The sequence below is a fragment of the Mastacembelus armatus genome, chromosome 7, assembly GCF_900324485.2.
Source record: "Mastacembelus armatus chromosome 7, fMasArm1.2, whole genome shotgun sequence".
Lineage (NCBI taxonomy): Eukaryota > Metazoa > Chordata > Actinopteri > Synbranchiformes > Mastacembelidae > Mastacembelus > Mastacembelus armatus.
The window spans coordinates 22,338,859-22,410,043 of NC_046639.1; the positions used below are offsets into that span (position 1 = coordinate 22,338,859).

The 71,185-nt window shown below is 39.7% G+C and overlaps 4 protein-coding genes across 9 annotated transcripts; 2 read left to right on the forward strand and 2 right to left on the reverse strand.

Annotated features, from left to right (window-relative positions):
- Positions 1-1,128: 1,128 nt before the first annotated feature.
- On the forward strand, positions 1,129-32,391 carry vstm2la (V-set and transmembrane domain containing 2 like a). The gene is made up of 4 exons (XM_026332705.2): positions 1,129-1,246; positions 26,777-26,946; positions 27,283-27,327; positions 31,896-32,391. The coding sequence occupies exons 1-4, from the start codon at positions 1,129-1,131 to the stop codon at positions 32,358-32,360; spliced, it is 798 nt and encodes a 265-aa protein (XP_026188490.1). The 3' UTR covers positions 32,361-32,391.
- tti1 (TELO2 interacting protein 1) lies at positions 27,727-52,835 on the reverse strand. Of its 5 annotated transcripts, XR_003297262.1 has the most exons (16): positions 52,718-52,835; positions 51,755-52,500; positions 51,020-51,357; positions 50,633-50,921; positions 49,739-49,916; positions 49,236-49,528; positions 48,106-48,522; positions 46,816-46,975; positions 46,141-46,296; positions 45,172-45,323; positions 44,850-44,990; positions 42,469-42,673; positions 36,710-36,797; positions 35,926-36,190; positions 32,574-32,659; positions 27,727-32,036 (listed from the first exon to the last, which is right to left on the reverse strand). XR_003297262.1 is itself a non-coding variant. In XM_026332702.2 (15 exons), the coding sequence occupies exons 2-14, from the start codon at positions 52,484-52,486 to the stop codon at positions 35,968-35,970; spliced, it is 3,372 nt and encodes a 1,123-aa protein (XP_026188487.1). In that variant the 5' UTR covers positions 52,487-52,500; positions 52,718-52,835; the 3' UTR covers positions 27,727-32,659; positions 35,964-35,967. The 5 variants fall into 5 exon arrangements, 4 of the variants coding, with proteins under 4 accessions (XP_026188487.1, XP_026188488.1, XP_026188486.1 ...); XM_026332702.2 differs by having other exon boundaries at positions 27,727-32,659; positions 35,964-36,190; XM_026332703.1 differs by lacking the exon at positions 32,574-32,659.
- A 255-nt stretch (positions 52,836-53,090) lies between these two features.
- On the forward strand, positions 53,091-57,192 carry zgpat (zinc finger, CCCH-type with G patch domain). Of its 2 annotated transcripts, none has more exons than XM_026333746.1 (7): positions 53,091-53,226; positions 53,588-54,251; positions 54,558-54,691; positions 54,896-55,060; positions 55,259-55,381; positions 55,851-56,262; positions 56,685-57,192. In XM_026333746.1, the coding sequence occupies exons 2-7, from the start codon at positions 53,641-53,643 to the stop codon at positions 56,821-56,823; spliced, it is 1,584 nt and encodes a 527-aa protein (XP_026189531.1). In that variant the 5' UTR covers positions 53,091-53,226; positions 53,588-53,640; the 3' UTR covers positions 56,824-57,192. The 2 variants fall into 2 exon arrangements, with proteins under 2 accessions (XP_026189531.1, XP_026189530.1); XM_026333745.1 differs by having other exon boundaries at positions 53,100-53,346.
- Positions 57,193-63,407: 6,215 nt separating this feature from the next.
- On the reverse strand, positions 63,408-70,874 carry LOC113145494 (neuronal acetylcholine receptor subunit alpha-2-like). Its single transcript, XM_026332290.1, has 6 exons — positions 70,619-70,874; positions 67,976-68,127; positions 67,073-67,117; positions 66,878-66,987; positions 64,429-65,866; positions 63,408-63,547 (listed from the first exon to the last, which is right to left on the reverse strand). The coding sequence occupies exons 1-6, from the start codon at positions 70,668-70,670 to the stop codon at positions 63,422-63,424; spliced, it is 1,923 nt and encodes a 640-aa protein (XP_026188075.1). The 5' UTR covers positions 70,671-70,874; the 3' UTR covers positions 63,408-63,421.
- Between the last annotated feature and the right edge of the window lie 311 nt (positions 70,875-71,185).

Consider the following 71,185-nt stretch of genomic DNA (forward strand, 5'->3'; position numbering starts at 1 on the left):
CAGGAAATGTGCCGCATTATACGAAGCCACAGAGTCAGCTGTTACTGAATTCCTAATGGTAAGAGCATGACAACAGGAATGAGCCCAGGGTCGAGTTCAAACCAGTGAGAGCAGCCACAGAATGGAGCACAGAGAAATAAAAGAAAATCACTAATGTGAAAGAACCAAAATGGTTTGTATTTTAGCAGAAGTGTTCATTTACAATCCTCATGTTCTTCTAGAAAAAAACTGGAAAAAAATCATTGAAACATGTTTTCAGGACTTTTGACCAAAACAAAAATAGTAATGAGCTTTGTCCATTTTTAAGCTATTTCCCAAAAAATTTTAATTCTAATGTAGACCGTTTAACACACACCTGGGTCTCATGTAGCCTCCACGGGCTTCTCTAAAAGCTAATTAACCAGTTATGTTTGAAAATCCCAGAGGTTGTCTTAAAATGAGTGTGAAGCTACTGCTGTTGTAGGAATATTTTCAGAATCCTGAGAGACTCTTCAGACCATCTGGACACAAAAATATTCCATCTACTGCACAACATGTTGGAAACAGTAACAACTTGGAAACAAGAAGCATTCATTTGGTTTTCATAAAAGAAATTTCACATTTCAAAATGTCTTAAAACGTAATTCTAAACCAGTACTGTCGTCAAAAGTCGTTTTTATCATTCAACTGAACATTTTAATTCCAAATGACTGGAAGAATCGTTCGTTGATGTGTTGTCATGTTTATTAGTCAGCCCTTAATAAAACCTAAATGAATAAAACGTTAGGGCTTTGAACCTTTTAATGGTCTCCAGCTGTTTCATAAATATTTTTTTAATATCACTCCTCTCATAATTGATATTCCCCACTGCAAGCCGCAGCACTTCTCATCTGGGAGAAGTCTCCCTCCGCCGCATATAGAGCGGAGTGAACGGAAGCAGAGGCTCAGTCAGTCCGTAGGTGTGCCGGCTTAGAGGGAGGCTGTAGGGACTTCCGTGTTTCTTTTGTTTGTCACGTGCGTCTCACTTTGCTAGTGTGCACAAGAAGTCACCTGGACTAAAAAACAAGCAAACACAAACTGTTTCTGACGCGCACTGCACCCGATGTGAAAAAGAAAGAGGGGAAGGAGAGCAGACACAACAGAAGAGACATGGGAGCGTTCAGGGTGCTGCTGGGGAGTTTACACTACATGGGACTCTACATGCAACTTAGTATGTGCACAAGGCAGGCTGGACACGGCGAGCCGCACAACCACATCTCCGGGAACGGTAGGTTCACACTCCACTTCACACTAACCCTTTTTCTTTGCTGAGAGCCACCGGAAGGTGATGCCGTCTGCTCACATGCAGAGGAGCAGTTTAACAAAGAGCTGCACACACACTCATCATACACCAACTTAAGCTCATCTGGGCTTTCTTTGTCCTGTAGTTTTGGCTGTCGCGCATTAAATGAAAAGTAGTTGAATGTGTCGAATGAATCGATCACCTGTGAGTCAGTCAACAAGCTGTGAAGAGTCATGTTTAAATGTATATTATCAGGTAGGTCTGTTGTCTCTGTCTTATTCAGTGAGTGTAAAGATGCTGTTGATGTAACTGCTGGTGAAACAGTCTGTGGTGAAACAGTCTGAACACTGAGCCTGTGCTCAGGACTGAAATGGATTTTGTTTCCTCTGAGAGCTGCAGCTCCTCCAGTGCTCCTCATCCTCCTGGTTAGTTGTGATTCATCCAGCCAGAGTAGAGCTGCTATCACCTGATAGATGGAAGGTAATAGAGAATATTTTTTAATATTTGTGTGACATTTATCCTCAACATAGATCTGCCTCTTTCTCTCTCGTCAGGAGCTTCCCTAAATGGCCTCCAGTGTTTTCACTTGGTTACGTCATGTAGTCTAACACACAGTGTCTCCACTCAGCGGCTTGTCCTGACAACTTTGGCTCATCCTGCAGATCTCCACAGGTGTCACGCTGCCGACTTGGCAGATGTGTCGACAGCACTAAGTTTGTGTGAGTTGAAAAATAAGAGGCGAAGGGAGAGATTGACTGGAAGTGATAGCCAGCAGGTCTGAATGCATCAGTGCCCTTGAAGCAGTGAGTCTTACAGTAGATCTGTTACCAGTTTCTCTGAGAGTAAATGGGCTTCACTGTCAGATGCAGCACAACCTGACTTAACCTGAGCACCAGGCTCCCTCAAACACCAATGACTCAGTCGGCATCCCACACACTAAGCTGCACTACGCAGGATCTGCATCTAAAAATATACCATAATTCTGTTCAATCTCAGAGCAGCGTTATCACAGGCAGCACGCCCCCTCTGACAAACTTGTTTGCACAGATGCAATTATAATGTTACCTACGATCATGTCTGCAGCTGTGCTAAGTGATTTTTCTAAGGACTGAGTCAGTTCATCATCCAAACAAAGCAGAATTCAAAAATGTTATGTTTTTGAAACTTGGCATTGTGGGAGATATGCTTATCCATTTTCTTGCCAAGAAAGTCATATTAAAGAGTAACATGACTGTGGAACTGGGCTAAGGACATGGTTAGTCTGACCTCTAAAGTGCACTAGTTTGCTTAATCAGTGTTTTTTAAATACCTATATTGATGTAGCAAACTAAGCTACATGTGTCCTGACTCTAACTCCATATTTAGCAGACTGACATAAGAAAGGTGTGTTCAGTCTTGGCACATAACCAAACAGATTGCGCTGAGTCCTGGCCATTGACCTTTGACTCTCTCTCCTTCTATGCAGTGATGTGTTTTTGCTCTGGTGTTGAGGCAACTGATGTTGCCTTTTTATGTTTCTTCAGTCTCTTCTCTGGGATTTTTACCTCTTCATGATGTAGTGTCCCTGACAGCTGTCACATGAGATTCCATATAGTACTCCAGTTTTCCTCTCACAGTGTCGTGTCTTTATGTTTGAGCAGCAGAGATCCTAAAAAGTGTTGCATGATTTGTAGCAGACTCTGACTCCTTGTGGCTTGGAAATTCTGGCTAAGTGACAGCCCACCTATGTTAGAGAATCCCACTGGGATGCTCGTGGTGGTCTCTGTTGATTTAGCTGTCTGTACTGATCTAATGTTGGGGCAGGAGTTGCACTATATACACCATCCACTACATCTTTTGTCTCTTCGTACTCTTTTGTCACAGAAAAGGATTTCATAATATTTACGTCGGAAGTATTTATCATTTTTGTTGTCTTATGAAGCATTTGTGGAATATCTTATGGCAGATTGGTGCATCCATAACATAAAGGATCCGAATCTGTTTTCAAACTGAGTAATGTGCTTGTGGGCGAGAGATATCTTAGAACAGTGGGGGTGTGGGATTTTTATGGAAATTAGTGTGTGCAGATACACTTGTTTTTGTTTTGTCCTAAGGGTAGAATGAAAGAAAAGAAGAATGCAAGAAGAGATAAAAAACTTTTGCAGATGTGTGGGCATTACCCGATTCCTGTAGTGTAGTTCCTAATTGAAATTGGCTTAGCACTGTAATAATTATTAAAAGCTGGTGCATAGTCGTTTGGTATAGAGTTGAATGGGGTCGCTGGTGTAATGATTTGCTTGGTAGAAGTAATAGGAATGAAGATGAACCTACCTCGGCTCACTTTTAATACCTTTATATTTACAGAATAAATGTTACCACCTCTTTTGACTGTCCATAGTTATGAGAATCCAGTGAGCCATATCAAATGAATGGCAGGGTTCAACCGAGGAACATCGAGAAGCCTCCTTTTGCTTTTCTAGAAATATATATTAAAGGTTTGGTTTGTATGTGCTGTTTTTAAGACGTCTAGGGCTCATAATTTATCCTCCTTTTCCACCAGTGGTGCTCTGCCAGCTGGAAAACAGAACTGTGAAGGGAAAAGAAAAGGAGGTTGGAGAAATGAGAGGAAAAGGCAGTTTAGAAATATGTGCTTGATTTTCATAATGTTCCAGACTACATCTGCCTAGACATTGTTTTAGTCATTGATAGTTTTCAATTAACTCCTAATTATGCATGGTTTTCCAGCGAGGTGATTATTCCAGCCAATCAATTGCCTTAATTAATCAGAGTAGGGTAAATGAGCCGTTGGTCCTGTACGATGTTAAACTTTCAAAGGAAAGTAGACTGTAATAAGACAACAGGAGCAATGCTAACAGACGTTTACACTTTTTTTGGTAGCAGTTTCATTTTAACAGTACCAGATCTTTCACTTTGAATCTTTTATCAACTTCCATCTGTTTAAATTAAAACATAGCATCCACTTTGTTGAAAAGTGACCAATGTGTTTTTGGCTCCACCGACTTGACCAAAGAAAATATGTCTGACTCCAGTTATTTGATTGGATTTGAATCATTTTGCCACAGTTCAACAAGTGAATTGTACAGACAGTAACAGACAGACGGAGTACTTTATGGCTGCTGCACCACCTGAGCAGGGCAGCTCCTCTACACCATGACAGTATTTGAGGAGAACAGATGTACGAGTACAAACTCATGTGTGGCGCAGATGCAATCACAGCCTGCGATAGAAAAGCCTCCTTTACAACCCGGTCCTTTCCGCCTTAGACGTTCTTCTTGAACGTTGCCTGTGCAATAAATTTAATTTAGGAATAATAGGACTTCCACTCAAAGCAAACCAGAGCACCGAGGCAGTGACATCACCCAAGTGTTAGTCAATTAAAAATTTAACAGTGGCCAATGCAGCAACTCTGGCAAATATTCAGCAGCAGCTTGTGGGGTTTACTTGTGTCTTCTGAAGAATCAGACACCAAATGTTCCCGTCTGCTCCTCGCCTCCCACTAGCTCACAGTTCAGTGCTGATAGATGTGTACTGACATGACCGTGTGATTCTATACATCATCACAGCAGTCAGTGCAAAAGAACAACTGTTGTGAAAAACTCCAGGTGCACCCATTTGCTGTTAGCTGTTACACATATACACTGTTAATTGGACCAACTAATATGGGCACACATCCAAGAGGCACTGAATAAACATTGCATACTTTTGGCTTTTTCTGAAATAATTACATGAGCAGCTGTTCATCACATCAGAGATTTAGCAAAATTATTCAACAAAATTAATTTAGAATAAAACAGAAAATGTGTTTCATTTTGTCATGTATTAGTACAGTCAGAACTGAACCAAACCAAACACTGATATACATTATGACCTTGATCATGTCAGAGATCGACTGCTAGTTAGCATAACAAATAACTTCCATGTCAACTAAATATTTATGAACAAATGAAAAGGAAAGAAAGAATAAAAGGTGGCTCTGTCTGATTAATTGGGATACTGTTAATGCAAAATATTCATATTGAACTGTTAACTAAAACACTTTTGTGTTTCATATTTTTTCCCCCTCCAATGTACAGAGCATGTGCTGTTTTTAAGTTCATGTTAAACGTTCAATATGTAATATTTACAGCAATCGATTAGCAGAAATAGAATATAGTATTCTTAAATGTCTCTTCATTAGTGTGTGATCACCAGATAAAACCAACCATTTCATTTTCTTAATCTTAGAATCAACCTTTTAAGATTTAATACGGAGTAGGCCTCCTTTCTATAGTAGCCCAAAGTGGCCAAACCAAACATTGGCTCTAGACAGGGAATCATTTTTGTTGAAAATGTCACAGCCACTGTACCTTCCCTTGCTCCTGGAAATGGTTGGGTGGGGTGTGAGAGGTGCTTGGAAGGTTGTATTCTGAAATCTCACCACTAGGTGCCGTTGAACCTGTCACATTTTACACATTGCAGGTATAAAAAGCATCAATGATTTAGTGCTGAGACGTTTAGCCAAATCAACATCAAATCTGAGAATTGACCAAATGTTTTTCATTGAGTAAAGTTAGTTTCCTGCATGTGGAACATTAGACAGATTTAAAGGTGTTGCTAGTAATGGGAATTTTCAAACAGCTCTTTTCGATTTAAACTAAAAACCATGAGATTACTTTGTAATGAAACAGGTAATGGCAGTTCACTTAGCCCATATATTAGTTGAACTCTGTGCAAAGTAAACAGACACCCAGTTTGTCTTGATATTATTTCCAGTTTGCTTTCATGCTGTTTAAAAAGTGGTTTTAGATTTCTTCCTGACTTAAAATACTTGGGGCTCTTTGACTCTCTCTGTCTGTCTTGTCTCCTGCTGTCAGTAACAGTGTTGCTCAGAATGAGACATAAAAATGAAGGAAGAAGGAAAGTGTCAGAACAAACAGGAAAGATGAGTGAGGGAGCAGAGGAGAGTGGGACAGGCTGACAGTTTTAAAGCTTGTTGGTGTTCAGCAGTAGGTAGAGCCAATGTATTTGGGTCCTGACCTCAGTATATACTCCTCACTGAGAAGACAAGTGCTACAGGGCAGCCTGGGAAAAACTACAGAGAGGAGAGAAATGATTATTGTAGCTGCACTTCCCCCTACACGGTTTGCCTTGGTTATCTCAGGACTTTCGCCGCATGACTTTGTCTGTTTATCCTCTTGAGAGCAAAGTGTGATCAATGCTATAATGTATTATATTTTCCTGTACTTACTGGCACAATTCAGTAGTGATTCAAATATTTAAAGTAGGAGTTTTGTTTCTTGTTTTTTTTTTTGGCTCCTGAAGAGCAAGAGCAAGTACACTCAACATACTGTAATATGAAAGATGTGATACAGGTGCAGTGAAAAGAGCCATTCTTTCTTTCTTTTTCTGTTTTTAGCAAAATATGTCCACTCCATACTGACTGTATGTGGATGTAGATCATTGGGTTGAATTGAGAAATTCAAAACATTTTGGAATTATTTGCAAAGGTGTTAAAGGTTATTACTGACACTTGGATTTTATCATGCTGATAGACATCATGCTTAGAAAATACATTTTTGGACTGGCTCCTCAGAAGTTGGTTTGTGTACCACTGTAGGCAGGTTTGTAAATGAATAAAAGAACAATATTAAGGATTTATAGACATTGAAGCATTAAAACCTTATCCCAGATGTTACTGACAGTTGTTGTAGCTGTGGTCATGGAGGGATTCATTTGGCTGTATCAATACAACCAGCTGACTTATCACTATAACCTTTTAAAACAAAAAAAAAAAAAAAAACATGGCAGTAGTTCAGGTATTGCACTTATTTATTGACATTGTGGACTCAGACCTTGAGTGTCCTCCCTCATTCTTGCAACCTCTTTTCTTCCCTTGCCCGTCCCTGTGTTGTGTAATAAACCCAGAATCTTCTTCCTTCCTCCCTCAGTCAGAATGCTGGCTTCAGAATTGGTACAAACAAGCTGCAGGGTCAGCTGACAGTCAAGGACTCTTCCTCTGTCTTTCTTTCTAAGTGTTTTCAGCTGTGATTATCCTTCACCCGCTTGTGAAACACTTCACTGGCATGTGCATCTATGTGCGAGGGGACTCTGAAGGAGAAATGATTGTGAGCTGCTTTTAGTGTGGCGATCCAAGGCTACACTTTCTCTGAGGTGTCTCTCTATGTCTGAAACTCATGTCCAGATCTCATCAACCAGTGTGTGTGTGTGTGTGTGTGTGTGTGTGTGTGTGTGTGTGTGTGTGTGTGTGTGTGTGTGTGTGTGTTTGCAGGTGTGTGTGAAGCTCTGCAGACTTTGTGTGGAGATGATAAAGGCAGCTTTGAAAACATGATTCAAACCCTCGCTCTGTGTTCCCTGTATGTGTGTGGCTGTGTTTTTGCATGGGTGTGCACTGTGAATTGTGTGTGTGTGTTTGTAAAGATGGAGGGGGATAAAGTATTCCCTGTGTTGCACTCAGCATGATGATGTTGGGGGAAGTGCCTGGCTGTGAAGACTTGTTTGAGAGAGTGTTGCTTATCTTCCATTAGACACATTACTGCCCACGTTGCCATCAAAATGGAAACACGTAAACACAGCCACACAGAAATGCACACACACACAGGCGCTTAGATTTAGAGAGACACATACTTCTCCTGGGGAGGCACTTGGCAGGAGTCATCTGTTGGCAATCTCACTGAGGGAGGAAAGAAGAGGAGGGAGGGAGGCAAGAGGGGAGCATGATGTATCCATGGTCCAGGATCAGTCATTTGCAGCCTGAAAGAGCTCCTCAGCCTTCAGCTGGCCGCCACATAATTTAGTGAAGTGTCATTGTTTTCTAAAGCGACTGATTTGTGATTTGTGCTGATTTTTTTTTTTTTTTTTTTTCTCCTGCTCACCATGCCATTACAGCTCTGGGGTTATCTACATTTATTTCAGCCATTTTCAGAAAATGGAACTGTTGTTAATCTGATGAAGTATAGGTTCTCGTATGGTATGGCAGTATTACATCACACAAAGCCTCATTCCCCATAGGGAATCTGAGCAATGTAAATGAATCATCAAACAAAAAAAAAATCAAAAGCCAGGATTGCATATTTGTTGAATTGTAAAAGGATCAACTAATTGATTATGTTTGGCCAGGAGACACAAATATGTTAATCATGTTTAATGTATAATATTTAGAACAATCTATTAGCAGAAATGGAATATAACCTTCATAAACATGTTGTCATTAGTGTATAAATACCAACCTTTGCGTTATCACACAGGCAGAATGAATGGATGAAGCAGTATGGGAGAGTCAAACTCACCTGCTGTCTAATGTTTCAGAATAATTTGAACTCGGAGCTTTCACTCACATTTCACTCATGTCTCTTTTGTATATTTAACCTAATTTCATATTACAGGCCCCTTTTTATAGGAATGTTTCTAAAAACTAGTCAGCGGGAAACAAAAATCAGATGTGATTTCAACATTATCGTTTGCTTAACTGCCTGGGTACTGTAGCTACAGCTGATAAAATCTGCCAGCAACATTTGTCATCTCTTCCATTGCTGTTTGCAATTTCCTGTTTCCCATCGCCTTGAAAACTGACTTTGGAAAGCCAGTTTCACTGGTTGCAGCTGCTTCTGTAAATGTGATTCAGTAATCTCTGTTGAAAGTTTTTGGCCATGTACTACTTTTTGTTCACCTGCCGTACCTACCGATTCCTCACCAACTGCCTCTTGTGGGCCTCATGCTCTGAGTACATGCTGTTAATTTATATGCAGTGATATAATGTCCTGTAGCCTCTGATATCAACCCAATCAGCAGGCAGCATCCCTTAACTTCAAGGATATGGGAGAAGCTGACTCTGAAGGTTGCTTTAATGTGTTTGCGTTTTACACAGCCTTTCATGCAGCTGATATGGAAGCTCAGATTTACATTTTGATGATTTTCTGAAGCAGTGTTTCAAGAATAGCATGGTATTGTTACATTATTCATAAAACTCACAGCGTCCTGCCTTCAATATGTAAGCAGCCTTTTTCTTTTCTTTTTTTTTTTTTCTCTGAACATCTTTAACCCTGTCAGACCTGCCAAAGAGCCCAGGCCCCCAGAATTTGATTTTAAATGACAGAATTTAAATAGATACCAGAGATGCCAGGCTAAATTTTGGGACTGTCACTGTCAGTGTGTAAAAATGTTAACACTGAATATTTTTATTTGATTTAATAGTGGAGCCAGAAGAGCAGTGCCTGGTTTAAGTATCCATTCAGTATAATTGTATAGTTTCAATAAAGTGCTGGAGCATACAAACGAAGTAACCCCTAAATATTACTAGGCCTATGTGGTACAGTGTGTAATGTAAAATAATACATTTTTAAGACAAAATATCAACCAAATATTGAGACTGTCTATAATAGTTCACCTCCAAACCTTGAGAAGATTCTCCTCCTATCAGTAAACATGGACTTTAAACCTTGCAAAAGAGGTAAAAAAAAAAAAAAATCCATGCTAACTGCATGGATGAAATTGTGAATAAAGCTTCACATGTAGTCTAATTTACAAGTGAGGGATAAGGTCAAACATCCCAATAAGTTTTTAAATCCATCTGTGATGTGAAAGGACAGAAAACTTTCCTCCCCTTTGATATTAGTTTTAACTAAATGGCTTTAAACACCACATTCATTAGGTGATGCTCCACACGCAATCCAGTGAATGCAAACAGCAAAGCAGTACCATTTGTTTCTGTAGCCCTCCCTAAGTGCACACACATACACATCCACACATAGACACTTCATGCTCAATTACATGTACTGCCCCTGGCCACTTTCAGACAGCGTTATCCATTACAACATCCCTGCAGTGACCAGGCCTAATTATATCACTGTGGATAGTCTCTTCCCTACGGAGTGGGTCTCTATGTATATATAGGTATGGTGTGTGTGTCTGTACGTGTATATATAGGTATGGTGTGTGTGTGTCTGTACGTATATAAAGGTATGGTGTGTGTGTGTCTGTATGTGTATATATAGGTATGGTGTGTGTGTGTGTGTCTGTATGAAGTTGCAGTTTGTGAATGACTCTACATTCACTGGTTGGTTCTGCAGCTCTTAAAAGTCAAGCCAAATTAACTGGCATACATGTGTAGACATTCAAAGTGTTGTCTGGGGTTCTCTCTCGTTCTCTCTCTCGTTCTCTCTCTCTCTCTCTCTCTCTCTCTATGATCAAATCCAGTTGTACTCTTTCGCTCCAAATAAGCTTAGCTTAGAAATATGTTAAAAATTTTCAATACAGGCTTCACAGCAGGACAGTGACAGTTGGCACCTTAATGCTGAAGGGAATCCCAGACGTTTGATATCTGACACATGCTGAGGACATTCTGCCACGATACTGTGGCTGTGGATGAGGTTGCTCAGAGCTGCGCTTAACTGTCCCCTGGGTGGATTTCTGACTGTATCTGGCTCTGCAGTTCAGAGGAACAGCTCGGCCACAGAGGATGCAGCTAAGTATCAGAGCTTACCCAACCCTGCACATCACATTATCAGTGATGAGAGCATGCTGCATAGCCAGCTGAATTGCTACTAGAGGGGTGCTTTAACCATGAAACTCCTCAGTGCTGAGGCTATAACTCCAGACAAGGGATTAGTGATGAGAATGTGTTGCATAGCAAATCACCTTTTGACTGGAGGGATGTTTTACCCAGCTGTATATTTAGACTCATATGCTCCCTCATTTCCTCTCTCAGGATTCTTGGTTTGGCTTTTTTCACTGCACTTCAGCTACAGTGGCCATTTTGCCTTGTTCCCAGTTTTCATTAAATGGATCACATATCAGAATCTTAAAATGGTGTTGATGCAAATCAACAGGCAGGAGAACTGACTTCACAAAAATGGCATCATTTTCCTTAGAGGCCAAAAACATCAAACTTCTATAGTTATTGCATATTCCGAGGCTATGGACAGTACAGTACATTGTGTTGTCATCCTTCATCCCACATTACCATACAACTCTGGTGCCAATTGTAAATCTTTTCTATTTGTCCTAGAATACACACTGTCATGTGCCCACATCTATTGGATCTGCCATGTTTTCAAACATGGCATTGTTTTAATAAACTGACGAAGTGTTTTGAAATAGGCTCTAAAATTACTCCCTCTGTGACCTTCTGTGTCACATGGCTGGGTCGGCTGGGTTGACTCATACACGTGAGTCATGCAGGTGTGCGTACAGTGTTGGGTTTATTTAGAGTCATTGCAGAATCAAAGCCCTGCTTCTGTATGTAGCAGTGAGCAGCAGCATGTTAATCTAGCAGCATTGTCAGTACAGTGTTCTCTCTGTATAAATTATATGTGTGTCTGTATGGACCAGCTCTGATGTGTTGTACTCTGTAAACACAACTTTAAGAAGTATATGATGATGTAGATGTAAATGTGATGTGTAAATATTTTTCCTTCAGATAAAGTGGTTTAGTTGGTTTGGATTTTCAAATCAGTGGACTTGTTGTGGCTTATTGGCTGCTTGTATGTGACAACCTGTAGCACATCTTCCTGTTCTGAGACCCCACGTACTTTTGTTGGCACAACAGACCAACAGGATGAGCAGAACTAAAATTGTCCAAGTTGTAATAAATTGGTATTATTCTTTATATGTTGAAAAGACAGTGGGCAGCACGGTGCCTTGGTGGTTAGCACTGTTGCCTCACAGGAAGACGGTTCCTGGTTTGAAACCCATCAGGGGCCTTTCTGTGTGGAGTCTGCATGTTCTCCCTGTGCTTGTGTGGGTTTTCTCCAGGTACTCTGGTTTCCTCCCACAGTCCAAAAACATGTATGTCAGGTTGATTGGTGACTCTAAATTGCCCATAGGAGTGAGTGTGAGTGTGTGAGGTTGTTTGGTTCAGATTTCAGATTTTGTTCAATATGAAAGGTGTGGTATGATTTTAATTCTGATTCCATGCTTTGGTGTCTTCTCCTTAGGTTCAGATTAGATTTGAAAACGAGGAGATCAAATGTTATTGTGCCTGTAACAGTGAGCTCTGATAAGCTCTTGTGTCTCGCTGTTGTCCTGAGCTGCACGATACGTCAAGCTCATTAGTTAAACTAAATTGCAGTTTCAGAAAGACAAACACAGACATGCTGCAAATGAAATCTCCAAATGAGGCTTAGCGTTGCAGCTGCAAATAGATTACAACTGAGAAGTTGTATTCCCAACGTCGGCTGTGATTAGCAGCGCAAAGAAGCTACTAGTTCTGTTTTTAGAGAGAGTTGTTCCTGTGTGACAGCTCGGCCTTTCAGAGGAGGTTTGATATGTCGTGTCCCTATTAGATGTGACACTTTTCATGCCTGTTATTCTTTTTTAATCTGCCATGTCAAAGTCATGCTCTGCCTTTGTGTTTTGTCATTTCCTCAGTCTTTTTAGGCTGTGGCTCACTCACCCTAATTTCTTTCTAAGTTTCTTTCCTCTCCACAAACGTAATGTGGTGGAGGTGTCACCATGTAGCAGCCACTAAGAAGATGAAAAGATTCAGGGCTGATGATGCAGGCAGGGCAGATACTCTCCTTATCACATGCAAAGAATTTTTTCACCTTTGATTGATCGTATCCTATTCATTTAAATATTCTGAGTAAGTATGCCAGGTGCCTGCTTTTCTCCCTTAGCCCCTTATGTTGCTGTCTGGATGTGATTTTTTTGTTAGATTTTTTTTTTTTTTTTTTTTTTTTTTCTTTCATAATTTAATGAGCTTCGCTGAACTGAGACTGCACAGTTATTTGAAATTGATGGTGCTCTCTTCTCAGTTTGTGCAACTGGTTTATCACAAGCAAAATATATTCTTGGTATTTATATTGAATCAAAATCCTCACAGTTCAGGCAGTGAGTTTGTGTTCAGCTTTACTATCAGGCTGTTGTTGAATAAAGTTTTGCTTTGTGGCTTTTACTAACTGAGCACCAATAAATTACAGCCCTGGCAGACTCCTAACAAGCCCCAGTGTTGCATTCAAAGTCACAGCACACAAAGTCACTGTTGTCACTCAGTTGCTGCTGTATATCACCATGATTTGCATTAGACAACCAAAGACAAAGAGCTACTAGTTTTCTTTCCTCTTTGACTAAAACTCTTTTCAGATGAACAAAAACACCAACAATTCTGGCTCAAGAGATGTGGAAGTGTGAAAGTTATCAGATTGTTACCAGATGTTCAGGTGGATGGAAGGTTGAGGTAAAAGAAAGGAAGCCCGTTTTTCTGGATTGTTTTATTTGTCTAATGAAAAACATGCCTGCTCATATCATTAGCATGTTATTTTGTACAGTAAACAGCATGTTTTTGCTGGTTACCCAGCCTTAAATAATATGTCCAAAATTTGTCCTTTTCATAAGTTTTAAGTGTGTAGACATCTGATAAACCTTTAAACCTTCCTGCTGGAGAGGTGGTGTGGTTGAAAAAGGTTGGTGCTGTTTCAGGTTCTGGTCACTGGTGAGATGATAAAATCCAGGCAGCTCTGAGTGAGATCAATCAGATGTGTTCGCCGAAGGCTTATTGGTTAAGTGTACAAAGAGTGGGGGGGTCTTTACAACTGTAGTGAATAAAAACAGGCTGGGTGGGCTGTTCAGTGTCCCTTCATAAGGACTGAACCTCTTTGCACTGCTGCCATATGAGTAGAGTAGACCTCAAATCCCTTTTGTGCTCTACCTTTAGTTATTTAAAAGTTGAATTTAGCAGAGACCTGCATCTGTGATTTGTCTTACAGAGAACAGCACTTTTATTTGAGATAACATTGGGTTAATTTCTTCACACTGTTTGGTGTTTCAGGCTTTTTTAAAAATTTCTTTTAATATATTTAATATCAATTTAATTTAAAAAATCATGTTAGACTATATACTTACTGTAATGAGTATGGTATAATTCTTGTAGCTTGCATATGTAGTACTCTTTTGGATGATTGTATTGCTGCTTTTTATTTATGTATTTATTTTTTGGCCAGGGGTCCCCATTGTTTTGTGCAATGTTGGTGTCTTTACAGACATGAACATCCTCATCTACTGACAGCTCAACAACCAAAACATTTCAATCATTTATTTGTATGGCTAAATAAATGATACATTTCAGAGAGTCACTGCTTCACTCTAAAATATAGAAGGTATGTCTTGGATGCTATAACCAGGATAGGGGGAGCTTAGCTGGGGACTTTAGCTGATTTGAAGCCAGTGTATGATGATCAAACAGTACAGAACTGTGTGACTCCACATAAGTCTGAATGTCTGATTGGTCAACCGTAGTGAGCTTAAGTTAAAGATCCAATAACTCTTTAAACAGCATCATTATGCTGAATCACTTGCTTCCACTCACTCAAAGCTATAACTAAATATAGTTTAGTGGCTGGACCTATACTGAGGAAAACAATACAGAAATGGAATGAAACAAGCTGTTTCATATGTAAAAATAAATAAATAAATAAAATAACTTCAAATGATTTAAAATACTTGAAATACTACAGCTGCATAACAACTAAATTAATCTGGTTTTTTAGTGAAGCTACAACATAACTGCCATGGGTCTTTTTCCTGTTTTTACTGTTACCTCTCCTGTCTCCATCTTGTAAAGTTCCCTCAGGGCTTTCCGTGACTGTGTGTTTGATTAAATTCATTCTGTGATGTAGCTAAGTGGCAGTCTGTCCTGTAATCTTAGACATTCATCAACGTCAGCCTTAATAAAGGCAGAGAGGAAAAGTAGTGCCGGAGAGAGCTGTTGGTAACCGTCCTGTGACCGCACCTATACAGTGCTTCTGCTGGTGTCTGCATGTGTGCTGTTAGTGTGTCTAACCTCCTCTCACTATATGCTTTCTCTTAGAAAGCCCATTTTGTGTGCACAAATATGTACTTTAATTAAGTGGCTGTTAGAAGGGTAGTGTAAGAGAGTGATCCTCTGTGCAGAAAAGTGTGTGTACGTGCATCCGACAAGCCAGTTCACTCGTTTATCTGCACTGTCAGCTCGCCCCAGGAGAGCCTCGCTCACACAACAGTAACCTGCAGAGAGAGGGAGGGTGAGGAGGAGCGAAGGAAAAGAGGGAAAAGAGAAGGGGGAGGTTGGAAGGATGCATGATTTGGGTGGAAGGGAATTTCACCACTCCCTGCCAGTCAGAAAGGCTCTGTTCCAGTTGTCCTGTCTGTCTCTGCCTCTGGCACTGGACATTCAGGCTTTCTCAGCCTTGGCTTTTAACTGTGAGTATAATGGGAGACTCTTTTTCTTCCCCGCAAACACCTGCACCATGACTGCGCTTTCTATTCAAAGCAAACAGAGCATCAATCATTCGCCTTGTCAGTATTATGTCCAATCCATCACATTCTACATCTATACATGTCTCCTTTGTAACCACTGCTGAATATGGAGATTTAAAGAGAAACTATTTATCAAAAGGTTTTTAGTTGCAGTTCTTCCCAACCTTTTCTTTACCTTTATCAGGATGATCACCTTTTTAGCCACATCTTAACAATCCAGGTCAAAGATTTGGTTAAGTCAGACTACTTTCTCTTTAAATTTGTATGGGTAAAAAAGAAATGAACATAAAATTTGTTATTGTACTTTTCACAATAAGAAATATACAAATAAAAAATGCATTGTCAAGGTGTAGGATATTTTTAATGCACCCTGCTTGATATCATGTTTAGAAGATTTTAGTGCCCTGACTCTGGTTAGGGGCCTTTGTTGCTTGTTCTACCCCATTTCTCTCCATAGCGTATGTAAGTAAAGTAAATGTGTTGGAGCTGCTGTGATCATCTCTGTACACCTGCCTGTCTGTGACGTGTCCTGTTTGGTAGCTGGTCCAAACCAGACTGTGACTGATGTGCAGGGAACAGACTCTAATGATTGCTGTGTAAAACTGGCTGACGGCTCACGTGGCAGCTTCAAATACGTTCTTTATTGGGCCCTTTTTATGATGGAATCTATGGCCCTTCGCAACAGACTCAACTCTACGGCGTGTTCAGTTCTAATTAGCCAACGATAGCCTGCTAAAATAAGATGTTGAACATGCTGAACATACAATTTCTTATTTTTATTTTATTATGATAAAAGGACAGAGTCTGTATGTGTTTATAAATCAATCTCCTATTTTCTCGTACCTTCTCTTTCTAGACTTGCTTGTATTGGGTATTTTATAAAATGCCAGTTATTAGGTAGCAGAGGAAACAGAAGGGGAAATAAAGGCTGACACTACTGTGCACTGTGGCTAGCACTTATATTTTTCAAGGTTACTTAAATTTATTCTCTGGATCTTACCCCTACCCTTTGGTACAAGTGCATGTTATTGTAGGAATCCAGCAGAGATGGTCATAATCATGTTTTGAACAAGTCAAACTAATGTGAATGGGATTTTGCAATGCAAATCTAAACATTTCTTTTGGAATCAAGTAGCATTATCTGTTTACCTGTGGAGGTGCTGTACCTGTTTACCCATTTACACACTCTCCTTTAGAAACAGTCTTTGAAACTACACTGGCGGCAAGTGACCTTGTCTCAGTGTATTTTTGTAATTTTGAAGAAAAAAGAAGAGAAGTAAAGTCTGCATATATTTCTTGTTGAAGTAGAATGTTTTTCTGTGACGTAGATGTGAAAGCTGTTGGTAAATATGCGATTGATATGTTAAAGAGAATAAACAAAACCAGCTGATTCAGCCTTTTTTTAAACCACCCCAAACTGTCTCTCTTTCTACCCAGCAGGGAAAGATTACTGTTAGCTGTAAAGCAAAGGTGCTGGGTTTTAGGCTGTGCAGCTGTCGACTCTCTGTCTACCTGTGTCTGTGCTGGAGTGGATACTCCAAGGTGCATTAGAGAGGGTATGGAGATTAGATACTGACTGCTGATATCTCCTGTCTCTCTCTCTCTCTGGCACCACTGCTTGGCTCTGGAGAATACTCTGGTAGAGGAAGATTTTAAAGAGGCAGAGCAATAAAGATCCTCTTTGTTGTGATTTCTCCAAGCCAATTTCTTACATCCCTCCTCCACTTCCATTTGGCTTCAGTGTCTACACTTCTGCTTTTTTTTCTAGTCCTCACTGCTGCCAAAAATCCTGCAATAATACCAGAAACTAAGAAAAGACAAGGTTGTGCTTTTTACTGTGACTTAAAAGCAAAAGAAAAATAATAATGTTAGAAGCTTGTCTTGGTACTGGGCACTTTGTTGACATGACTTTCTACTGCTATAGATTCACCCTGGAGATGGATTTATTGATCACCTCATCTCTCGGAGTAGTGTAGCAAAATTATGTCAATTTGATCCTTTTCTTACCAAACAATTCCTCTCTGAAAGCTCCGTAAAAGGCATGTAAGTGGTTCACTGAGCTGAGATTAGATAAGTTGCATTCGGTTGTGAATCCAACTACTTATGTTAATTTAAAAACTCAGTATGCAAGTAGTGTACCTTGTACAGCATGAGCATCTTAAACATGGTGGCATTTACACATGGCTGTTTAAACCTTCTTATCATCAATCACTGTGATATGGCTAGTTAGCTCAGCTCCTGCTGTGCTGACCACATCTAGCCTGCAGGGCATTTTCATTGAGGCTTGTAAAAAACCATTACACACCTCACTATGATGTGTCCTTTTCAGTGAAAACTAAAATCTAACGGCTGAAACACTGCTGTCACTTGGTGTGAATACTCATATATTTGAGGATGCATTTTTAGTATTTTTCAGGGTGAAGCATGAAGAGCAAGAGATTTATGATAGCGGATTATATGCAGATCATAAACAATAATTATACATATTATTATAGTTATTCTGTATTTAGATAGAAGGTTCCCTTGATCTTCTCATATTTGTCACTCAAATTGCTCAGATTATCTTCACCACTTTGAAAACCATGTTAAGTTCATGATAAATAGCAGGAGGGGGTAGGATTAACTGTCTTTCCACAAAGCTAGGAAGTTGGCTTCCAATAGAAAACTCTGGCTTTGTTTCAGAAAGGTCCGTTTTTCATAATGTTTTGAAACGGCATCTCTCGCAATTCTCCTACCCCGAAACTATTTTACATTTATTATGCTATGGAAACGCATTATTTCATTTTGTTGTTTGGACTGTTGATGCAAAGTGTGAAGTATTGCAGACTCATGAATAGGCAATAGACACAGCAAATTCCAACTGTGAAGTTCTACAGTGGAATGCATTAGCAAGTCTTCAAAAAACCTCAAACATGTTCCAAGGAGAAAAAACAGTCCCATAGTTTGTGCTTACCCAGGCCTAGTTATCTTTGGGTTTGCTCAGGCCTAAGGCTTCAAGTAGGTTCTTTGTGTAACTGATGGTTGCTGCTTGCCACAGAAATGTGTAGAGGCTCATTATTAGAGTGTGAAGCTTGTTATGAGACCGAGTGAGAGACTCGTTAGTCACTAATTATTTCTGAGGAGCTGCCTGGCAAGTCTGGATAGAAATGAATAGAGAGGGAAAACAGGAGACACATGGAGTACAGCAGGAAGATGTATGTGCTGTTGCAGAGACAGGGGTCAAATGTGTCAGAAACTCTTACTGTCTGTTTCAAGCTGCTGGGAGTTCCATCTTAGTGGAATCTCTTCAGCTCAGTTTATGGCTACTTGGATATTGTGTGATGTGTTTGACAAACTCAAAACTCAAAGTTCAAAAGCAAAATCCATCCCATGTTTGGCCTTTCACCCTAAGGATTTTCAGTTTATATATATTTGATTTTTTGGACTTTTGGTTGGACAACACAAGTGAACACATTAACATTGGCCTCTGAGAAACTGAAGGATGTGTTTCAGTAAATAGATGATCATTTAATTTTAATTTAGCTGCAGCCCTTCCCCAGGGCATTACTTCAACATACTGAAGACATAAAACATAAAGTGATCAGGGACTTACAGTGAATGAAGGCAAAGTCATCTCCTAGTGCTGATTCACATGGGATACACAAATTACAGATGACAGTAAGTGAAAGAAGAAGAACATGAGAAACTGTCAGGACTATGGCTGAGTGGCTAGTTAATCAATGACAGCTTGTTGATTCACTGTAGACGTCGTCTCTCCTGTGAAACTAATTTGTTGTGGAGCACTTAGATGTTAACACAAAGTTGATTTTGTTGTCATTCTTTTTTTTTTTTAAGTAAGTTGAGTCAGCTCCAAGTATTGTATAGTCTATATTTATTTATCCCATAGAACAAATCTACATTATAAAATATATCATTATTATTGTGTGTGTGTGTGTTACTATTGTGGTTATTGATGGTGATGTGGACAGTGGTGCTGATGGTGATGGCAACCACAACAATACCAAGTGAACGGCATTAAACTGTAGTGTTTTGTTCTGTAGAATCCAGATTATCTGTGAAATCTTGCAGCTTATCTTGCAAAGCAAATGAGATGTTTCATTTGCAGAGTCATTCTTGCAGGTTGGTCTGTTGGAGTCAACCCAGTAGATACCAATGATTATTTTTCTTGCAGGAGAGAAAATAGTTTTTATATTTTTTGCAGCTGTAAGATAACCCTGCAGATCTCCAAGAATTTATGTACATCTATTTTGCAGCAAGGCCATACCTATTTTGAAATTCCCAACCACAGTTATTTAACTTTGATGCATTTCCATAAACAATGTAGTAATTATGCTTCAGTAGCACCACACTCTGGGTAAATGGTGTTTTCATACACTCCTACTTAACAAAAAAAAAAAGAGAGAAGCCTAAGAGAGGAGAGTGTTTAGGAAGTGTTTTTAAGTTTCCTTGGCTTATCATAAGAAATAAATTTCCCAATATTTGATCTTCTATTATCATTGGTTTAGTGTCTATTCTGTTTCTGCTGATATTAAGTAAATTCTGAACTGTATATTTCACACAACATAGCTACACACTGCACTGTTAAAGCAGGTAGCTGTGTGTAATTTTCTGACTGTTGATGTTGTAGTGTACTGGCTCATTCTGGCTCAGCTCCTCTACTGCCTCTTTGTCCATCCTCCATGACTATCTTTTCCTCATACTTTTTTATGTTTTTCCTTTCTTAATCTTTTCTCCTATTCAAATACTCTTTTCCTACTTTTGAAGATTAAATTTACAGCTTACATATTTCATCTAGTTCAAGCAGCTTTTCCTGCTGCAGACTGGAAGTATTGTTTTGTCTGCAGTGTATACACTATGTAAACCCATTATCCCCATGCCTGGTATTGCTGGTGTTTTCCAGGAAGGTCAATGATTGTTTGTGGGCAATAGTGAAAGTTTAAGTACATGCTGTGTTTAAAAATAGGCAGTTAAAATTACACAAAATCATGTTAATTAACTGTAGGGATTTGATTTGCTGCAGAAGAAGAAAAGATGCAACAAATATAGAGAACATGTTGTGGGTAGTACACAAAGAGATATATACGCCATCTTTGCTTCCAGTAGGTGGATGTTGAAGTCTGCATTGTGGTGTAAAGCCACTGTAATCAATTGCTTATGGAGATTTTTTTAAAATCCTCTTGTCTCCCAAATTCACTCGGCTCCAAATGTTGATTATATACAACAGCCATGAAGATTTTGTCTGCTTTGATTCTGCTCCCTGTGAAGAAAAAAGATTTCACAGCAAATCACAGGCTGCATGTTTTTGTGCATAGCACAGTGGACAGAAATAGCCACAGCATTAGTGCTGTATTTCTTCAATGTGAGGTCTGAACTGATATAGTTCTACAGAACAAAACAAGGTGCCTGCTGGGTGAGAATCTAGATGTATGTGTCTGTATTATTCCTCATTGCGACAGAGAGAAATACTCGAATTTGACAGCTGATACGTTTTTTTAAAAACGAAAAGTTGGTTCTGTGTCCATCTATGTGGTAAATCTATATGTTCTGCTTAAAAGGATCCAGATTTTACTAAATGATTTCAAGTATCATTAACTGATCCTTCAGTGTTACTAATGATTACACTGGGTTATCCCCTACACTGCAATTTTTGTGAGGAAGTAATTGTTGATCAATGATGTAGACATAATTTCTCCTACAGAAGTGGCACCTTTGTTGTATAGAATAATAGGAAAGAAAAAGACTTGCCCTTGGTGTTCTGGCTGAACCCCATGGCTCAGGAAGTCATGTTCTCCTTTTAACCTTTTTCATTTGATTAAGAGGGAAAACAGTGTTTGACCTGCACTGTAGGGAGGCAGGCCAGCAGCTGGGATCTGGGCCAAAACAGCAGGAAACTGAACTCAAGTAGAGGAGCTGGCAAAGCCAAGAGTGCTTGTCTATAAACACACACATAACCAGCCAAATGTGCATGTAAATATGTCTTTGTCACCACTCAAATAGATGCACAGGCAAACACAAGCAGAAAATTTGACTGTGAACGTGTATGGAAAACATACAATGTTACATGTGACATTGTATGAGACATAGAATATAGAAGCATTATGTTATGGACACAAACAGACCTGGATATACAGGACAAACCAATTCGTTTATGTATGTGTATGTATAACACACATATTCTGCAAGTATGAGATAAAGGGAGAGTGAAAATTGGATTTCCTCTTTGTCAGGTGGCTTAAAACATGACAAATGGATGGTTACATTGTTTTCTGCTTTTTAGCAGCCAATAATAGATTAATGCAGCTTTAAATATTTTCACATGCTACATCGAAAATGGCATGCACACAGACATACACTTGTGACTATAATTTGTTTCTGAGAACAGTGTTCCTATCTGCGAATCTTTGATAAGGATGTGCACATCATCCAATGGGGATACCTGCTTAGTTATTTCAAAGATTTCTGAATATCTAGTTTAAACATGAAGGAATAAATGTCGTTGTGTCAGGCAGCATTTGTGCTCAGAGAAAATATTTTGTATGTGGCTGCAGATTTGGTTGCTGTTCTGGCTGGATCTGACCGCTGACCTCCCTGTGGAGAAGAGAATGAGCAAAGTGAAGTCCCTTATATAATTCGTATATGTTTTTCTTACAGCGTTGATCCCATGTAGGTTATTTCTCCCGCCCTGTGTTTGCTGTATTGAGTTGCACATTTAAATGGCCTCTTGTGCATCACATATATGACATTAATATTCAGAAGCTGGTGCCACAGAGTTTTTTCTTTAACACATTTACCAGACTTACAATAGATGAACACAAAAAACCTTTACCTGAGTGTGCACCAATACAACAGCCTAATTACTATTATAATAACTAGTGAATCGCACAATGCTGTATAAAGCCATTCCCAGAAGTGGAAAAGCTCTTGAGAGTACTGTATGCAGCCTGACGCACCACCAGGCATCTCACACAGTGAACAGCATTGACATTCAGAGGCTGACGCTACTGGCTGCCTGATCATGATGGATTTAAATTGAGAGCAGAAAAGGCACGGAGAGGCTCAGTGTTGCTGGAGACCTTATATATAAAAAAACCTGACTGTAGCACCAGTGTTGTGGCGCTGAGAGGAGAATGTTGAGTGAGTCTGGTTGATATAAGCCTGCAGGCACAAAGCATAGACGCAAAAGCATGATGGGTCCCTCAATACCCTTGTTTAGCAACTGTAAAATAACATGAGCACCGGCAAAGAGTTTTGTCGAGGTATGGAGCAGCAGAAGGGAAAACGTGAGCAGCTAAAATATTTTATGTGCAAGTTTCACGTGTTAGGCCTCAGAGGTCCTGCATCTTTCATCTTCTGAGTGTTGCATCTATGTTGCAACAAATGTACTAAGTAGAGATAAGTTAAAATATGAACTTCTGTTTTTCATTATTGGAGTGAAGCAGCTATGTAGTGGTAGGGGTTTTTTAAGACCCTATCAGAATCACTATGTTAATATCAAGCAGGAACTCACCTACGACCACAGACACTGTGAATTTAGTCATACAACTTTTCATACAGCCAAATATTAAAAATTTACCTCAAAGGGCTTACAATATGAAACTCAGTTAATAACGTTTGCTGTCTTATCAAGTATTTGAAGAATGGTCATATTTGTATTTTCCTCTTTGCAGGAAAAATGCAGGTGTAACTATCAACATTTGTTGTGCCAGTTAGAAATCAATGCAGAAATACTCAGACATCAAAATTGGATTCAAACAATATTAGAGCTGAATTAACTCCAATCAGAAAAGATGCTGGCTGACACGTAGCTCTAACACCTTATTTCTTTTTAAAGTATATATAGATAACTCTTTAACAGACAGCGTCATATTTACACTTCCATTAAACACAGACCAGTGCTACCTCTCATTTAGAGTCCTGTTTCTGACCACTTGTTAAATGTAAGTGCAGTGTTCAGTGTCCTTGCAGCCTCGTTTGGCTCTTTTATAACTGATTATTTTCCGGCTCTTATAAACTGCTGCATGTTAGCTACCAGCCGTGTGTTGTGTTTGAAGCCGGGCAGGTAGTGCAGTAGGTTTATCAGTTTCTTTACTTACTTTACAACTACCTTCTGCTGCTGGAAACAGGCTCACTGAGAGCAGTGAGGCAGAATCATTACACAGAATTATTTCTGTCTTGATAAAGAATATTGATTAGTGGCGCTTTAAGTTTAGATTCAGTGGTTTGACAACGTAAATGATATAGTACATCGATTTGTCTGTCTATTGCTGTTACTCATTCGTTTAGCCTTGAGTGCACTGTGTACGCTTTCTTCAAAAAAACATAAATGTGATTTTCTTTTAAAATTTTGAAATGTTTTCTGAACCTAGCTTCCATTGTTTCTGAAAGGTTGACATTTTGAAGACAAGTGGCATCCAAAGGTAGATGTGTTTTTATACTTTATGTGTAAAGCTATTATGTAGAGTAAGATGGAAGTTTAGGAAAGCTGCAGTAAGACAACGCCACGATGAAACATCTCCTGCTTCCCTTTTATCGCAGCTGTAATTGCCACATTCTATTTTTCAAAGAAAAAAATGATAGCAGGCATTCCTGTGGTTTCTCCACTCTCAGCTATCTGCTACCTCACACACTGTCCTCTGTCTTCCTCCTCTTCTTCTGCCTTCTGTCACATCCACAGGCTCATATTAATTCCTCCCTTTATTCTTGCGATATATTAGTCTCTCACAAAAACACTGAGCCTTGCTCTCGTAAACACAGCCCCACTCATTAATTCCATCTCTGGTGATGATGTATTTCCTCACTCATGGCACAAACACATACAGAGTCTCTTTTTCTCGCTCTCATGAACAGTCTTCCTTTCACATTAATTCCTCTGTCGATCTGCTCCTTCCTCCAATGGTAAATGGGTTGCCACAGAGTCTGACTTGGCTGCTGTTTTGTAGCTTTCAAGCACTGATTTGCAGCAATGGCCCAAGAGCCTTCCACTGTTTATTTTGGAGATAATGATAATGCCTTCAGGGTGATCAGACCCAACTCGTTGCAGCTTTTTATGGCCTCAACAATGACAGTGTGCAGAAGCTAGATGGCTATAGTGAACAGATACAGCATTAGATAGCCACAAGAATCAATGGAGTGGCAGAGTACGAAGTATAATTGAATTTCGGGCAGTAATCTGTATTTTTTTGTAAGATTAAAAGTGATAATCAAAAATAAAATAGGTGTGTACATTTTAAAAGAACAAGGGGATGTTTTACTGAATGAGAGAGACTGATAAGCAGGACTTATATGATCAGGTTAGCATCTGCTGTGTGGATTGTGTAAATCGCCTTGTGAAAATAATCTCCCCCACATTATAATGGACTGTTGATTACTATCGCATTTTCCTGCAGCCTCCAAACGTGTGAAGCATTAGGCCAGAAATGCACATGGATTTTGCGTTGTGGGCTTCAGAGCTAAGTGGGAAAAGACAGATTATCTTTGCTGAGAGTAACTTCAGAGGCTCTATCTCTTACACAGCAATTTTTATGTCCTGGCTTTGAATATTATCTACAAGAGAGAGGCTGTAGGCATTGTTGCTGGCTCCGGCTGTGTAATGTCAAATCAATATCTGGTACGTTTCAGGTTTCACAAATGAAAAATACAAGCAGATTTGATCAATGTACAAGAGGGATGTATGACTTGAGGCTTGTACTGCTCTCCTAATACAAGACAGATCCATAGCACAGCCTCATTGCTTGAACAGTCTAGGTTAATCTATGTACCCAGATGGAAATCGGCACTTAGTTGGCACAGGCTTGATTCATTCTTATTGACTAAATAAGCCTGACAAATCTATGAGTAGGGACATTTAACTAAAGTTAGGACATTTTAAAGTTTGCAGGAAGACTTGTTTGCTTTTAAGTAGCTTGATGATTAAAAACAGAGACAAACCTCTGAATTGTTACTGTTAGGGTCAGGGGAAGCCTCAGACACAGTTACATTAAATACTGGATACTACTTTAAAGGACTAGTTACACAAATGTTGTTGCTTCAGTTGGGAAGAAAACTCATCAGCCATTACGCAGGAAGTCCCAAGGGGAAAATCCCAGCTGATCCAGGCCCTGCTTGCTTGATGAGGAATTCCCATGTGACTAGTGGGAAATACTGCAGGAACTGAAACTATAATTTGTTGCTTTTTATGAGCTATATCACATGATACAATAAAATGCTGTGGAAAGTCACAAGCAATTTAAAAAATATATATATATTTTAGTCATCCACCTCTGATATGAGGATGGATTGGCAATGCTCTGTAAAGCCAGAATGCCATTTCATTTTCCTTCCACATTTAAAAAATAAGTCTTTTCATAAAATGTATTTATTTATTTATTTGTAATACAAAAGTTGTTTCCAGAGTAAAATTAGTCTTTAAAGTTAAATCACATTACCAACCCACTTGTTCAGCTAGTTGCATAGCCTCACTTTAAATGTGCAAAATAAATGATATTCCTAAAAAGTTGTCTTCTAGTATTAAACAGTGATCCTTTACTACTGTTGTTCTGAGCTCCGTTCAAAAGACACTTTATTACCATGCAACTGTGGTTTGATGTAGATGATGAGAATGCTGTGGTTGAAAAGCTGTCTGTTGCATTAAGACATAACAAGGAAAAGGGTATCAAACTTTCGTTAGAGGATTTTCTTCTCCTTCAGGGCTCCACAGTCAGAAAATATCCTAGCTCTAATTTTGGCTGAAAAGTGCATGTCAGCAGTTACACGGTTTCTGTTTGGTTTCCTGTCCAAACCACTACGCAGGTGTTGAGACCTTGTATTCTGTTTTGAACTCTGTGTCTTTTGTGGCCTTTTCTTCTGCCATTTTTAAGCCTGTGTGTTTGTTGTTACACGTGCTGTGTCAAACTTTGCATCTTGTTTGTACGGTGGCCGACAAGGGCAAACGCACCGCAATGGCCGAATACCGAAAATACAGAAACGCCGCAACAGCCAAACGCCGCAAATACCAAAAATACATGCAAGAGAGAAACGCTGCATATTCACGGAACTGGGCCTGGCGCACTCTCATCTCACCCACTGTGCTTGTTGCACCACTTGTTTAAGGGAAATGTCAGTGAATAGTGCAAATTTTACAGTTAAATTGCAGTCAATGGAAACTTGTGATTTCAGATGATATAATCAGCAATAACTTCCATTCATCAGTGAGGAAGTTCATATATTTGTGATTTTTTTTTTTTTTTCATTTCAATAACATTAAATGTAAAATGTTAATTACCCTTTTCTCTCACTCTGTCTGTACAGCTGTGTTCACTGAGGTGCCTCATGATATGACTGCCCAGAGAGGTCAGGATGTGGAGATGGCCTGTTCCTTCAGAGGGGCAGGAACACCCTCGTACTCACTGGAGATCCAGTGGTGGTACATCAGGAACCATCTCGACTGGATGGACAGACAGCCCTGGACAACTAATGAAGTAGGTTCATAACAGAAAGTGTGACTTTTAATAAACGGCACCATTCCTATCTGTACACAAGCACATTGCATAATGCTATGTAACATTATATAGCTATTTGCTATAACAATGTAAAATATATTAAATAATGCTGCTGTAAAATAAAAAATTGTTGTAAATAATACCTGCCTGTAATTATGTGGATAATTTTTATATCTACTGATCAACACAGATACAAACACAGCATGTCCACCATGGTCCAGGTACATACACACTCATGTTTATAACTCCAGGCAAAGTGTAATCTAATCGTATTAAAATGATTAAGATTAAATACTTTCATGTTTTTTTTTCTAGGTGGCCCCTGAGGAGGAGATGCCAAAGGATGCTGCAAAGATAAGTGTGAGTTAATCTGTTTTCATTCTCCCAGAAAAGTCTTATGTTTGCTTTGGCATTATATGATGAAATGAGCCACAAAATCCTTATTACATTTTGAATTCTTGTTCTGAATGATCCACAGATGTTGTACTTATGCTGTATTACACAGAAGGATCTGATTTATAATCAGTGCAGTGACTGCTAAGAAAATGAACACGGTGTGGTCCATTATGTTATGATGGGTATGTAGAATCACAGTTAGCCAAAGAGTGCTGGTGCTTATGTTTGGTGACTGGTCTCTTCAAGAGGGCATGGCCTGCAGTGCATCATCTTCAGATTCTCATAAATGCCCGTGCATCTTTGAGGGTAGCACCCAACCTCAGTAATAAACAGCAGAGGGGACAGAAAACTTAGGCTTTAAAATGTTGAGCAACAAGCTTTATGTCACAGAAATATCACATTTCATATCAGAAATATCACATGTGCAAATACATTTACATAATTTTTTGTGTGTGCAGAAATAAATACAAAACATGAATAGTCTGCTTTCTCCCTGCAGGCTCGCTGCAGATGGTTTACTGTAATAAAAGCACCAGCTGTGGTTTGGGTGACTGTATCTGTGGGTGGAGCCGAACACTGCAGGCTGTACAACTGGAAAATCATAATGAGCTTTCTGTATATAATAATGTTGGCCCACATACACAGTCAAACAAAAATATGGTAGATACTTATACATACAACTGATAAACAGTGTTACAAAACAGCTTTAGGAACTTACATCCATTCTCACACACACATAATGCAGGGACAGTCTCCAGCACACACATACGTGCACAATCCAACATATACCAGCGTCACAGCGAGGATGGTGGATGATAAATGAAGTTATATTTATATCTTTGTGCGTCACATCTCATGTTCGACTCTCGTCATCTCAATGGTGCTGCACTGTACTTGAAATGTTTTTACCTTCTTACTCATATACTGTAATTTCTTCATATTTTCAAGGATACAAATAGAATTTGTTACATGGCAGCTTTGTCTGAGTGTGTGTGAGTGGGAGAGATTAGCTGGCAGGAGGCGCAGCTGTGGATGCTGCAGCTCTCATACTGTAGTCTTTCTCACTTAATGCACACATTCTATCAACATATACACTCAACACTTTTCCCTTATAGACATTCAACCTTTTATAGGTAAACAAGTAAACATTGTAAAATTGTACACATGCAGAGGTGTCTTTTGTTTGACTGCAAGGTATGGAAGTCTTTATTGAACGTGCATTTAATTTTCCATTTCATACTGTCATGTTTTTCTCTCTTCATTCAGGTGTACCAGTGAAACAGCATCCCAAGTCCACTGCATTTACATTAACTTGTCACCATGCTCTTCTGGTGGAGAAAATGCAGCCTGTCTATCCTTCCATCAAGGCAGATCCCCACCTGATTCAGGTATGACCCGCCCTAATTCTGCCTCAGTAGAAATACCAGGTTATTAATGAATTAGCCAACTAACACTAAGTGTCTATCACCATAAACAATACCCACCATAACAGTGACACTTATGCTACTAGTGTTGTGAATGAAGAATAAGCACCTGGTGTCATCACATTTAAACATCCAGTTTCATCAATCCCAAGGTGGCTGCAGTGATTCTTTCCTTTTCACCTTAATTAGGCAATTGGTCGCAGAGACGTAGGTAGGAAACAGCTTGAATCACTCAGCTGTTAGGGCACTCCAGCTTATGCCCTTTGCATTCTTGTAGTAGATACAACAATAGAACAACAACCAAGTTCTTTTAGGGGTAATGAAATTAGTTTTTGCCCCGTAACTCTACCCCTACCTCTTAAATCCTAACCCAGACCATCTAACCCTAACCTAGCACTTAACCTTCACCCCTTAACCCTAATTATAACCAAATTCTTCAGCTTTAATCCCAATTCCAACCCCCACCACAACACTAATCTCAATTTAACCCTACCAAAAAAAATCGCACTCAGACTAGTGAAGGCCACCCTTGCAATCACTTTTTTATTGGGATTATTTTATTGGATTGGCCTCCTTTTTAAAAAAAAAAAAAAAGCTCTTAAATTTATAGTTTAACTAATTTTGTCTAATTTAATCACAGGGGTCACCCTGACAACCAAAATTGATTTCATTACACTTTTATTTTTTATGACTGTTGATATTGTTAAATTACTTTGGTATTTTTTATGTTTTGCATGCCCCTCTTGCACTTACAATTTTAGCACTTAAAGGTTCTCAGGGGGCCCTATATATATATTTTTATATATATAATTAATTTTATGCCCTTGTGCATCTTCCTCTTCCCAGTGATCCCAGTCCCCAGGACATTGCTGGACTTGGGATTTGAACCCAGGTCTCCCAGGTTGCAGTCGGCGCTTCTCCCGCTGCACTATATCACACACACACATTCGGTGCACTGCCACGTACTTAAGGTTAAAACATTCCTCCCAAGGCAAAGCCAAATGATAGTCCCTACTTATGCATCCTCCTCTGCCCAATGATCTCAGGCCAGCAGACCATTGCTGGAGCTGGGATTTGAACCCCGGTCACCCCGGTCGCAGTCAGCTCTCTCTCCCTCTGTTCTATATCACACATGTATGTTTAGTCAACTGCCACATACTTAAGGTTAAAACATCGCCACCAAGCCAAAGTCAAATGACAGCCCCTACTTATGCATCTTTCTCTGCCCAGCGATCTCAGGTCAGCAGACTACTTTTCAACCTGGGATTTGAACCCAGGCCACCCAGGTTGCAGTCATCTCTCTTTCCTCTGTACTATATCACACACATACATTCAGTGAACTGCCACATACTTAAGGTCAAAACATTCATCCCAAGCCAAAACCAAATGACAGTCCCTACTTATGCATCGTCCTCTGCCCAGCGATCTCAGGCTGGCAGACCATTGCTGGAGCTGGGATTTGAACCCCGGCCACCCAGGTCAGAGTCAGCTCTCCTTCCTCTGCACTATATCACACACACACATTCAACCAACTGCCCCATACTTAAGGTCAAAAGATTCATCCCAAGCCAAAGCAAACTGACAGCCCCTACTTTTAGGGCCTTGTGCATTCTCCTTTGCCCAGTGATCCCAGGCCCCAGTGCTGAAGCTGGGGTTTACCACCTTAACCCAACCCTGGATGTTTACATGTGATGACACCCTTTGCAGTAGCATACTGTAGCTGTCACTTTTCACTTATGTTTTGTCTTATTTACAGCAGGGGTCACCAACCCTGGTCCTCAAGGGCTACTGTTCTGCTAATTTTCCAACTATCCCCACCCTTCCAGTTTCTGGCTGAACACAGGTGGTCCAGGTAATCATCAGTGGGTAGGGCAGGGATATCTGGAAAACAAGCAGGACAGTGGCCTTGAAGGACCAGGGTTGGTGATCCCTGATTTAAAGCAATAGACACAGGTACAATTAGTTGGCTGATTCATTTACTTGCTAATGTCTTAATGTTACTAAACTGATATTTCTACTGAAGCAGAGTTAAGGCGGGTAACACCTGGCGCAGGTGGGGATCCGCCTAAACTGACAGACTGCATTTCATTTACAACTTTGACACCAAAAGAACATGTTAAATAATGTTATGTATGTATGTATGTTAGTGTAAACACTATGGTCTAGGGACACGGTTGCACTAATACATTGAAATAAAGAGATGAAAAAAATGGTGAAATGAAATTTGATTTATTTAACTTTTATTTAAATTTTAACGGCCAAAATTTAACCTTTACTGAGGATCAAACCTGCCACTTGGAATATTAAATTTCCAGCTGCAAAATACATTTTCAAGTTGGCAATTGCAAAATTAATTATTTTCAATAAAGCAAACAAAAAACTTTCACAGTCAGCAAAAGGACAAAACAGAACGTGTCTGTAATCAGTACAAGTGGGAATGTTGCAGCTAAGGAGATGCATGAGCGAGCGAATGTATTTTCTGCTCCTACTTATCACTCAGCCAGTTTTATTGCCACACAACTCGATCAGGCATCCATAAGATGGTATCAATAAGCATTTGTGTGTGTTACAGTGTAAAAAGCTGCTCTTTTCTTGTTTGTGCATACTGCAGGTAGTTCATTTTGAGCTCATCTTCAGGTGCATATACAGTAAAGGGCAAAGAATATGAGGGACAGCCTGGTAGATAGATGGCAAGAAACAAAAATATGGGACATAGTGAAGAAAACATAATGGAGAAAGAAAGACAGATGGCAAAGAACAAAGCAAGCCTGAAGATATCATTAATAATGTTCCTTCCAATATACAACATTACAATAGAACATTTAAATGTTAAACTGATTGACTTGACATTTGGGGGTGTGAATTAATGACTTAAATGCTCAACTCAGTGCACTTACAAGCTTTGCCAATAAAGCTTTTTTTTTAGGTGTGTTATGACCACTACCTTATGATGATGCTGTGTAACTGCATCATTTCAGTTAACTGTATAACACTTATGTACATGTGCTACCACATATAATTCTGGCTGCTGTTCACGTAAAGTTACATAGGTTTGTAGTGAGAGTACGATTTCTTTTACAGTCTCACCATGATTTCTTCTCTTGCCAGGTTGTGAAGGTTGTAGGAAGTAACATCTCTCATAAACTCCGCCTCTCCCGAGTCAAGTCATCTGATGAGGGCACCTACGAATGCCGTGTCATCGATTTCAGTGACCACGCAGGTGCCCGCCATCACCGTGTCAGAGCCTACCTACAGGTGGTGCCAGAGAGCAATGTCGTCAACAGTAATCATGACAATTTTGAGGCCCTGGACGATACTAAGAGAGGAGCGGGATTCGTTGATGTGGACATCACAGAGTCTAACGGTGGCACCAAAGAGCACGCGCACAGCCATCACCAGAATCACGGCCATCACCAGGAGCACAGCAAGCAGCCTTCGTTGCCAGCTCACCAGGGCCACAGTCACAGCAGCAACACTCAGCAGCACAATGCAGGCAGAGAGCTGAGGAAGAGGGATGTGGACAGTAACCACAGCCACAATGACTGCACCAATGAACCAAGCTGTGCACTCTAGATGTTGGCTTATTACATGTGAGTGATTACATTAGAATTGCATAACATGATGTGTCACACCATCAAAAGCTACTCCCACCTCACCCCCCACACCCCACACGGTCCAGGCTGTGTACAAATCTAGTATCCCTATGGCTTATTCCAAGTACAGTGATGCAAACTGTGCAGGGGATGTAGCTTTTTCTTGCTGTGCATAGTTCTGAGTTGGACTCACTCTGTAAATCCTAGCTTCACAACATTCAGCAAAGAGGGTGGGGCCTGACATAGATCCAGACAGCTCCACTTTTCCTGGTCTCAGCACTGAGGGAAAAAAAAGAAAAAAAAAAAAGACTCTTACTATTAAAACAACCACGCTCTGTTCCACTCCTCCACTTTAAATACTGTAAATTACACTGTCCTGCTCTCACACTCATAATTCTTCGACTGCCTTACTCTGTCATTTGATAGACCCTCTAAAAATAGCATATTATACCTTTTGTAACTGGGTCTGTTTCCAGTAAACATGGGGAGTATTCAGTGGATACACTGAATAAAACTCAACCATCAGTAATTTTTTCTTCTACTCCGAATTTTAGCTGTTTACCTTAGAGCACTAGCATCATTACATCTTTTTGTGAATTCGTATAATGGACACAAATATAATGGGAAATCTGTAAAGGCATGAAATTCTGCATTATTTTGTGTTCACTTGCAGGAAGAAAGAAACATTCTTTCTTCAACAAACTCATCAAGGTACCAGAGCAGCAGTGCTCAGCCAGGACAAATATGCCTAAATTCATTTGAGTTGCATTAATACAGGAGCAGAGTGAGAAAGAGAGATTTTACATGACCAATTTGTGCACAGCTCAAACAAAACACATCATGTTAGCACCTTCTGCGTGGAATATTCCCCAACAGCAGTTTGGAGTTTATGAATTTACAGTGTAACAGAACAAAAATCATATTTTTGTTCACCTCTTAAGCTGCAGATTCAATCCATCCATGGCTGTTCAGGCTGAGAGAAATCTATCAAATTGTCCCATGTGGACCCCAACTGTTTGAAAAGCCATGAAAAGATTGAATCAGTGCCACCAAATTAAAATCTGATTGCTGTACCCATTGACTATAAATCAACAGAAAAAAAAAAAAAAAAAAAGTGATCTTGGTGCAAGTTGCTTTTTGGGACGAGCAGTGCTATATCCCTATCCCAGCTTAGTTCCCTCATTCCAATGCTCTGGCCCAGTGCTCATCCATCATTTATAAAAAGCCTCAATCCTCTCCACTTCAAGCCTCTAATTCACACTGTATATATGACTGTATATTATGAAATAAACTGAGTGCATGTTCAGTAATTTTCTTAAACTTTTTCAACCAACTATTCACAGTCTGTTAGAGATATTTTTTTCATTTATTAGTTCAAAAGTCCCTTTTGTTTTTGTCTTTTTTTTCTACTTTAGATGTCCTGTCAAATATATTTTTCTTTCAATGCAGTTTTCTGTTGCTTTACTGCTTTCCAAAAGTGCTGTGCAGACAGATGAATGACGCATTCTCTATACAGCTGCTCAGAAAGGGGTTTCCCTAATGTATCTTAGTACTTAAAGCAATGTTTCTTAAACTACTGTACTGGATTTGCAGGGCCACAAAAAATGGGTTACTGTATTTTAACAAGCCTGAACACAGGAATTATTTTGTGGTGTTTGGGACTTAAAAGTTCGAGCGACCATCTTTTTGTAACTTGATGATAATCTCTTTGCTTTGATGCTTGTGTGAAGCGCACGCCGTGTCTGTAAAGGTGATGGGGAGCTCACAGGATGAGGCATTCGGGACAGATCCTTCACTCAAATGGGACAAAGCTAACATCCTGGATTAGAGCCTTGAGCAGTGAGGGCAAGAAGAGGAAAATGTTAGTGAAACAATGAAACTGGCTGTTCATACCGTCTGAAAATATAGTCTATGTCTCAAGGCCATGAGGGGCTTTACGTCTGTGCTGTGTTATCCATCTGAGGAAAAACAATGCTCCTGGTGTAGGGGAGTCCCTGTGGACTGGAAAGAGTGATCAGTGGGACCGTGTTTTTTTTTTCTTCAAGCCAGTACCTTTGATTTGATGTTTTGTAAAGGAGAGATTACTGTTTCAAAAAAAAAAAAAAAAAAAGAGGGAAAATGTACATTTCTTCTAGAATGTTTGGTCTCACACTAAGTGTATGCCTTTATCAGATGATCAGATGAAATAAATTGTATATGAAACAACAGTGAAGCTTTGGTTATTTTCTCATTGATTTAAAATGAGAAAAGGTGAATGACCCAACTTGGATTTGTTTAAAATGTCCTGAACAGTCACTACACATTTATATCTAAAGGAGTTACTGGGGTGTGTGTGTGTGTGTGTGTGTGTGTGTGTGTGTGTGTGTGTGTGTTCAGGTCTACATCAGATGTGGTTTAGTGTTTGGCTCCTACTCTGTGTGTCTGTCCATGTATATTAAGGAGAAACGATATTAGGCAGTTGCCTGTGTGTAAGAGGTGCTGCCAAAGCACCCCCTCCCCATTACTGCTGATGACTAATGGTGCTATTGTCAGTACTGGCAGCAGGATAAATAGCAACAGCACAGGACGAGATAAAGAGGCGCTGTGCTGAGCTCGCTAGCATTAGGCCAGGCCAGCTAAATACAAAACATGGGAATGATCTTGTTTTCCCACACTAGAAGGCTCATACATTTATTATGGGGCAATGAGGTGGGAAAGCACAGGGCTCTCCCATCAGTGAGGTGATGAGATAATGGAGCAGGCTTCCTGTGTCCTTCACTGAAACATTGCTTCAGCCCTGTAGGGCACTGAGTGATAACAGGTACAATGATAGATTGGCCAGTATCCCTGTCACAAGGGGCCTGATTTCTCTGTAGTTAAACTACTTTGTGCACCTTCTGCCAACGGTTCATGTGGTGGCAGAATAGCTCAAAGCTTAGTGTAGCGATCTGCAACAGTAGCTAAAGGGGGGGATTTTTTTTTTTTTTTTTTTCCCCAAGGGATTTTTCCTAGGTATTTTCTAAATTACGATATGGTATAGTTTCCCCAGTCTTCACAACAAAGGTTAGTATGGTATTCTTTTACTAAGCACCAAACAGAGGGGATACTTCTTAGAAATACTCATTCTAAAAGGATATATAGGCCTGTATTTATCGGTAATTGTTTGATAAAGGAGTCACATCTGTCCGCTGCACTTCCTCTGGAGTACCTACACGGTAATTATTTCATGTACAGCTTCTTATTAACAAGGATTTTATGGGTTTTATTAATTTGGCACTGTTTAATTAAACAGGCATTAACCTTTAAAAAAATGTCTGATAAGACTGGATATCTTTTTACATTTTCTGCTACTACAACACCTCAGTTTCTGTACAGAAAATACATTGTTTTACCATATTTTAACGTTTCTTATAAAACTCTTTTTGTCATTTAACAAAACGTGGCAAAGCTCTAAAAAGCTACATGGTGCTTTTACACAAGCAACTGTACAGAAACTCATGCAAGGCAATTTTCAATTGTCACTCATATAAACACATTTTAGTCTGTCCCAAGAAAATGGTAATCACCTGTCGATTTGGCGAGATGAGTCAATCAGATCAATCACCTGCTCATTTGCTGACTGGCTGGCTGGCTGTTGCAACAACTGAGCCAAACTCCTCCCTCAGCAGTTTCAGCACGTTATCTGAATACTCGTCTCTCAGTCTGCCCATCCCGTTCAGCTGTAGAGGGTGGAGGTCATGGTGGGGCGGGATGTAAGAGGATGGGCAGTGCAACTCATTCAGAGTGAACCAATAGGTGTCTGGATCCACCTGGATTAAGTGTCTGAAGACACTGAAGAGCAATATACATGCAGTCTTCATTAAAAATACGTATCTACTAACTACATAACAAGATGAAAATATACAAGCTAAGATGGGGATCTAGAAGTCTGATTAAATAATTAGCAGTGGTGGCAGATATATAGAAAAAAAACATCTGTGCATAGAGAAATAATGTTAGTAAATACAGATGTGGTATTTAATCACATTATCTGCAGCCCTCTCCCAATATTACAGTGTTTTTGACACTAAATTCAGTAGTTGTGCTTCTGCGTTTACTTGCTTAGCTGCAGTGGAGTTAAACCTTTCATGGTAGTTGTGTGAAGGTTTGTCATCTGGACACATTCACACAGCTACCTGGACAAAGAATACTTGCCTAATTTGTGGCATATGATATGTGTTAGACTGCAAACATATTCTTACAGTAAAAATCCAGATGCATTTTAGTAAAGTGTACTATTATATAATTGTGTGTACATAAGCACTGATTGTTGCTGACTCTCTGATGCGTAAGCAAACATGTTAGGTTTACCTTAAGCAGGCATCTTGCAGTCTAATGGGTTGCCTGCAGCTCAGGTAGGGCAGGCAGGCTTCGCACACAGCATCCAGATCAGCCTCACCTGAAAAAGCAGAGAACTTGTCACAGTTCAGCCATACTGTATTGTCTAAAAAACTGCAAAATATATACTGTGCATACTTGCCCTAGCAGAAACAAAAGATTCCTACAGAATATGTAAAACTACACAGGGGAAAAGGTTTAGTCATGTGATTATTGATAAGATGCACCAAGAGCAGAATGATCAATGCTTCTTTCTTTAAGCGATGTAATACATGTATAATGTCACTCGTCACATTCAACTGATCAAACTCTCAGTAGAGTTTCCAGTATTTTGGGAAACTTTCAAAGATTGCAGATTTGAAACTGGGACGGTAGAGGGATAAAAGAGGTGAGAGATGAAGATGAAAGACGGGAAAAAAATAAACAGATCATGCTGGGACTTTACCTTCTCCAACTCCTAATTAGCAGAGAGAAATTGCTGAGATGGCAGAGGAAAAATTTCACAGCAGGCAGTTTCTATATCTCTGGATTTCACATATCCACTCTTACCCTTCCTTTTCAAGAGTAGGTAAGTGTGAAAAGGGCTTCCTCTTTTGCTTCTATTCTTCCATACCATTCTCTTTATCTCTTTTCTTCATTCTGTAATTTTATGTACACTGACCTTTGTTCTCTTTTCTCCACTTTGCTGTGTGTAACTTTCATAACCTTGCTAGGTCCTGCTCCCTCCATCCACTTGACATCTTTCCTCTCTTTCATCTGCTTTTCCTCTTCTTCCCTTGCTCTCTCTCCTTCCTTCCCAATAGATATTTAGCGATTCCCTAAGCTGCAAACTGGGCTGCCTTTCAAGGCTCATTTCAAAACATGTCTCCCCCTCTCTGCTTACTCTATTTGCCAATTCAACCCACACTCAGCTTGAACCAGGCCTGCTCGCTGTGTCAAGAATAAAAGCAGCAGTGTATATTTCAGACTTGAATGGGATTATTTAGCAACCGCTTTTATCCATTTTTTTTCTGGTGCTACACTCATAGCCTGTAGTCTTCTGTGGAATCAAGGTGCTTGAAGGAGAGCAGAGAAGTGAGAAACACTGAAGGATACAGGGCCTGTTACATTTGGGGGCAAAAGAATAACAGGGAAGAATTGGAGCTGAATCTAGAAATGCCACTGAAATGTATTATTTTCTTCAGTCAATCCATGTTTCTGGCTTTCTCTGTGACTGAGGCTTGGTAATTGGCTTGCTGCAGGCATCCCAGAGGTAAGCTGTAGCCAAAATCAGTATTCACATGAGTAAGACTGCAGCCACTGACTGATTCTCTCCTGCTGTTTCACATCCTCTCCATCTCTGACTCCAAATTTCTCCCCTTCTGATATAAAAGGAGAACAGCATCAAGTGCCAGTAAGAAAAAAAAAAAAATCAACTACAAGTATCTTAAAAGTGTGAACTTGACTATTTCCTTTAATGTGACAGAAAGGAATTTTTTACTTTGTAATTTGCAGTTGCCCTTTTGCAGTCATCAGTGGTAATGCAATAAGTGGAGGCTTCTTCTCTACTATTTAAAGTCACGCTGGAATTGGCAATCGACAATAAATCAGGTGAAGAAGGAAATCCCTCAATGGCCCTTTAAGGTTTTCCTTTTGAACCCTTATCTGTGACCGTAAGGTCAAGCAGGATCCCAACCCAAACCTGGCACACTGTTTCTAGAACATTCTCATAAATTATATAAATTATGGCCAAAAGTAGAAAAGTAAGAGGTGATTACTCTTTAACAAAATACATTCACTGCTTCACTGAACTCAAATGATGATTTCTGTTGCATAATAAACCAAAAACAAAAATATAATTAAATAATCAATGAAAACTCAACCTCATAGAAGAAAACTTATATTATCATTAGTCTTAATGAACACACAAAGTTATGCCTGTGCCTATCCTGCTATAACAAGGTAAAATGTCTGCTGTTCATTTTGGTATTATCACCTACAGTAAGTACACTTAACTAATCTAATAACACTGAGTGGTTCTATATGTTTTAAAGACTGCTCTAGCTTTAAGAAAGGTGAACTGAGCTATTTTATTTGAGCAATTGGGTGCATTAAATGAATAATTCAAATTAGATAATTAAACTGAGATACGACTGTATCTGTACCAAACTGATATGAGTGCTGGCACGAACCTAACCTTTAAATATCGTCTGGTGCACAAAATGTATTTTCACTCCTTTATTATGTGCAACTTAGCTTTCATTACATTTTTTAATAAAGTGTAGAAGAAAAAGAAGTAGTACTATAAGAAATGCAATGCATAAGGTTAAAAGTCAGAGCTGTTAAATTGGCTTTTCTATGAAGAATATTTATCAATGTGTGTTGATATTCTAAGCTTGTCCATTATAACTAATGTTTTACTTCATGTTCATCCAGAAAAGATAAATCCCTGTACACCGTGCCTTATCTGGAACCAAGTTATTTCCATGATTACATGTCAGAACCTCCTTCAATCAAAAACATAAAAATATATATGTTGTCAGCTACATACCAATGTACAGAGAAACTGCACAACTCTTACAAAAATGTCTGAGAAACCAATCATCACTACACCAAAGACTTGTAGAGAGCAATATGAGCACAGACCAAACTATAAAAGAACTTTGCAACAGATCCAGATTGGACTTAAAACATCACACAGCTCATCAACTGAGTTCTGTTTTAGGTGTTATAGTAGGTGCATCTTGTCAACCAGCAACAGGATCATGGGCACCCAAGACTGATGACAACATAGATCAAAAGTTTAAATTTGATTTGATTTCCATTTAGTTTGAATCCTTGTTAAAATGATTCAAAGTAAGAAATACTGTACTGTAGAGAAACACTGAAAAGCTATAGTGGTGATATTACAACTATAGTGGGGAAGCTGCTGAATGTGTCTAAAAAAATTATCTCTAACTTGCCAATAAAACCAGTTTTCATCTTTTACATATGTTTTTCACTGATAGATAGACAGTGCCCTTCCTGACAATATAACTATAGAAGCAAACAGATGCACACTGAGCTGCAGAGTGAGAGGAGGGCCAACCAAACTGCTGTATTGACTCCTGTGTACACAGTATTAGGCAGTTGGTGACAATGTTATGGCTGACTGTGTACATGCATACTCCACAAACAACAAAACTGTGTGTCATGAATCGCTAAACTCTCAACTTCATCACTCAACATTATGCTGTCGGAGAGCCGCTAGTCAGCTACGGCTAGCTTTGGACTGGAGGCAGCCTTTTGTGTGTCACAACCAAGCATCTGGAGTTTAAGTAGTAGCTACAAATCACAATGGGGTGGGAAAGATAAAGAGTTTAACGTGTTTGATTCTCACTAGACACTAATTCAGGGGTGCCCAATCCTGCTCCTCGAGGGCCACTGTCCTACCCAGCAGTAGGTAGGGAGGGGACAATTGAAAAACAAGCAGGACAGTGGCCCTCAAGGACCAGGGTTGGGCACCGTTGCTCTAACTGCTGAAAATAATTAGGCACAGTGCCTTTAAAAATCTCCTATATGCTATGCTCCTATTTGTGTAATGGGACTCTTTTCCTCCCATCCTTGTAAGTTTGGAAATTTCCTGTTCCCATTGTCCTTGTCACTGCTAATTCTACTGCTGGCCTGGCGAGTGCTGCCGACAGGCCTAGTTTCTCTGTGACACATGGTGTCACCAGCTGCTAACTTTTCATCTGTCAGCAATGATCTTCAGCAGGAGATTGTAGGTTCATGCTATCTCCAAGTTCCACATCTCACCATCGACAGGACCAGACTGAGGAAACCACTGCTTAAAGAAAATCCCAGGAATTTGTGGTGGTACACAGAAACTAAACAACCATGCCATCATTAAATCTGATTTCTACCCAGATTTCTTTTCTTTTTTAAAAGAAAAATGAGCCCTATGAATGTGTTCAAACTCTGTGTACAGGATTTACTGCTGGTACATCCTGACCAACCACTTTTTGTATACCCTCTGTCCTTGGCAACTCAAAGTGATGATAATTACCACTTACTGAATGAAAAAGCAAATTTCTGTGTAATTTCTATCACTGATTGCAGCCACCATTCCCTGCTGTAGTTGATGAGCATGTTATTTTCATGACATTCTGCAAAAAATAAATATATATATATATATATATATATATACACACACACACACACACATACACACACATATCCAATAAAACATGCACAAATATGTTAATTGAAAGAGAAGAGCACGTGGGCCCACACTGCAAGAGATGCTCTTGTTCTTATTTCAACTATTAAGTGCTTTGTTTGCCCTTAAGAACTTAGCTGTTGTGAAATTGCATCAGTCTGAACACAGTAAGGTTGTGACAGGCATATCACTGCTTGACGAACACGATGACTGATGAAAAATTAGACAAACAGCTCATAATCACATCACTGGTAACATACGGCCGCTGAGCACACAGACTGTTCTGGATGAACATGTTCATGTATGTTAAAAAGGTACACTGAGCACATAATACACAGCTCTAAAAGGTTATATTTCTAAACTAATTGATTAAATGCCCTGTATACCTCTAGTATCTTGCTGATCGGTGTGTAGATCTAACAGTGTCTCCTGCTTTGCTCTGGTCAGATGGAACTTAAGGGAGAACAGTTTCTTTCAGCAACTGTGTGCAACTGTGGAATACAGTATCATACCTGAGGTTCAGATAGCTAAATACATTGAACTCAAGTACGTCCACAGCCTAAAGGTATTTTTTTTATGTTTTACCTGTTATTCAAGCTATTTTATTGACTATTTTTGTTTCTCTTAGTTTATTGCATTATATAAGGTACACTAAATTGCCTTTGTGTAAGAAAATGTGCTATGCAAAGAAATTTGCCTTGCCTTACAGTACCTAGTCATGAAATTCCATTAAATATGTTTACACAGCAAATATGTGCCATTTGCTCAACTGTTGCTCACTGTAATGCAAAGGTTGTGATGGGATACAGAGAAAGATAAAACCAATACTTATTTTAAAAAATACAAGATATTGATGCACATGAAAAATAAATTCCATGTAAATGTACCCACCAACAGATACACTGAATCTTTAGTTTTGATAAACGTTTCAAGCTGCATCCCTGTATCATGTCTTCACAATAACACTTAACAGGTTAATTGAGATACATTAAGTCTTGCTGTGGTACCCCTGCACGGCTTTCACTCTTATACAACACTGCCCTCTGGTGGTAAAAAAGGTCATTGTGTTCTCTAAAGGCAGTCTGAAGCATCTCTAACCTAAACTTCTTAATCTTGTTGTACTGTCTGTCTGTCTGTCTGTCTGTGTGTGTGTGTGTGTGTGTGTGTGTGTGTGTGTGTGTGTGTGCGTGTGTGTGTGTGTGTGTGAGGCTGCCCTATTGCCCTATTAGCAGGATGCTGGTTTTAACCTCCACATATTTCAATATATAACAAAACTATTAGTACATTTTAAAGGAATACCACGTTCAAAAAAAAAAAAAAAAAGACCATCTAAACTCTGAAAAATCTTTCTAGCTTCATGTAAATGTATATTTCTTGATGGAACAGTAACTGATCTGAGATCTTTTTGTGAGGCTTGGTTAAGTAGCATATTCCTAGGGGTTCATATAGTTTTTTCCAACATACACTATGAATGTTTGTATTCAATATGTAATATGTATTTATTTCATCTTGCCACCGAATATGTCTGCAAATGTGTGTATTAAATTAAACTTACCCAGGTCAAGCCTCTGACACAAAGAGCCCAGCCCGTTCATTACAGCCAGCTGCAGTTTATAGGCAAGGGTGTGTGAGTAGACGGGTCCAGCCTTGGCACTAATTGGAGCCTGTCGAGCCAGTGAAGAGCTCAGCTTGGGAAGAACCTCTTTAGAAATCCTTCTCCTCAAGAAGTCACAACATTTTTCACCCAGTGTACACAGCACCTGGTAGATAGACTCAGAATGTAATGTATGTACAGTGGGTACGGAAAGTATTCAGACCCCTTTAAATTTTTCACTCTTTGTGTCATTGCAGCCATTTGCCAAAATCAAAAAAGTTCATTTTATTTCTCATTAATGTACACTCAGCACCCCATCTTGACAGAAAAAAACAGAAATGTAGAAATTTTTGCAAATTTATTAAAAAAGAAAAACTGAAATATCACATGGTCATAAGTATTCAGACCCTTTGCAGTGACACTCATATTTAACTCACATGCTGTCCATGTCTTCTGATCCTCCTTGAGATGGTTCTGCTCCTTCATTGGAGTCCAGCTGTGTTTAATTAAACTGATTGGACTTGATTAGGAAAGGCACACACCTGTCTATATAAGACCTTACAGCTCACAGTGCATGTCAGAGCAAATGAGAATCATGAGGTCGAAGGAACTGCCTAAGGAGCTCAGAGACAGAATTGTGGCAAGGCACAGATCTGGCCAAGGTTACAAAAGAATTTCTGCAGCACTCAAGGTTCCTAAGAGCACAATCCTAAGAGCAATCGTGGGAGAAGAGCCTTGGTGAGAGAGGTAAAGAAGAACCCAAAGATCACTGTGGCTGAGCTCCAGAGATGCAGTAGGGAGATGGGAGAAAGTTCCACAAAGTCAACTATCACTGCAGCCCTCCACCAGTTGGGGCTTTATGGCAGAGTGGCCCGACGGAAGCCTCTCCTCAGTGCAAGACACATGAAAGCTGGCATAGAGTTTGCCAAAAAACACATGAAGGACTCCCAGACTATGAGAAATAAGATTCTCTGGTCTGATGAGACCAAGATTGAACTTTTTGGCGTTAATTCTAAGCGGTATGTGTGGAGAAAACCAGGCACTGCTCATCACCTGCCCAATACAATCCCTACAGTGAAACATGGTGGTGGGAGCATCATGTTGTGGGGGTGTTTTTCAGCTGCAGGGACAGGACGACTGGTTGCAATTGAAGTAAAGATGAATGCGGCCAAGTACAGAGATATCCTGGAAGAAAACCTCTTCCAGAGTGCTCAGGACCTCAGACTGGGCCGAAGGTTCACCTTTCAACAGGACAATGACCCTAAGCACACAGCTAAAATAACAAAGGAGTGGCTTTGGAACAACTCTGTGACCGTTCTTGACTGGCCCAGCCAGAGTCCTGACCTAAACCCAATTGAGCATCTCTGGAGAGACCTGAAAATGGCTGTCCACCAACGTTCACCATCCAACCTGACAGAACTGGAGAGGATCTGCAAGGAAGAATGTCAGAGGATCCCCAAATCCAGGTGTGAAAACCTTGTTGCATCATTCCCAAGAAGACTCATGGCTGTACTAGCTCAAAAGGGTGCTTCTACTCAATACTGAGCACAGGGTCTGAATACTTATGACCATGTGATATTTCAGTTTTTCTTTTTTAATAAATTTGCAAAAATTTCTACATTTCTGTTTTTTTCTGTCAAGATGGGGTGCTGAGTGTACATTAATGAGAAATAAAATTAACTTTTTTGATTTTGGCAAATGGCTGCAATGACACAAAGAGTGAAAAATTTAAAGGGGTCTGAATACTTTCCGTACCCACTGTACATAGCAAGTTATAGTATCCAAAAATATGAAAAAACAATACTGTATTATTTCCTAGACAAATTAACTGGGATTTCCCAAATGCTGTCATATATATTGCCACAACCCAGAATTCCAATAGTAGCACAGTGACTAAATAAGAATTTAAATAATGTCAAATCCTGTTGATTCATTAGGAAAAACAAGAAAAGACAAGTCACCTAACTTATAGTGGCATGTTAAATCCAAACTCTACTTTGAGAAAAAATAAGCACAAAAGCAAAAGAACATTTCCATTTGTTCCTACTGTATTTGTGAATTAAACCACAACCCTTGACTGATTTTATATAACAAAACTGACTGCAAAACTGATGTAGTCATCTGTTCACCCGCAGCACTGTGAATTTCCCCACTGTGGGACAAATAAAGGTTTTTCTTATCTTAGCACCTAATAGCCTGATCCTAAAAACATAATACAACATCAGTGTAAGCAGTTACATAGCAAACTTTGTGTACTTTTTAAATGAAGCTGCTTTTTCCAAACAGTTTAACAGCCAGTCAGTTTAACAACTAATTTAATGAAAAAGCAGGCTTGTACCTACTCTAAAGGCTCTGAGGACTGCTAAAGGGTCATCAGCTGTCAGTCTCTGTAGGAGGGCGGGCCAGCAGCGATGGACCATAGGCAGAAGTTCATTTTCCTTTTCACTCAGTACACACACGCACAGCTCCAGCACATCCAGTACCTTAGGTTAAAGATGCACATTATACAGACAGGTGACTGAGAAGGCCATAACATATAATTCACATCATTGTCATGCTGATCAGACTGTGCCCAAGAGTTGGGTCGTGTCATGGTGGAGAAGACCACTCCCACTCTGACATGCAATTGTATGCTTTAATGAGTCTACCTGCCCCAGAATCTACCTTGAGTCGTATCCTGAGGCTGGGGTCAGACAGCAGGTGAATGCAGCGTTCCATAACATCTTTAGTGATGCTGAGGTGGGAGGGAAGTTCAGCTTTCACATCAGGACCACCGATATCTTCAACATTCTCACACTCCGTTGGAGAAATGCCTTCTGAAAAGACAGTTGTAATGGAAAAATGAATTTTAATGATTGATCATTCTTACTAATTATGATTTTTATTGTTTCTTACTGTATTCTTGACCCAGGTTTGGGTTTTCAGGTTTCACAGGTTTTCATTTACAGGTTGATTCACAGAGTTCACTAACACTTGTGTTTTTCATAATCATGTCTGATGTTTATGTTCTTCCTGACCTAGTATAGTCTGACACTAAGGGACACAGTGTTCTCAAGGATGTTGGTGAAGAGTATCTGGGAGAAAGGTTCCTTAGGACACAAGGTGTGGGGAAGGGACAAGTACAACAGAGCACGCCCAGGATGAAGGGTTAACTGTCGAATGAGAATATAGAGTTTTAGAATATAGCCTTATTAGGAATCACTTTGTAGAACAATAGGGAAGTACAGACTTAATTATCTGATTAAGCGAACGATTATTTGCATTTACTTTGCATATCTGTATAAGTAGCGGCCTCAGCCTAGTAGGGGCTGAGCAACTGGGAAACAACATGGGAAGACTCTGATCAATTGTGTTCTATGTTTGCTCCTTTCTTGCAAGAAATATATTCATAAAAGACAGTCAGTCTGCACTCTCTTTATTGCTCATCCTACAACGATTGTTTTGCCACAACACAGTGAACATGCAGTAGGACAGATAGCACAGTAATGGATCACCCCAGAAAAAAAATTCAGTGTATTTAACCCTTTGTTGTTCTGCATTTTCTATCAACACAACCCTGTTTCCCGATCGATGAATCTAATAAAACCTGCTCTTCAAGGTAAAAACTGGACTACAATTTATTATTTTTATTACCTAGGTCTTCAGTGATGTCTTCCTCTATTCCAATCCCCTCTGCCAGCTCTTTCTGTTTATAGTAATCCAGCAGGAACTGGCGAATGTTGAGAACTTCCTGGTTAGTGGAGGTCTCTTTGGGTTTGGTCTCATTAGAACTGGAGGGAAACCATCTTGCTGAAGGAAAAACAAAAACAATAAGACAAACACAAATTAGACATAAAGGAGAAACTGTTTTTTGTACTGCACTTCTTCTCAACTACAAGTTATTAAAAACCTGTAATGACTGTGAAAAAGACTAATTGCTGATTTGCTGAACATTCTGCATGAATGTTTCTGAACTTTAAATTTGACTACATTCAATCGTTACATAAAAAGTTATATTTTATGGGTGCAAAATCAGAGGTTTAACCAGTGAGACCTTTAGAATACACAGGGCATTACAGACAAAACAATTCACCAATAAAAAGAACATGTACAACATATATTCTAGATTTTACAGACTGGTGGTATCATACTGAATGTAACGCCAAAGGTTTAAATTTTACCAAACGATTGTATAAGGCAAAAACAACAGTAAATTATTGTGATTAAATGTAACTGAATCAAATGATTACTGTATGGATACTTTAGAGTCATAGCTTGATTCCCATCCATATGTAAGAAATTAAGTTGACTTCAGTTGTGAAATCTCACCCAGTGCCTTCATGAGTGCATGGAGCACAGAGCAAAAAAGAGCAGCTGTGTGGTCATAGCTGAGATCCAGAGCCATCAGAACATCCTGAACAATGTCTCCAAACAGGGGCAGCAGAGAGCAGTCAGAGTAATCCAACATCACTGTCAACACCCGTGGAGCCTGGCCAAAAGACGGTAATATGGTGAAAAATATGTTCAAAGACCAAACAGCTTACGCAAACCCATACACTCTTCACCTGCAAGATAAACCCTGGAGGTGTAGATTTAATCCAAATTCAGTTTCAGACTTAACAACACTGGCACAACTTTCCTTTACTTCAAGCCTTTTGATTTAGATTGACGTGATATCATCCCTAAACCCAAACAGAGTGTAGAGTTAATCAAACCTACATTTGCCTGACAGTACAGCCTACTGTATTTTCCAGGCTGTAAGTCGCACTGGAATATAAGTCTGTTTTAGCAAAAACAGCCTTGTTGAACAGAAAAAAAAAAAAAAAACATACATAAGTCACTTCGGTGTATAAGTCACATTTCTAATTATGGTCTAAATTAGCCTATGAACAACGTAGGCTAGGCATAACAACAAGCTGAAGTGCATTACGATTCATTCATCTGTGTTAAGTAACATTAAACAACTGCGCCAACATCAGGGTGGGGGGAGATGAAGTGGCGTATCCTCCTCTCTCAGGATGCCTAAATGCTGACACTCACTCCAAGCTTTGTTTAGCTGCAGACTTTCTTTTGGGGGGCATTCTCACTTGTGTTACACTAGTGTTTTTGAGTCAAGAGTGCCATCTAATGCTTGTGACTACTCGACAAAATGACAAAACATGAAAAGCAAAAACATTTTTGACAAATTTGAATTGCAGATCAGACTTTTTGTCAGACAAAAACAATATGAAGATGATACATGAGACCTGAGGATGAAAAGTGTTAAGAGTTTTGAGTCGTTCTATAAAGTAAATGACTACATTAGTTTAACAATAAAAAATGTGTACAGATGAACTGATGAAAACAGCTTAGTTTCAACTCTTTCCATTTGTACAACGATATCTGCTCATGATATCTTCAAAACGAATTTAATAAAACTTTAAAATCCACTTATATCAATGTCTTAATAACTTCTTATCATTACTGCCTAAAAGTGACAAAATTTCTTTTCCTGTACAGTACACATGCTTTCTTAAACTCGCCAAAAAACTGCAGGGTGTTTCCTTCGTTCTCATATTTCCTCCTTTTCCTGTACTGAATCTGTGCATTCAAACAAGAGCTGAATCTCTTCAGTTGTACCTGTGGATGCTGGCTGAGCCTCTGCAGGTTGACAGAGATGTCATTGAGCAGGTAGTCGGCGTTATCGTTGATCAGCTCCTTGAGGGAGATATAGCCACAGGCTTTACTGATGTCCCACATGGAGCCCAGCGCTGCCTGGCTGACAAGTAGTGTCTCCTCCCCAGCTTTCTCCAGGACAGGGTACAGTGATGTCATCAACAGGGGACGAAAGTCAGGCCCCAGGGCTTGAGCAAAGCAGGCGATCCCCTCAAGTTGGATACACAGCTGCCAGATGTTGCTGTTGAGCTGGTGGACTGTGGTGGCGGATGAAACGAGAAATGGGGACCCAAATGAAGAAGGAATGACTTGGAGGGAATTCGTGTTACAGCTGCTGATTTCACTGTTGGTTATGGAGAACAGTCTGGGTGGGCTGAGGAGCTATCAAATGTGAGAAGACAAAGGTTAATGTCACACAACATATAGTTTTCTCTCTACAGTACAATACAATATAGACATAGTGAGGTCACTATTACAATGACGAACAAAGCTGAAGTTTAAAAAGTCAAACATGACCAGAAGGCTGCAGTCAATTCCACACAGAGTTAAACTGGTGGTTTGCACATTTCCCACAAAATGACCTAGTAACACTGGTGTTAATACATACAGTACTATGCAATATATACATGTTTGTTTCACATCCAAGATATTTTTGTTTATAGAATTGTTTTTCATTTGGCACTGTGCCTTTATGGACAGAAAAAAAGAAACTGCAAGGTTATCTACAAACTAACACAGGCTCATGCTGTTTTGGGTCCTTTGTTGTTTGAGCACCCTGAGAGGTTTTCTCTGCCTGTCAGCTCTATAGTCCAGCCTTGACACTTCAGAGCAGCACACAGTAATCAATCTAAGACCATGGACTAAATGAGGTTTGGATAGTTTTCTCAACAAAGATTGGAGCAATTAGGCTGCTACCGCTCTGAAATCTATGGCGCTGAATATGTAACTACAGCGTGCAGGAAGTTAGCATAAAGAATGGAAATGGCTAGCCTGCCTCTGTCTAAAGGTAACCATAATAATCTAGAGTGACTTTCACGAGTCTCTGAGTTTGTTAAGGTTTTGTTGCCAAACTACAGTCAAACACAACACCACACCTGCTGGTCCTGCCGATCTCTGTCTGTCTCCTCACTGGCCGTGATCAAGTGCCAGTTGATCAGACTGGTGTACTCTTCAATGACAGACATCACTGCTGCTTTAAGGTCTTCCTGAGTGGCATAGTGTCCCTGACCTTCACCTTCCAAACTCTGAGCCCCTGCAGCTACGTCGATACCTGCAGCACCCCTGATGAGCTCGTTTAACACCATAGCAGCCTGCTTTCTATATGCTGAAGACTGTCGATACAGATCCAGAAAGTGATCAGTCAGCAGGTAAATGTTGCCATAGTAACCTAAAGACAAAAAAAGGGAAAGTTAATTGTTTTATTGGCAGAAGAACTGTCAAAAAAGCCAAATACAAACATAAGTACAAAATGTGGCAAGATTTTTTAAATATTCACATCACTCCTCAAATTCTGACATTAACCCAACTTCACTATTTATGAATACTATATATTAAACTGTAATATACTGTTGATTTTCTTCATGTTCAGTCCTCATACCTAATGACTGACAGATTTCCGTGAGCACAGATAAGATCTTGTCATCAGTAAAGTAGAGAAAATGCTTCTTCTGTCTGTGAGCAGTGAAGGAATCATGAGAGGCTGAACTTATTTCTATGGTAGAGCTGTAACTTCTCTCTTCTACAATGCGAACATCCATCACATCCAGCTCCAGCACCTGTAAGGCCATACAGAAATGTTTGTTGGGTCTTAAAATGAAGTGTAACCATGTGTATTCACATAGTTACTGAATTAAAGAACTGTCACATATATTGTTTTTACAGCACAAAGACTAGTAACTGGGCCTGTCAATTATTAAAATGACTGCTCTACAATAGAATTCTACAAAAATTCTATAAATAGCTTATTTATTAATGATTTTGCCTTGCATTACTTTACACAAAAGTAAATTGTAAAGTGTGCAAATACTTTCCTGCACACAGAAACGAAATTAGATAAGCCATTAATTCCAGATTACTCTCCGTAGCATATTGAATTTTACAGATAAAGTTCTATTATGCCATAGCTACTATAGGGGACACTTATTCGCTTTAATTAGCCCCACATTTCAATCTTGTTACTGTCGGCTTTGGACATCCTGCCACTGGTCTTTCTGCCAGCACATGCTGTACTGTCACATAATACAGCTGTGAAACTAGAGTTCAATTATGTTTAAAATCTGAAGGACTGTGGACAAAATTATGTCACACAAGACACACACACACACAGAGATCAATGTGTGAACATACTGAAAGTATAGAATTGTACATTTTCCAACATGTGTAATTTTCATTTACATATGACTAAAAGCTTTACAAAAAATAAAAAGAAATGCAAAACTACCAAGCCTTTAGTTACAGCCCTTCACTTATTGCAAAAATAAACAGACATTACCTGCATCAAAGCTTTGGAAATCCTCTCCAGGTGTGCAGCCGAGGTCAGCACTACAGATATAAGTGGTCCCAGGACTTTTAAGTAACCCAGAAACACATTGAGGACAAACAGCTTCTTCTGGTCATCAGAAGTCCTCATCAGTCTGGGCAGGGAGGTGGCCAATGAGTGGAGATTCTCTGAAAGCACATCAGTGAATGTCTGAGTACTGCTGTGGTGACTGGTATGATCACTGCAGCGGCTGCTACAGCTCTGATTTCTCTGCGATACCTCTTTGAGAGAAACCTCACACCTAGAAGAGAGGAGAAAACAGCAGTTTCAATAAACATCTTTTGTCAATTAATCTGGGTTTTGCTCTGTCCTCTCATAAATATGTCAATGAAGTCAAACCTCTCTCTGATTCTGGGCTCCTCATCATTGACTGCTCCAACCAGTGCCTCAAGTAGTGGCCCCACGCACTCTCCCAGTGATTGACTACACCTGGCTAGCAAGTGGTCAGCCAGCTCCACCAGCTCCATGCGAACCCGCCAGTGCTGATGGGCTGAGGTACAGGAGATGATCTTCTTCAGCAGTACAAACAGTTTCCCCGCAGTGCTTTTTACCCAGTCTGGTGTTCGATGGACCAGCAGTTGCGCAATCTTTCCCAGATTTAATGAGGGAGTCTTCCGGGTCTCACTAGCCTGGAGCTGGCTGTCTTCCATGACAAGCCCCACAGTTCCAGACCAAATCTGCATGATAAAGAGAACAGATGAGGATCTGTGATGACAAACAGCATAACATTCATACCAAAAAATAATCACTTTAATGTTGTGTTCAATTTTTTCAATCTGCAAATTTGACTATACATGACATACACACTTATTAGCCACTGCTAGAAATTATTCAAATATTAAATGATACAGCTAAGATAATGAATTAATTATTTAAGTCACAAATGAACAATGTTTTATCTTAAGTTCTGGGAACCTTTAGTATCAATTGTTCACAAAAATTAATTGATATATAGTAAAATTAATACTTTGATGCAGCCTTAGAAAATACCAACTAATGTGTGGATCTCAGTAAAACTGAACACAGTACTGAATACAGATTAAAGCTTAAAGAGAGAGAGAAGCAATACCATACCTTGATGGCCTTGACTGTGACTACATGTCCTTGTCGAAGATCTCCTGTAATGATCCTAACTACAGCCATAGCAATCCCAGGTAAAGCTGAAGCCATGGTGCTGCCTATAGCACGTCGCTCTTCTGAGGTTGGGACTATGTGATCTTGAGTGCAGTCACACTGCATAGTCAAAGCCTGCAGGCACTTCAAGGCAGCTGCTTGTAAATCCCGAGATTTCTCCTTCTCTCCTAAAGCCAGCAGCAGTGATATGGCAGCTCCCAGTTCGGGCAGCATGATTGGTTCAAAAAGTTTAAAAACTATATCACCATAAGCAGCATGTAACAGGGCGTCCAGGCACCTCAGCACAGCCAATTTTAGCTCCTCTGACTTATCTGCAGGTTTCCCAGGGTTGGTTGGAGAGCACAGGCAGAGGGTTACTTCTGAGAAGAGGTCATGAAGGGTCTCCCAGCTCTGGACACAACTGTTCTCCAAGACATGGCTCATGGCCATGACCACAGCCTGTACCAGTTTTTCCTTCTTAGGTCCTGGGACTTTAAGGACGAAGCGAAGAGGGTAGAGAATGTACTCTTGGAGCTGTTGCAATGCGGCATCATTAACGTCTTTCAGCTGGGCATTCAGTGCCTCTACGTTCATCACAGAGGGCTCTTGGGTGAGCAAGACACAGGCTGGGCGCAGGTAAGCAAAAGCAATCTTTGGATCACTGATCTGAGCCATGGTCGGACTTGGAGGCATCACCACGGAGGTCACTTTGGTATGGAAGCATGGAGAAAAAGAAAGTGGAAATGTGTATCACCTAGTATTGAGTTGCTGTACATGCAATATATGACTGAAAATTAATTAATAAACTTCATGCAAGTTAAGAAACGCACAATAAAAAAAATATGTCTAACAGCTGTGCAGTGACAGCAGCCTGCAGCAGGGTTCAAAAGCTGCGGTGTGGTACAGTGTCAACAAGCAACCTACCTCCACATCTGCAGCTTTATGTGCGCGGAACAAAAATCAATTGAAGAATCACTTTAAACAGGAAATTGTACATCACATGCGAATTGTGTTGCCGAACTTCAAACGTCATCAATCTGCGCCCACAACGCGGAGTTTTGACGCGGCGCAAAACGATTACTTCCGGGTCATATTCAAAATAAAGTAACACTCTTATTTAAAAAAGATGGTTGGTTTTACAAGGAAGAATATAATACTATATAAACAAAGTATAGTAAATGATAGTATAACACTGTCGAGCTGCATCTGTAATGTACAGTATGTAGCTGTACCACATGAGCTGAAGACGTTTTATTTATTTAAAAGAAAATTCACAGCGGAAGTCAACTATCACTCACCTCTGCTACCTTGACACTTAACCGGTTTCTGTTGTGACTGTACTATTATCTATATTTCTTAACGTCTGCATACATGTTTAATGGCTGTCACTTTTTCCGTCATTGCAGTGGGTGTCCTTCAGGTTAATACCGAAGGTAACGTTAATATTATTATAATTCGTTGGTAAAGTTAGCTTAGGCTCAGCTACTCTTTAGCATTAGCTAGGTTAGCCGAACCTTTGGATGGTGATTAATCACGGTACAGGAGTTTTTCGGGTAAGCTTTTTCATGACATACAAGTAGTGTATGAAACAGACTGTCTTACAGTAAAATGTACAGCATCCGATACTGTTCCCTTTTAGCTTGACTCGAGATATGTGGGAATTTAAACATAAGCTCTGGCAACAGTGGATTGCCACAAATAAAGTAGCGTTAATTCAGGAAAGGACAACTTGTTTATTCATGTGATTAGAAAGAGGAATGGGACTTTGCAATTGATCATCAACTTTTTCTTCAGCCTTGGCGGATTGATGCTGACTGTCCCTGTGCCACCTGGTGCCAAGTGTCAGGATGGATGAGGAAACACTTGAAGCAGCCATTGCTACGTATGGTGTTCAATTGCAGCAGGTAGAGGTTGCCCTGTCCGCTGGCCTGGAGCCCTCCCAGCAGTCAGACCTGCTCAAACTAAAAGAGGACCTTTGTCAGCTCATAGAGCTCACTGAGGCCAGCCTAGTATCAGTCAAAAAGAGTCGACTTCTGGCCAGCCTGGAGGACAGCAGTGACCACTGGCCAGCTAACACATCAGAGGCAGCAGCTGACACGGACAGCACAAAGGGCGGCTTGGACACAGAGTTTGCTTCTTTTTACTCTGAACTGGGGGAGTCTTCAGCTGGCAGCTCGGATACTAGAGACAAGAGCAATGAGGGGACAGGTGGGTTAGAAGATGATGAGGATGAAGAGGAGGAGGAGGAAGAAGATGGACTTAGTGGTAGCAAAGTCAGTGCACCTTTCCGAACAACATGGGGGACACTGGAGTACCACAATGCCATGGTGATGGGAGCAGAACCACCAGATGGAGAAGAGGCACAAGTTAGAGTGCTGTATCTCTACCCCACCCAGAAGGCTATGAAACCCTGTCCATTCTACTTAGAAGACAAATGTCGCTTCCAGGATAACTGCAGGTACAGTAAGGTTTTTTTTTCCAAATGTAACCTGAAAAAGCTTGTGTGGGAACTTAAAACTGCCTATATATCATCCACAAAGTGTCACCCTTTGCCCACATGAAGCAGGTTTTTCCTGATCAAAGCTGTATCCACTGAAATGTCGGGCTCTGTGTGCACTTTCTAGTAGTATTCACCTTATGTCAAAGTTATGGTTTACAGTGATCCTCAGAATGGTATTTCTGAGGTTTGCAACACTGACAAAAATAAATTACCACTTTGATTTTAGTCCTCTGTATTTTTTAAAACATTTTTCTTTTATTGAAGGTTTTCCCATGGTGAAGTGGTGTATGCGTCAGAGCTCCGAGAGTTTGTGGAATGTGACCTCAGTAATCTTGAAGAGGGCTCATCGTGTTTGGCTCGACATGACGATGGTATCTGGTACCCAGCCAAAATCAAAGGTATATCTATGGCCAGTTTTTGACTGTTTCACAATAAACCTTTGTAAGTGAACTGGACTTAAGCTGTGTTAAAAAAATGTAACAGGTGCATTTCCTCAAAAGCTTTGTCTAAAATTAGTTACTCAAACAACTTACACAACAGTAAATTAATTGATTCGTTTGTATGTTTTACTGACTTGAATGTGTCTTTTTTTCTCAATTTAGAAATAGACAGCGGTTTTTACACTCTCAAGTTTGACTCACTGCTGCTGAAAGATGCTGTTGTTGAGGCTGATGGCGTTATCCCACCTTTGAGAGAAGATGAGTTGCCCTCCTCTGACTCTGACCTGGATGACAATGGAGATGAAGATGAAGTGGCATATGCAAAAGGTGTATCTGAACATGTGTTAGCATTCTCAAGTCAATCCAGGGTGTTGTTTCATAGAACTGTGGCAGCACATTGTAAGCTTCCTTTACACAATGGCCTTTTATTCCATTTTACATGCCAATAAAAAGTCATACATTTGCATTTGAGTTTTTTATTATTATTAACTCTTTCTACTTTTATATTTACTTGCTACTCCATAGTTATGGACTCCACTGTAGAATCCACAGAGATGTTAAAATCTGCAGTTTTTGGTGGCTGGGAGGCACATACCAGAGGCATCGGCTCCAAGCTTATGCTCAAAATGGGATACGAATATGGCAAAGGTATGTGCAAGTGTACAACACCATCTGCATTTCATGTTTATAAAAACATGTAGATGGAAAAATACATTTTAGGGCCTTTGAGATACTTTTCCAAATGTTTTTACATGTAAAAATTTTGCCATTGTTATTCTTGTACATTTACAAACTGTTTGCCACATTCGCATTAAACATGTTCGTCGAAGCTCATTTACATAAGCAAGAGGAACAATCAGGGAATTACTTGCAACAACAAGTGTAGAGGTGTACCTCCTCCTTAGGTGAAATTAGTAGAGGGTTTTTTTTAAGTTAAATTTGGATCAAACAATATGATCAGACAAAATGAGCTTTCATAGGCACTCTTATTGCATTTGGTAATTAGATTTTTTTTTTTTTTTTTAAATCAGAATTTTGTCTTTTTCTTTGGATAAAAATGTTAAAAGGAAACAATCACATGTTCCTCTTCCTGAATCACCCTCTTTTGTTTTGTCAGGCTTAGGAAAGATGCAAGAGGGGCGAGTAGAACCAGTCATGGCCGTGGTCTTACCTAAAGGTAAGTCTCTGGACCAGTGTGCTGAGTTCACCCAGAGATGCACAAAGAGCAAGGCTGCAAAGGATGGCACTCTAACTGGCCGCCCTAAGAAACGCAGAAAGCGTAAGGTGGCCACAGGAGGGCGCCACACCGTGTTTGACTTTCTCAACCACAAGTTAGGAGGCAAGCATACTGATCCTGCTGAAGGGGGAGCTGCTGCACCACCTGGAGCAACTGGGGTGGAGGCTTACAGGGGAGGGAAGAGCACCAAGAGGAATCTGAATGTGAAGCTTTTCCGGGCCTCTGAGAGGGTGTCCCAGACAGAGAGGGAGATCCAGAAACTGACTGAGTCACTCAGCAGGCAAACAGGCCGGTCAGTACTGAGTTCAACCTGTGTAGCTTGTATGTCATTTACTGCACATTTCTACATCTCTACCCTGTGAAGACCTTACATTAACCACCTACCAATAATCAATTGTAATGGAACCTCAGCTTCCTAAAACATTAACAACCAAACCATCTATGCACATACAGTATATGTAGATACAGGTACAGCTGACATAACTAAAGTTTGTTAAATATATTAGTTGCTATGATGCTCCCATTGAAAATGATATTAATTTGAATTCAAAAATAAGGACAACTGTGGGAGTTGTGAGAAAATGCAAATAAGGTGTGAATATTCGAGGTGAGACTTATTTTTGTGGCAAACTTACTGTGAAAGAGTTCAGCTGAAACCAACTTGTCTCCTCATCCTTCCCCACTTCCTAATCTATTTGCTGTTTGTGTACAAAGGGATGCATCCATAGCAAAGCAGCTGGAAGAGAAGCTGTCAGCAGCCCGGCGGCTGCTGGCCCAGCAAAAAGCCCAGGAGCTGTCCATCCAGAGAGAGCACAAGAAGGCTGACACACACAAGAAGATGACTGAGTTCTAAGCCCAGTTCTCTCAGAAACTTGGAGGATAAAGGGAAGCACTGCTTGCCTGAAATGAACTTTTGTCCCTTACCTGTTGTCACCTATTTGAAAGTCTGTATTTTTAAGACATTTATAGCATCATTTCTCAGCACATTATGGACTACATTTGACAGGAGCCTATTTTACACAGAATTGAACATATGCTGAAAGTAGTTTCTTTTTCTCATATTTTCCACAGACTGCAGTGTATTGTGCATGAAGCTTGTGAGTTGTTTGGTTTTACGGCGTACAGTTTACAATAATGTTAAAAACAAATTTTAATTTGTAATGAACATTTTGTTTCAGTATATTTTTCTTTATACACATTAAAACTCTTGTATTTGAAAGAACTATAGCATATTCCATCCTTTCTTTTCATACACTTTTACACAGCTAAAGTGTAAAGAAGTTTTAATGTATTCTATGTTGCCCTTTTCTGGAAGAGGTTTCAATCATTCTAGCTAGAGGCTGCTCCACTGGTTAGTGCAGTATACACTGACTTGGATTTCAACTGATTTTAAAATTACATGCTCAGGAGTTGAAAGACCTAAACAGTTTTGAAATGAAGCCCCATCATTCCCCCATGCTTCTTACCAGCTCACACACAGCATCTTTGAAGCTATAACCATAACCCCTCTATTAAATAATGAATTTTGAGGGCAGCTTGTCTGCTGAAAGAATGGACACATTTTGTAGACAGTGGGTGTTTTGGGTGACTGCATCTAATGTGCTGCCTTTCAGGTACTCGAGTAAAGGCTGAATTCGTGTTGTTTGGTAGCTGTAGATGGGGTCATCCTTCTATGCCATTTTTATAACCAGATTCTAATCTTAAATCTTAAATTGCTGGTGACTGGAGGTATCACACTGAATTTGATGATCATTTGGGAAAATAGAGAAATGCAGTGCATTTAGTTAATGGGGTTCCCACTGGGGTCTGTGCTTCATGCTTTACCTGATTTATGAGCCTCAGGTCTCAGAGGGTATCAGTTCCAGCCTGCAGCAGCTTTGTGTGTGTGTGTGTGTGTGTGTGTGTGTGTGTGTGTGTGTGTGTGTGTGTGTGTGTGTGTGTGCGTGCGTGCGTGCGTGCGTGCGTATGTGTGTGTACTCAGGTGTAGGTGTATTGTCTACATGCCTCTGTATGCATTGCACACTCCTGCAGATATCTGTCTCACATATGGATTCAGACTGGCCTATTTAGGGGAGTTTTCACTGCTAATCGTCACTCAGGGCCTAAACTAAGCGATTAAGGAGGAGTGATTGGAGAATTGATTGGAAGGCTACCTTGACAGATGTCTTCTTACTTAGGAATTCATCCTAAGCTGCTGAAATAGAGGTTGCCGGCCTACATGTGTTGACCTCTAAAGGTGTAGAGATGGGTAAGCTTTCTAATGCTCTTTTACCTAGTAAAAATGTGCAGTCTTACTGATATCCACAAATAGCATTTTCTTTATTATGTGTCTTACACAGGGGCCCCTGGAAGTTACAGATCCCTTTACCTTTTTTAATGTTTGGTCTGCTGTTGACAAGATGTGAAACAATTTTGATTAAGCAATCCTAAATCAAGAATTACTAAATACGTTTTTCCGGTGCTTGTCATATAGCCTTACCAGATGGAACAGTTTGATTTGTTCAGTTGTCATGGAGATGGATGTTAATAAAACACCAGTTACTGTTAGCAATGTCAGAAAATGAATGTCAGAAATGTCATTCTTGATCTTGGAAACAGGTGACTGGACAGTCCCATCTCATAATCCCTTCATTAGCTATAAGACATGTTGACAAATCATGACAACTGAGAAAACACTATCTGCTGATGAAGACTGTGATATGTTTGAAATCTTCAGGAAAAACAATAAGTGATAAATGAATTTGGGTTGTTTAGTCGAAGTTCAATAATGTATCAGTGATCAGTCTTTTGTAAGGCTGCACCTGCGTACATTGCTTTAAGTTAAATCATCAAATGCTGAAGATACCAGTGCCAACATACCATCAGAATACTACGCCACGAATATCAGTACAAAATTATGTGGCAACATTGACATAATTCACAGAATAACTGAAAACGTATTCTGTGTATCCACTTAATGTATCAGTCCATTCTCTTTGAAATTTCTAAGGTGTACTTTCATTATGTTTGCTGTCAATTCTAAAGTTTTGATTGTGTAAGACAAATAAGATTCCTAGAAACAGTGGGATATTTTCAGACTATGTTTGAGTCACGTTGGATGTGGATATAGAGCAGAATGCTGTCAAATATCTACTAAAGCTACTTTTATCACGGTACACAGATCAGAGTGTTTCTTTTTCCCCTCAGAGATGTTCGTTCACTAACAGAGATTGGAAAAGCACTAGGAGAGCACTGCCAAGGGCTTCAGGCTCCTGCACCTGCCCTGGCTGTTTTAAAGCCCCAGAGCTGAGTTCCAAGCCAGCTCCAACCTCAACCTCAGAAGACCCTCCAGCTTGAATTTTTATTTAACGAATTCATGAGCCTCAGGTCTCTGAGAGTATTGCTGTCTTTTTACTTCTTTATTTTTATCTTATATCTGTTTCACCTATTATGCATTTTAAAAATCAGAAATTTCACAGCTCTTTCGAGCCAAGAGAATCCATGACAAAAAATGAGAATGCTGCAATTATCCTTGTGTTTCCCAGGAAACAGCTAACAGCATTTCTATCAGTTCCATCATGTCCCAAGCAGATTAAGTCAAAGTTATTAAATTAAAACACCTATCCTTATCTAAACTAATTATCAAAGTTCTGGCCTATGCAAAGGCAATCACTTAATTCACATTAATAAAAGTCAATTTTTATCAAGGTAAGCTTAATAAGATGACATTTAGTTGTAATTAATAGTTTTTGTACTTATGTGGCATTTTGCATTGCTTTCCTGAGGTACTCTAAAATCTGATGTCATGAGTCATTTGCCTTTGTGTGAGAATTAAATACTGAAATTATGCCCTTGAAATTGAAGCTGAAAAGGCATGCCTTGTCCTTCGATGGAAATTAGTTTGTAGTTTAATAAAGAGCATCCTCATTTCGTTCCCAAATTCACTTGACAATATACCAGTTTTATCTTTCCTGAAAGCACAAATGGAAGTTAATATCCATTTAAATAAGAATCTGTGCATACAGACTAACTGTAACTTTTTTTCTAAAGACGTCCTCCCTCTATTCGCGTTGGAACAAAGCCACAGTTCTGCTTTGTATTGCAAACACCCTCGCAGCAGATGCTGAAGAAATAAAGAAATGAATAAATACACAGCACCGGAGCTATCTCACCTTGTTTAAAGTGCTGGGTTTCCATATTGTGCTAAATTGCCATTTTCTCCTGTATGTGGTTTTACATAATGATCAATAGTTGGTCCTCGGCTGAGCCAGTGGAAATACAATAGCTTGTTGGCTGAGGTCAAAATTGAGGTCATCACTTTGAGCATTCAGGCGTAACATTACATTCTTTTAAATCTAATCAGATCAATACAATTGAAGGGACCTGCAGAGAGTTTCTCAGGTGGACAGGCTCAAATTACAAAGAAGGGGGTATCTATTAGTACAGAGCAACTTTCACCTATTTTCCAATAATAGAATTATAAATATTAAATATATATATACCAGTCATTGTCTCACTTACAGACACTGTAAACAGGCAATGGTCTCACAAGGTCTTTCTAAGCAATATCCAAATATTACAAAATAAAAACCATCTAGACAAACAATTACAGAACTATTTTAGAATTGTTATGTATTAGTTGATGCAGTAGTAGTAACTATATTGGTGGTTTCGCTGGTAGTAGTAAACATTTCCCTATTTTGTAAGGTTATAGGTGGCTACAGAGGTATCTGTAGAATAATACAATTAATTTCTCCAAACATGATAAATGGGTCATTTTGCCATCAGTCAAAATGGCTCCATCAGGATTAGCTCACCTCCTTTCATCCACCGTAACAGAGAAAAACTCCTTTTCGCTGCCTCTTTCTTCACTTTCTGCTTTTTGTCGTCTCTGTGTTGGCGTCTTCTTCACTCCCCCTTTAACAGATGAGAAGCAAAACTCATGTCTGAGCGACTGGCTGAAGCAGACTGCGGTAAAAGGAGCAGTTAGCTATGCTAATTCAGCCTGAACAGCCGACCGTCCATTTTGCTTTAGGCTAACTTTATGTTTGTGTGTAGGGTGATGCTGCAGTGGAAATGTAATGACCTGTGCTGGGTGTGTTACTCACCAACACAGTCTCTTTGATCGATTTTCCGACTCTGGCTCATTGTGATTATCACACAGACTCGGTGCTAACACCGTGTACACCTGAAGACCAGGTGGGCACAGGTGCTACGCGCCTGTACACCGGAGGCGTTCAGGGACCACGGTGAGTGTAGGTCACCCGCTCTTTGGTGTCAAAAATAGTCTCACTTCACGATATCCTAGTCTGATGGCACTGGACTAGTGTGACGCGTTTCCTACTGCTTTGTGCATGTTCACATTGACCACGATATAATAATTTATAAGTGACACTGAGAGGGGGCAGCATGGTGGGTGAGTGGTTAGCGCTGTTGCCTCACAGCAAGTGCATGTTCTCCCCGTGCTTGTGTGGGTTTTCTCCAGGTACTCTGGTTTCCTCCCACAGTCCAAAAACATGTATGTCAGGTTGATTGGTGACTCTAAATTGCCCATAGGAGTGAGTGTGAGTGTGTGAGGTTGCTTGTCCCTATGTGGCCCTGTGATGGACTGGTGACCTGTCCAGGGTGGACCCCTGAATTCCACCCGAAGGGGAGCTGGGATAGGGTCCAGCAGATCCCTGTGACCCTGGTTTATGAATAAGCAGGTATAGAAAATGGATGGATGGACACTGAGAGTGGCACCCTTGATCAGCCCCCACCTCCACCTGCCAAGGTGGACCAAGTGACACAGGCTATGGGAACTGTAAGTGGTACAAGACTGTCACTTGTTGGTACGATAATATATCAGACTACATTTTGAGTTTGGTAGATAAACTGAGAAAAAACATCACAGTGTGACTGCAGCACATAATTAAATTACAGGGAATTAGGGAAATCTTTATGTTCTCATGGAAGTCAGTTGAATTGGACTGCAAAATTCATAGTATACTCCTAAATACCTTTCCCGTTTGATCAATCCTTCATATATTAACTGTTTGATTCTCCATCCATTCAGTGATACATTTGTCACTGTATTTGTTATTTATTCTATAAATGCAAAAGGAAAACACACTATTTAGGCCAAAATGCTAATTTTAAATGGAAATTAGACGTTCAGAGTGATTTTGTTAAATAATTTTAACCAACCTTGCCTTTTTAGCTTTATTTTATGCATACAAAAATAATAACTACAAAAATTAACATCAAGACAGAACAGCAAAAATATAAATAAAGCATTTTAAATTAAAAATACCAAAATGTAGGACTTTGAGAGACATTCTATCTATATATGAGTGTATATCTATATATATATATATATATATATAGATAGATAGATATACACACACATATGCATTGTAGTATTGACAAACTGAATAACATAAGGGGATTGCATTTCAACAGCACATTCAGCTGCTTTTTGGATTGTTGTATGTTCTCTTCAATGTCATAATACAAGTTTTTATAAGAGCTGCTGCATCTGTTGTTGGTATTTGGTCATAAAACAAATTACTGGACAAAAGATTGATATTAGCATTCATCCTGAGAGGATCATGAATGTATGAACCAAACATCAATCCATTCAATAGTTGTGTAGATATTTAACTTAATACCAGAAACGTGAGCCTCATACTTTCCCATTTTTCATTAGTGTAGATGAAAAATTAAGATCACTGAAGTCATTAGCACTCATCCTCTGGTAACCGTGAATGACTATACAACATTTTGTATCAAACCATCATGCACATTAGATATTTCTGTAGATAAGTGAAACATTTCACCTGCTAGTGGTGCTATAGGAGAGATCAATGTATTACCAAAATTAGGATTAAAACTGCCCCGATTATCAGAATTTAATGCATTAAGAAATCATAGCATTGTAATTGTGTAATTAAGTAGTGACCATTGAAAAAGAAATCAGATTGTACAGAAAGATGATTCATTTGTGAATATTTGATGAGAACACTGCACTGTCAATGATGTCAAGAAAATTCTTCAAGGAAATTGAAGAAAGCTCAGTGACATTGTAGAAATGCTAAAATTGAAACCAAACCTATAGTCTTATATTGGTCTTGGTCATTTGTAAATATTTGCATTTGAAAAGAGGCCAAAGTCTATTCTTCACTGTGTTTTTAGTAAAGGTGACAGCTTAAGCAATACAGCTCAATGTCAAAATGGAGTGGTGTGGAAGGATATTTTTACTGTTGGCCTTATACCCTCATAAAGAATTTACACACCCAGTGGAATCAATGATAGATATTTCATCTCATTTCTGCGTGAATAACCTTTTGATAACTTTGAGCAAAAGCAAAGAGTGGGAATTGTAGTTCCTCTGAAAAATACAAAATAGGAAGATAACTGATACATTTATTTATTAACATAAGACTGCATGTCTTCCTGTCAGGTTTCCTGGAGTTTTTTTTGATAGCGAGATTCTAGATCATTCCAGCCAGCCAAGGAGGAAGAAAAAGTCCGGCAGATCCCAGTATACACACCAGTACAAACATCCAGAGGAATATCCTGTCAATGACCATGGCCACATACTTCCAGTCCTCCTTCACCTAGTAAAGAACAGAAACAGCAGATATGGGACATTTCTAATTTCTAATTTCACACCTTCTTTATTTCTACCTGCTGTCAGTTTTCACACTTGATTGATTTCTCTCAAATGGCTGATTTTTTCATTATAAGGCAGATATCTCCTAAATGTCAGTCAATTCCAGGTTGTCTCTCCTACAAAAAAATCAGGTTAAAATTACTGAGAGAGAGACCTTTCCTGGCTAGACATACTGCATTGTAGTATTGACAATAACTGATGTCAGTGAATATAGTAACATCCACCACTGATTTTAGAATCATTGTTCACATATTTGAACCACAAAGACACGCTGCCACATTTCTACTGTGATCTAAAAAAGAACAATATAGGAACCATCAAGTATTCCCATGCTTTGTTGTTTTTTCTGGTTTTCAGGAAAGACATACCAGTGTTGGTAGGGGTAAGTCTGCCCTAATTTGCCCCTAGTGGATATACACAGGAAAGTATGTGAAACACATTGCTTGCTGCCAAAAAACTTTTAAGATTATAGTAGGCTGAGAGTCCCCACTAGTCACCACAGTTAAGGCTACAACCCCAACAGTGGATTTTTTTCAGTTTGAGGACGTTCACCTGCAGGTCTTTTGAATCCAAGTGAATGTAATGCTAATGTTAGAGAGCTGGGTTTTTTTTTTTTCAACCAAGTCAGCAAACAGTGCATTGAAGAAACACCACTTGGTGGGTTTTAAGGCATAGCCTGTCGTGCCTAAACACGACAAATTATGAATTCATACTAATTAGTACACACTAAATCTTTTCCATTACTTAAATAATTAGAAAGTATCAGTTCTATCATTAAAGATTTTCTTGGTTATAAATAAGTAATAGTTTTTTCTGTTAACTCACTGAAAAGTCTGCATCCTCTGCCCTGAGATGATCAGCGATGTACTGAACTCCCTCTATTGCCCGTTGCATAGCTGGGGAAATAGTCGGAACCATTAAGTCCTGTTGGGTACTTGCATCTTTAGTGGAGTCTTCTCTGAAAGTTTCTCCAAGGTGGTCTGTAGCGGCTTGTTTTTTCATCCGCCCTGCAGTCCCTATGACCCCAGGCCCCTCATCGTGCAGACAGCAGTACTGGAAGCTGCGGGAGCGACACAGATGGCTAGTTCTCTGAGTGTGCTCCTTCTGTTGGTCACACATTTGCTCTACACTGAGGGAGCGGCCATTTGGGGCTAGTGTATTTGGTTCTTCCCTGGATAGGCTGCAAAGTGGTCTCATTGGCAAAGTTGGGGGCAAGGATAATTGGGAAGAAGACAAGCCTGCAGAGTTGTGTCCACATAGTGGTTGGTTCTCTGAGAGAACTGAATACTGACCAGATGTGGGCCGGCAGAAAATGTTGGCCTTGAGTGGGTAATTTTCATCATTGCCATCTTCAGGAGGGGAAGTGGGTGGAGAGGGTGAGCAGACAAGGATGTTAGGACTGTCAGTTAGGGTTTTTGGGATTTTATTATCTACCTCTCCCATTTGTCTCAATCCTGTCTCTAACCCGGTCCAAAAGGCCTGTGAGTTTCCTGTTGCAGATATTGTGGTTGGACGGTGCATCATCTCAATAAGTTTTTTGCAGTGCTGCTTTGCAGTCCCTGGAGGACGCTTCATAAAGAGAACTCGAGGTACCAAGTCCAAGAATACTCTTCGCACCCAATGAGGCATGCCATGGGTTTGTGGCGATCGGTGATGAACGTTTAATACAAAGACCGTAATTATGATAGAGAGCGTGACAAAGACCATGGTGAACAGCAAATATTCACCAATCAGTGGAATCACCAGTGATGTAGACGGTATAATCTCTGTGATCAGCAGAAGGAACACGGTTAGTGAAAGTAACACCGAGATACACAAGGTGATCTTCTCTCCACATTGTGATGGCAAATAAAACACCAGCACAGTCAAACAAGAGATAAGCAAACAGGGGATGATAAGATTAATGGTGTAGAACAATGGAAGCCTCCGGATGATGAAGTAGTATGTGATGTCTGCATAGATCTCTGTACAGCATTCGTACTTTTTGGTATTGTACTTGCCCACTGCATTGACAATAACCCACTCGCCACTTTCCCAGTAGTCCATCTGGTCCACATCACTGGCCATGCTGATCAGATCGATCTTGGCACGGTCATAGGTCCATGAGCCAAACTTCATTTTACAACTTTGCTGGTCGAAGGGGAAAAAGGTGACATCTATGCTGCAAGAAGACTTATAAATGGCTGGTGGCATCCACTTTATCTGACCATCATAGAACAGATGTGCCTTTGTGAGGTGAGTTACTGCAAAGTCACCATCAGCACTTACAAATGAAAAACAGGGTATAAAAAGGGGAGGGAAATGGAAACAAATTTATTAGCATGTATAGTTTACTGTTGCCTTCATCAAATGTTGCATTTTAAGACTTAGCTACTTAGCCTGTGATTCACTTCTTTTTTGGAGCTTTCAAAAACATCTCACAATTGTTCTCAGCAGATGGAGTTTAGTTGTCATGGAGATAGTACAGTCAATCTTATTTGAAAACTCCAGAAAAAACTAGCAAGAGAAGTTTGATTTAATATTTTTTTTAAATACTGTTTCAAGAATGAGCTTTCATGTTTGGTAGTTTTAAACCTTTGACTTTGAATTTGTTTTAACCACTCACTAAGGGTTGGTGCTGTAAGTAGTTCTCATCACAGCCAGTGACTTCCAGTAACTACAAGCTAAAGGCAAATAATATTCTACCTTATTAACTGACAAATTGGTGAGATTTTTTATAGTGTGAGAATAAGAAGCATACAACAAACATAACCTGCACTGTTTTGCAGTCTAAATAAAAAAGAATAAATATAAAAATGACATCAGAGCGAATCTTGTTCATTTCTACAAATAAAAAAAATTATAATTTTCTTCTTATGAATCACATTTCGTTTCATTCTGCTATGCCTATTTCTGTTTCTACCTGAAGCACCTTATATGAAGCTCATGAAAAAATTATTTCTTCTTTAATTCCCTGGCCTAATGTATTGCTTTGCACAATGTACTGAGCTTTGCTTGTAACCACACCCATTAAGAACCTTGTTTATATTTATTCCAGCTAAATTACTTTATGACAGTGCCACAGGACAAGGCCTTTGGCAGAACAACACAATCTTCATATTTTCTCTCCATTCATTCCATCTGGAATTGATTCACAATCTCAACATTAGTTGCTATATGTTTTTTTTCCCCCTAAAAATAGCAATATTTTACCAGCAACCACCCTTATGTGACTATGAGAATTTTTTTTTTTTTTCCACAGGAAAATCTAGAAACTACTGATAAAGATGCTCACTTGTTGTAAAGGACAATGTCAGGTCTCCAGATGATCTCTGAGGGAATACGGATGGAGGTGACGTTTTCGTATTCCTCCGGGTTCCAGCGGAGTTTGTAGTCATTCCATTCCTGTAGGAAAACAATTATTTTTACACAGGGTAGTTTTATATCAGACTGTGTCCCAACATATCTTTAGTCTGTCATGATTGCATACTTGCTTCACCCAGACGTTTGTGGTCATCATCTGGTTCTTCTCATCCTTAGTTCAGATGAACAGAAGAGGCAATCATTATATGAATCTTCTTTCAAATGAACAGTATGTCAGCCTGGACTTCATCATCATAAAGGCAGAATTTCTTTCAACATCTAATTTTATAGTCATTTATATAATTTGCCCACATACACTCATGTTACAGTTACAGAACTTATCTACATGCCTTCTGCTGTATATGTATAAACAGATTAGTTGTGTAATCAACCAGGAAAAAGTATACAGCAGGGCTTCGTTCAAAAAACACCCTCACTGTGTTATATCTATTGCTTTTCTGGCAAGCTGCTTTCTCCAGCTCTTCCCCAGAAACATCTAAGCAAAGTAAAAACAGTCTGTGGGAGACGACAACTTCACCTGGTGCTGACTCTCGCCTGCCGGCATGTAAAGCCAGTACTGTCACCTAATTGTGCGTCAAAAAGTTGGAGAACCAAGCAGCAGAGCAGACTGCACATATCCGTTCTTAAAGCTGCACCAGGCAACTTTGCATGGCTCCATATGCCACTTTGTGGTGTATTAAAATGCTTTTACCTCAATCAGCATAAGCCAGAAACATCAATTGTTTTACATTCACGTTTAAAGTTCTCAAGGTTCTGTACTGCAAGCATTTCATTGTAATTTTGTTGAGACTCAGTGTTTGCTGTTAGCTTGCCAATGACAACTGAATTTAATTTTGGAAAATAATTCATCACTCTCTTCTGTTGTGGTTTAATTTCCGCTGAAAAGAGAAATGGTTCATTTACACAATTTGGTTGTACCGGCATCAGCATGATGATATCAATCTTTAAGAACGATATTCTGTGTTTCTGTTGTTAATGAAACTTAACAAGACTGTAAGATTTTACTCACCACATCAATAAGCTGGGCAATAGACAGACCAAAGTGGACTAGCACTGTGTCGGAAGTGTTTTCCACTGGCCGGGAGAGCTTATTATAGTGTGCAAACAGATCCTGGAGCAGCCTCTCTTCAGCATGGATACGAGGTCCAACTTGGGAACAAACTGTGAAACCATTAAAAAATTGGACACATTAGGAAACTTGACTAATGACATAGCCTTTTTTGGGCCCTTTCTGACATTAAATGTAATTAATAGCATTAATGCTGCTAATAATTGTGTGTTAATACTGTACATCCTTGCTTTTGTGCAGACTTTGCAGTGACATGTTTTATCTTGTGCATTCACTGTATAACTGAAAATCATGATTTTAAAGGCATTATATTAATACTGAATGTAGCAGCTACCATCTATCTATAAAGCATTCATAATGGATTACACTGATGCAAATATGCCATTGTAAAGAATCCACTGTTGTAGCTGCAGAGTCTAATGTAAAAATAGGGTGACCTCTATTATACAGGTGGCGTATGGTTACATGAGACTGTACCTGACAGATGAGACAGAGACTGAGGACATGGGGGATAGCAGGAGATGAGAGAAGGAAAAAGCGGAAGGAGGAATCTGAATCTGAGGACATCTGTTGTGTCTTCGAATAGACAGACGTGCTGATGGAGCGATTTCCTCCCTCACCCTCTCTCACCACCTCACTGCCTGTGTCTTCTCCCTACCACTGCTGCTCTGATGAAGCAACTCAAACACCCACCCCCACTCGCCTAGCCTTTTAGAAAGAGCTCACATAGCAGTGAGGATGACCTAACGAGGTCTGAGAACAATTAAAGAGTCTAGGATCATCCCAGGGCCTGAACAGTACAATGTCCTTTGTATTCTGATCCTTTTCTCATATTCAATTAGACCTTTTTCTATTCTGGACATTATGTGTCTGTGTAGGCAATTCATTGGCACAGCAATACATCATAGGCTGTGATTTATTCAAACAGCCTCTGATATTTCATTATGACTAGCACTCCTGCATATTTCAATGTCCTCCTTGTGTGTGGGGCATTATATTTTATACTGGTTATTATATGGGTTGGGTGGGACCTTGGGAATGTTTTTATTGCCTCATTAAAACTTGAGCCATGTCATTTTAAAGTGAGGCAGACATATCTGTTTTAACTGTGGTAGCTTTAAAGCAATTTGTGATTGGTAGTGTTCTGAGTATACCACTATCTATCTCAAAGACATACTGCTGTTCTAACTTGTATTCTTAAAATAGGGACACAGGTGTGTTGCTGCTCTTTCTCTCAGACCCTGCTACCCGCTCAATCAAAGCTGATGGGCTGTCCTTGAGATGCCTTAAAACTGGCATCTACTATTTTTTAAGCTTAGGATCGATATCTTATTAAATGGATATCATTTCTTTTTCCCCCCCACACCCTCTCTTCCTGTTTTCTCCTGAATCTGTCATGGCCGACATCCAACAACCTTGAAATGTCTCTACATTTTTGGATGAGAGAAACTGACAGATATCTTTGTTTCATCACCTCAGCTTAGAGTCATATCTGCTGAATGCAGCTGATATGAATTAAAGATGGACATTCCGGTAGATTCTAAAGCAGCCAGACTTTGACTGTGTGTGGTACAGAGCAGTAATGTGTGCAGGAAACATGGGATGAGTTTACAACTGTGCAATCTGCTTTACAGGACACTATGAATGCAACAGACTATAATGTTACTGCTCTCTTAGAAAGGAAAAATACTCTTTACATTTGGTTGTCAAACTCTATTTATCCTCTTTTAGATCATGCAGTTCACCCAGATACTTTTCATTAGGGGTTTATGACTATGCTACTTTTTATGCAGATAAATTATGGCTGATATCATTTCAAGTTAAGTTTTTGCATATATGTCCAGATCTGAAGAGCACAAGCCAAACTGTTTCCTCCTGGTTAGCTATTTTGATGTGTCAGAGCTGGTCCCAGTTCTGTCCTTGTGTGATCAGTGCACTCTCACAGGGCAATAATGCCTGAGCAGCAAATATCATCTTTTTTTTTTTTTTAAATTGAATGCTCCTTATGAAATAGGTTGGCAAATCTTATCAGGTCACTAGGCAACAGATGTAGTTATCCAATGAAACTGCAGAAAACAACAAAAGTTTTGAGTCCTGACGGTTGCTTATTGCTGTCAGTGACTGTATTTCTCATATTGTCTGTAAAATCATTGCCTTCCTAATTAATAGTGACACTGGAGCTTCATTAGGGACTGGATGAAAATAACTGGGGTGGGTAGGAGGGCTGAATCAGATTTTATTTAATTAAAAAAAAAAAAAAAATACAACAAACCCTCCACTGCCTTTGCTCTTTGTGCTTCAAACCCTTCCCCTCCCTTAGAAAACTTCAATATCACCCCAGCCAAAACTCAAAATAATTTATATTTATGGTATAAAAAAAATCTGTGTTGGTGTTGACAAACATGAGCGCCATATACTTTCACCACAGTATCAACTTAAAAATGACAATTTACAAGTTGTCTCTTATTCTGCCAAAAAAGCAAAAAATTTAAAAGTCAAACTGTCCCTTTTCAGAGCTCCCATTTCATGCAGTCACTTAAGTTGATTAAAAATTGGGATATGGAGAAAAGTGAAATAAATTACCTTGTGGAGGAATAGTGAAGAAAAGTAGACTCAAACATTTGTAGAGATCCATTGCGCCTCAATCTTTGAATGAACTCCCTCCAACTTCTGGTGATCAGAGCTGATCAAATCTTGAAATTGTGTCTCGCAACAGCAAGTTCTCAGGAGGTTGAGATGAGTTTAAGCAATAGATGGAGCAATCATGTCAGTCAGTGTCAGCCCAGGACCTGGTGTTCCTCCTGATTCTGTCCATCTCTTCATTTGTCCTTCTGCTCAGTCTGGGCACCTCAGAACCGTGGTGTAGTTTTCCTGCTCCAACACTTGAAAGTCCCTCCTCGCTTCACTGGGATCCTTTATCCAAGTGTGCCTTATCCCTCTGTTCTCCACCCTGCCCGTCTACATTATTCCCTCCCTCGCCTCTCATCTCTCCGCCTCCTCACCTCATCTCCCTCTGTCTCTCTCACTCACACCTCATTTCTCTCTTTGCATTCTCTTTTTCCCTCCCACTTATTTTCTTTTCCCTGTTCCAGATTTCTGTCTTTCCTTCACTTTTTGCTATGAAAAACTGAACTTTTGTCAGTGTATCTA

Excerpts from the sequence above, each read along its gene's own strand:
- vstm2la (XM_026332705.2), top strand. The coding sequence starts at position 1,129 with ATGGGAGCGTTCAGGGTGCTGCTGGGGAGTTTACACTACATGGGACTC. Across the intron at positions 1,247-26,776 it reads CAACCACATCTCCGGGAACG|CTGTGTTCACTGAGGTGCCT; the intron begins GTAGGTTCACAC and ends CTGTCTGTACAG. Across the intron at positions 27,328-31,895 it reads AGGATGCTGCAAAGATAAGT|GTTGTGAAGGTTGTAGGAAG; the intron begins GTGAGTTAATCT and ends TTCTCTTGCCAG.
- tti1 (XM_026332702.2), bottom strand. The coding sequence starts at position 52,486 with ATGCCTCCAAGTCCGACCATGGCTCAGATCAGTGATCCAAAGATTGCT. Across the intron at positions 49,917-50,632 it reads TTTCCAAAGCTTTGATGCAG|GTGCTGGAGCTGGATGTGAT; the intron begins GTAATGTCTGTT and ends ATGGCCTTACAG. Across the intron at positions 44,991-45,171 it reads GCCTCAGGATACGACTCAAG|GTACTGGATGTGCTGGAGCT; the intron begins GTAGATTCTGGG and ends CTTTAACCTAAG.
- zgpat (XM_026333746.1), top strand. The coding sequence starts at position 53,641 with ATGGATGAGGAAACACTTGAAGCAGCCATTGCTACGTATGGTGTTCAA. Across the intron at positions 55,382-55,850 it reads GGGATACGAATATGGCAAAG|GCTTAGGAAAGATGCAAGAG; the intron begins GTATGTGCAAGT and ends TTGTTTTGTCAG. Across the intron at positions 56,263-56,684 it reads CTCAGCAGGCAAACAGGCCG|GGATGCATCCATAGCAAAGC; the intron begins GTCAGTACTGAG and ends TTGTGTACAAAG.
- LOC113145494 (XM_026332290.1), bottom strand. The coding sequence starts at position 70,670 with ATGGATCTCTACAAATGTTTGAGTCTACTTTTCTTCACTATTCCTCCA. Across the intron at positions 67,118-67,975 it reads TTGCCCAGCTTATTGATGTG|GATGAGAAGAACCAGATGAT; the intron begins GTGAGTAAAATC and ends ATCTGAACTAAG. Across the intron at positions 63,548-64,428 it reads CAGAGGATGCAGACTTTTCA|GTGAAGGAGGACTGGAAGTA; the intron begins GTGAGTTAACAG and ends GTTCTTTACTAG.